The 69,806-nt window shown below is 40.4% G+C and overlaps 7 protein-coding genes across 18 annotated transcripts; 5 read left to right on the top strand and 2 right to left on the bottom strand.

The window, feature by feature from the left end:
* Positions 1-21: 21 nt before the first annotated feature.
* Positions 22-3,548, top strand: zgc:174906 (uncharacterized protein LOC571548 homolog). Of its 2 annotated transcripts, none has more exons than XM_049580851.1 (4): positions 22-158; positions 1,403-1,730; positions 1,824-1,904; positions 1,990-3,548. In XM_049580851.1, exons 2-4 carry the CDS (start codon positions 1,415-1,417, stop codon positions 2,268-2,270), a joined length of 678 nt encoding a protein of 225 aa, XP_049436808.1. In that variant the 5' UTR covers positions 22-158; positions 1,403-1,414; the 3' UTR covers positions 2,271-3,548. The 2 variants fall into 2 exon arrangements, with proteins under 2 accessions (XP_049436808.1, XP_049436809.1); XM_049580852.1 differs by having other exon boundaries at positions 22-265.
* A 2,379-nt stretch (positions 3,549-5,927) lies between these two features.
* Positions 5,928-13,116, top strand: csad (cysteine sulfinic acid decarboxylase). Of its 8 annotated transcripts, none has more exons than XM_049580845.1 (15): positions 5,928-6,135; positions 6,741-6,815; positions 6,898-7,040; positions 7,129-7,255; positions 7,335-7,425; positions 8,625-8,847; positions 8,942-9,021; positions 9,311-9,365; positions 9,541-9,657; positions 9,741-9,805; positions 9,951-10,032; positions 10,134-10,333; positions 11,050-11,101; positions 11,389-11,478; positions 11,663-13,116. In XM_049580845.1, the coding sequence occupies exons 2-15, from the start codon at positions 6,791-6,793 to the stop codon at positions 11,834-11,836; spliced, it is 1,524 nt and encodes a 507-aa protein (XP_049436802.1). In that variant the 5' UTR covers positions 5,928-6,135; positions 6,741-6,790; the 3' UTR covers positions 11,837-13,116. The 8 variants fall into 8 exon arrangements, with proteins under 8 accessions (XP_049436802.1, XP_049436801.1, XP_049436800.1 ...); XM_049580844.1 differs by having other exon boundaries at positions 6,714-6,815; XM_049580843.1 differs by having other exon boundaries at positions 5,929-6,131.
* A 62-nt stretch (positions 13,117-13,178) lies between these two features.
* On the top strand, positions 13,179-21,485 carry znf740b (zinc finger protein 740b). Its single transcript, XM_049580841.1, is given in 7 exon segments — positions 13,179-13,277; positions 15,833-15,983; positions 16,173-16,406; positions 17,410-17,544; positions 17,635-17,707; positions 18,211-18,389; positions 18,552-21,485. Coding segments are annotated over 6 exon segments (816 nt in total). The 5' UTR covers positions 13,179-13,277; positions 15,833-15,938; the 3' UTR covers positions 18,702-21,485.
* Positions 21,486-32,888: 11,403 nt separating this feature from the next.
* Positions 32,889-38,745, bottom strand: copz1 (COPI coat complex subunit zeta 1). The gene is made up of 9 exons (XM_049580146.1): positions 38,609-38,745; positions 38,083-38,151; positions 37,330-37,411; positions 37,138-37,229; positions 36,021-36,076; positions 35,823-35,900; positions 35,666-35,717; positions 35,539-35,577; positions 32,889-33,499 (listed from the first exon to the last, which is right to left on the bottom strand). The coding sequence occupies exons 1-9, from the start codon at positions 38,624-38,626 to the stop codon at positions 33,452-33,454; spliced, it is 534 nt and encodes a 177-aa protein (XP_049436103.1). The 5' UTR covers positions 38,627-38,745; the 3' UTR covers positions 32,889-33,451.
* On the top strand, positions 37,706-50,952 carry nfe2 (nuclear factor, erythroid 2). Of its 3 annotated transcripts, none has more exons than XM_049580142.1 (5): positions 37,706-37,718; positions 46,429-46,500; positions 48,428-48,506; positions 48,593-48,730; positions 49,472-50,952. In XM_049580142.1, exons 3-5 carry the CDS (start codon positions 48,459-48,461, stop codon positions 50,756-50,758), a joined length of 1,473 nt encoding a protein of 490 aa, XP_049436099.1. In that variant the 5' UTR covers positions 37,706-37,718; positions 46,429-46,500; positions 48,428-48,458; the 3' UTR covers positions 50,759-50,952. The 3 variants fall into 3 exon arrangements, with proteins under 3 accessions (XP_049436099.1, XP_049436100.1, XP_049436098.1); XM_049580143.1 differs by lacking the exons at positions 37,706-37,718; positions 46,429-46,500 and adding an exon at positions 48,256-48,327 and having other exon boundaries at positions 49,472-50,075; positions 50,183-50,399; XM_049580141.1 differs by lacking the exons at positions 37,706-37,718; positions 46,429-46,500 and adding an exon at positions 48,256-48,327.
* hnrnpa1b (heterogeneous nuclear ribonucleoprotein A1b) lies at positions 50,945-54,843 on the bottom strand. Of its 2 annotated transcripts, XR_007449607.1 has the most exons (12): positions 54,693-54,843; positions 54,041-54,157; positions 53,794-53,940; positions 53,482-53,692; positions 53,268-53,360; positions 53,120-53,167; positions 52,968-53,018; positions 52,746-52,892; positions 52,502-52,639; positions 52,349-52,418; positions 51,134-51,200; positions 50,945-51,050 (listed from the first exon to the last, which is right to left on the bottom strand). XR_007449607.1 is itself a non-coding variant. In XM_049580144.1 (11 exons), the coding sequence occupies exons 1-10, from the start codon at positions 54,702-54,704 to the stop codon at positions 52,360-52,362; spliced, it is 1,023 nt and encodes a 340-aa protein (XP_049436101.1). In that variant the 5' UTR covers positions 54,705-54,843; the 3' UTR covers positions 51,874-52,181; positions 52,349-52,359. The 2 variants fall into 2 exon arrangements, 1 of the variants encoding a protein (XP_049436101.1); XM_049580144.1 differs by lacking the exons at positions 50,945-51,050; positions 51,134-51,200 and adding an exon at positions 51,874-52,181.
* Positions 54,844-55,348: 505 nt separating this feature from the next.
* cbx5 (chromobox homolog 5 (HP1 alpha homolog, Drosophila)) lies at positions 55,349-62,727 on the top strand. The gene is made up of 5 exons (XM_049580145.1): positions 55,349-55,503; positions 56,011-56,191; positions 56,471-56,699; positions 58,175-58,275; positions 60,940-62,727. The coding sequence occupies exons 2-5, from the start codon at positions 56,061-56,063 to the stop codon at positions 61,079-61,081; spliced, it is 603 nt and encodes a 200-aa protein (XP_049436102.1). The 5' UTR covers positions 55,349-55,503; positions 56,011-56,060; the 3' UTR covers positions 61,082-62,727.
* Positions 62,728-69,806: the final 7,079 nt, after the last annotated feature.

The following is a 69,806-nucleotide window of genomic DNA, read 5'->3' as shown; positions in this document are numbered from 1 at the left end:
GCAGACAAAGAAGAAGAAGAAGAAGCAGCAGCGGGAGTAAAGAGGTCTGATGCAAGTGATCCAAGTCATGTAAACAGAGGAAATGTTTCCGTGTGTCTGCAGAAAGCTGTCTTTGTTTAATCGCGTTTATCCTATTACTCCAGCTGTTACATTAAATGGTAAGAGTCTTATGGGAGTTCATGGTGTCTGTGACATAAAGCCGTGCTCTGTGTTAGTGTGAGGCGCATCTGGAGCTGGAGGACAACAGTCTTTAGGATTTATGGAGGTATTGTGCACAACATTGAACTGGCTTTTTCATATTGACATGATCACTTCAAAAGAGTCTGCTTGGTAATAACTTACACATGTATGTGTTATTAAATGTGCAAAATGAATCATTCTGAATCATTCAAGGATTTAAACCCCATCAACTGTCTTTAAAGCTAGGTCATAACCTTTATTCAGATGTCAGCCTCAGTAGCCTAAAATTCCCACACAGTACAGTGTGCCTCATCAGCAACTAGGGGATCAATGGGCAAAAATTACTGTAGATAATCTGCTATTACCTATAAATGATATCTGTTACCCTTTGAAACCTGAGCGAGTTGGGTTGGATTCTTTCAAATACATGGGAAGAAGGCAATAAGCAGCGGAAGATGAAATGACCCAAAAGTACAAAGCAAAAATGAAAAAGAAAAAAAAAACAACAAAAAATAAAACAGAAAAGAAAGTTGAAAACAAACAAACAAGGAAATTACCTGGAAAAAGAGATAATTATGTAATATTATTTTAAACATATAATAATGATAATTATAAATATAATTATCCCCATAGCGGGTTTTTTTTGTTTTGTTTTGTTTTGTTTTTAATTTTTTTGTAATTTGTGGAATTTTTTTTCTGGTAAAAAAAACCCAAAAATTATGATCAAGAGAGTAATTCTGTAACATAATTATAAAAAATGTAATTATACATATAGTTTGTCCCTAGTTGTTTTTTTTTTTGATAATTTCCTAAATTCCTAAAACAAACAAAGTTTGTTTGTTTGTTCGTTTTTTTTACCAAGTTGCTTAATGCCATTTTTCCCATGTTTTTTTTTTTTTTTAAGGAAATTACACCAATTTACTCGGTGCTCAAAGGTTTGAATACTTGTGAAAGACATCTGAAAGTCTGAAAGCAGTACAAGAAAAGTGATGTTGCTCCAGGTTTTTCAAGGGTTAACCAAAGACAGTAAAGCTTACATTACTTAAAGAAGTAAACCATGCACCACTGTGAGAATCTAAATGTAAAATATCTGACCTGAGGACTGAAGATAACAGAGATTTGTTGAACTGCCACAATATATTGCTTTGCTTTTGCAGTTATTTTAGATTTGATGTGTCCTTCCATTAAAAGAATCAACCATCAATTTATTTTCTCATTCCAGTGACATTTGGTCATGGCTGAGGATCCAGCAGCAGAAATCCAGCTACTCAGACGCCAGAAGGTCAAGCTGGTAGAAATTCTGAGCGCAGACGCTGACTTTGTCCTGCAGCATGCAGACTCTCGCTGTCTGTTGTCTGTTCACGGCTACCAGCAGGTGAAATCCTGCCGTGTTCCCAGTGACAAGGTGACAGACCTGTTGGATCACATCATCCACAGAGGTCCTGAAGCAGCGCAGGGTCTGCTGGAGCTGCTGAACGACCAGGCCCTGCAGGAAACCTTCCCATTGCTTTGCTTTCTAAAGGATCTGCAGGTCAACACACTGGCTACAGGTAGGACAAAATCCGTTTGGTATTTTCATCAATTCCACTATGAAGCACTGTTCAATTTTCATATTAAATATAATTTTTGTCTTTATTTATAAGGAAAAAAAGAAACATCAAGAAAGAGAGAAACAGCTCCAGACTTAGAAGAGATCATTCCAGCCAAGCAGATCTGCACCAAAGGTGGGTCACACTACACTCAAAACTGTCCCTTTGAAACATTATAGAGACTGCCGCTTGCTTTATCTGCCTCTGTCTCATTGCACAGGCTCTCGCCTAGTGAAGGAGAAGCAGCTGATGACCGTGGCTCGTACCATTGGCAGATCCTGGAGGGAGATTGGCAGACTGGCTCTGGACATCCCCAATGTGAAGCTGGAACAGATTGAAGAGGACCATTCAATCCATGTAGAGCGAGTGTTTGCCATGCTGCGCTACTGGAGCACCTGCCAGAGGGAGAAAGCCACCGCTGCTCGCCTGCACTCGCTGCTCAGTCAGGAGGACTGGGCACTGCCACCTGAGAGCATTGACTTCCTGTTGGAGACTGACTGAGGCCTTCGCTGTCTGGTGCTATGTGAGACTGAACCCTGAAACACAGAGACTGTCATTCCACATCAGGAAATAAATAACACTTGAAGTCTTGAATACTTTATAGAATTACGCCACAGAGCCATTAAGTACCACTGACGCCTTTTGTTCAAGGTTCTTCATGTGTGTTTACAGTCCGTCTATATTGTTGCAACCTGATTGTTGTACTGTAATTTTACTATGTTGGTTTTTTCTGTGCACACCATGTGCACTGCATGTGTCTCTGTCCCAGAAGAGGGATCCCGCCTCTGTTACTCTTATTGAGGTTTCTTTGTTTTTTTTTTAACTGTTAAAGTTTTTAAAGTGGTGGTGGGAGGTGTCAGTGATCAACAGTGCTGGTCTTATTTCAGCGACAGTGAAAGTGAAACCTCTGTCGCAGACAAATGTCCATCATCATAAAATCATGAAAGTTTTGCTAGAGTTGTGACATGCTCCCTTGATGTTGATCATTTGTTCTAAGGTGGTCTTTAAACTCAGTCCGGCTGTCTTAAGTCAGTCTTTTTCTTGTGGTGACATTCTGATAAAATCAAACATGTTTAATGATATCTCATGTGACCCTGCCACATCCCCAGTCTTGTGACTAAAAACTCTGACTTTGTGTCTTCAGATGTAAGACAGTGTCATTCAGAGACTTCTAGTGTATGGTAGGCATTACACTTCTTGTCCATGACAGCTTTAATACAAAAAACTGAGTTTTGCTTTATGAAATTTCTTTGAAATAGGTGCCTTTTGTTTTCTGTTAAAAGTGTCTGTACTGAGGATTTTTATTCTTCTTTCAGTCAAGGAGAAGTGGTCATTTTTATTATCTCTGCCAGGCATAAGCCAGTAGAGGACCAGGCGCTTTTAAGTGTGTGCATGCATGAGTGTGTGTGTGTGTGTGTGTGTGTGTGTGTGTGTGTGTGTGTGTGTGTGTGTGTGTGTCTGTCTGTCTGTCTGTCTGTCTGGCAGCTAATCTTGCAAACTACTGGACCAATCAGCCTAATATTTGGGCAATTTGTGAGCATAATTATGACTGTATGGTCAAAGACCTCTCATGGTTTGGGTGATTCAAAGTTGTTATAAAGCCCTTTTTATTGACTGTTTTGTACCATCATTGACTGCTGACTTTGTACTTCTTTTAATCGGCCAGCAGGGGCCACATGTTTTCTGGAAATCAGCTCAACTACAAAACAAGCAAAAAACAATCTTTCTAAAGAAGTTATATTCTGGATATTAAACCTGTTTTGTTTAAGTAATTAAATAAAGCCCTTTACATCTGTACGTGTTTGTCTCCTATCTCTAACAGACCCTTACTGCATCACTCTTTTGACATATCTACCTCCCTGTCCTTCAGTTTCTTTCCCTCGACACTGAACTTTCTACAACCTATCAGCACATGTTCAACAGATTCCTTCCAGGTGCGAGTCTCACATTTATCTGACACAGATTTTTCCATGGTGTGTTAAGTTGCATTTAGTCCTGTATGTTTTAACCTTAACCCTGATAAAATCCTCTGTCCTACATTTACCTCTATCACACTTATAACTCTAATAGACTTTTGAATTTTGTAATACTCTCTGCCCTTACTGTCATTTTTTCCAAATTTACTGCCATGTCACAACTCCATGATGAATAACTGATTTTATGCACTTTTATCAGGTTTATCTGTAATCTCATTTCCCTCTATTCCAACATATGCAAGTATCCAACAGAACACGTATGAACATGTATTCAGTTGCTGTAGTTTCAGTTAGCACATATAACCCTTAATTAACAGATCCTCTCAGGCAGTTTGACCTGATTTATACTTTTTATAGCAGCTGCAAAATCTCAACATGCCACTACTTTAATTGATTTAACCCCCTTTACCCTCTGAAGATGGGAGGGTCAATTCCACCAGGCGCAGCTGTATGTCTATCCTCCTGAGACCCTGCATCATCGTATGAAAACAGTACATTTTAGGTTTGCTGTACCTCATACTTCATTCTGCTTACCTTAGTCTGCAGTCCATCCCAACGCAAAAGTAGACAAGGCACAAAACCTGATCAAATGTTATGGTTGAAACTTGTTTATTTGTGCTGAATAACATCTGTAGTTTAATACTGCATACAGATTTGATTAATTTTAGCAATAGTAACAAGCTTAGATGCTTAGACAATGTTAATTAAAAAGTACTCATTTGAGGACATGGGGACTTTATTACTGTATTATCACAGCATTTTATATACAGGCCAGTAAGGTGTGACAGACTGTTCCTACAAAGAGGACATTCCTAGCTTGTAGTGTGGAGCAAGGAAAATTCATACAGAGCTACAAAATGATGAAGAAATGTCTGCAAGAATATATAGAAATAGAAATATTTGCAATTTTGTTTTGCACAGCCATATTCAGGTATTGAGATGAACTGTTTAAGACATGAACAGTGACCCTGTAGTAGTGACCCGTAGCATTACAAAATGTTGCATTGTTTTCAGTTTTGTCATTGCACAAAATGTTCAGGCATTGAAATAAACTGCTTTATACTTCATTGTGACTATTAAAAATAAACCCACTGTCCACATCTTTCTTTCTTTTTTTTCAAAAAGTACGTACTGTTCAAATATAGTTATTAGTTTCTGGAGACCAGGGTTGGTTGTCACACTTTTTACTCTTGCTTAAGGTCTTGGCTTGAAATGGGTATCCCTCTGATTTTTACAGCTTATTTTAACAATGTTTGATCTTTAAATGACTAAGGCCCCGCTCGCACAAAAAGCATTTTGCAGGTTGCAAAACATGAAGCGCACCACACTGCCTTTTTTTTTTTTTTAATTGCATGCCACTAGTGAAAATAAAACACTTGCTGTGCCTTTTTATTGTTGGCAGGCAACCATGGACTTACCTCCTTACTTTAACCTTCCTGTGTAATCAGTAAACTGTTTATTTGTTTTATTTATTTGACAGCAATCAATATCTAGTCCCTAAAATGAACAGGTAAAGGTACTTGTTGTAGCTCTGGTTGAGGGTGAGAGGCTGTCCTCCATTGTTTACCAACTGTAAACTTGTTGTTGTGACCACCACAGAAGGCCTGCCTCTAAAATCATCCGATTGGTAATGGTAAAAAAAAAATGAAAAAAAAAAAAAGAAAGAGAGATAACATGGGGCATTTTTAGGCTTTGAGTTGACATTTTTTCACCTCGGAGTTCAGAGCACTCAGGCAAAAACGCCAGGTGCCTAGAGCGCGGAAACTGGGAGCCCGTCGCAACACAAAAAACGAAAGCAAAAAGCTTCATTCTTATTTAAAACAATTACAAAAAGCTGGCTCCAGCTGCTAAAACGCTTTATGTGTGATCAGGGCCTAATAACCTAGTGTTTAGTACACAAACAACACCAACATGAAAACTCTGACCCATAAAAAAAAAGACAAAATATCTCCTCACCTCAATGTTTTGTGTGCATTCCACAAAATAAAATGAGCAGGCCAAACATGATGTCACACCAACCTCTAGCGTAACTGTAATAAGGACTGTGACAACTAACCCCGGTCTCCCCTACTTATCAAGTCCTACCAATCCCAAATAGCTCAGAGAAACTGAAAGTGCATACCAAACAAAAGTTGGGGCACCGCTGCTTGTATCAAAATGTGTTGGTGTTTCCCTCCTGTCAGTGAGCAGTGGTGAGGGCAGGGGGAGACACATACCGACTAATAAACAGTCTTTGCTCAACACCTGTTGCCATGGCTGCGACCCGGTTTCATTCGGTCCTCTGCTGCTCGGTGTCACTGAGGGCGTTTCTGCCTGCCTCATTGTGCGGACTTGCAGATTTCGTTGCATTGGGCATTTCCCCTTGATCTTTGTGCTTCTACCTAAAGTAAGTAAGTCATCTTAGTTAAATAATGTTTCTGTTGTACTGTGTTTACTGTGTTGTATCTTACAGACAAAGTTAGGACCGTTAAAAGTCCTGGAATGAAATACAGGGTCAAAGATTTGTGGCTGTGTTTCACTTACTATAAATGCATTCATTTTCATAATCGAATCTATGTTTCATGCACCTTGCATTTTGGTGTGTCTGTTAATTTTGGCTTTTGTCATCATGCAAAGAAGGGCAGACAAGCTGTGCATATATTCCACAGCTAGTTGCTGCCTCTCTGAGTTTTACTGTCTGTAGCCTATACTTTGATAGCAAGTAAATCTGATGCTCTTAAATATCATGTTTAAACAGGCTGACATCAAGGGAGAAGTATATGTTAGAAGATCTTGTTTCATTCATGATAAATACATATGTAAATTGATAAAACCAATTATTTTTGTCACAGACACTCATAACTCAGAGGTAACTATATTCTGTCTCCCATTTTTTCTCTTCACCTCAGACACATTAAGTAACTTACAGTGGGACAAAGGTTGACTCCCTCCCACTTCTATTGTACCTCACCCTGCCTTTGCTTTGTAGCCATTTTCCTACTGTCTGCCTTGTCAGCACAGCCAAATAAAGGGGCAGAGATTTGCCAACTTGTCAGAGGCGTGGATATGGCAGACATGCATCCATTTTCAGGTGAGTACAATGCAACATGTGTATATATTTTTTTGTAACACTTGACATTTTGAAGTGTTTATGTGTGTTATTGTTCTAAAAGCAGCAGATGAGCAGGGACCAGCGAATCACCGTGATCTAAATGAGCCACTAATCGACCACTCAGAGGGCCAACACTTCCTGAATGAAGCCTTCAAAATAATTATAGAGGAGGTGCTCTGCAAGGGCACAGATGTCAAGCAAAAGGTCATGAAGCATAATAAAAAAAAATCACAATGGTGTCAGATTACAGTGAATCTTCTGTACAAAACTCAAAATCCATGTGTTGTTGCAGGTTTGCGAGTGGAAGGAGCCGGAGGAGCTGGCTGTGCTGCTGGATCTGGAGCTGAGGCCGACGGGAGAGCCACAACAGCGGCTCCTGCAGAGAGTTAAAGATGTCGCCAAGTACAGCATCAAGACAAGTAAGGGTGCCAGAGACTGTGGAGATATTTAAATAGGCTGACCCTTTTTTCATAATGAGATTTTTCTTGGTTCTTTCAGGTCACCCTCGTTTTTTTAATCAGCAGTTTGCAGGAGTGGACTATCACGCCCTGGCTGGACGATTCGTCACTGAGGCTCTCAACACTAACCTGTAAGAATTTAACATAATGTACGACTAGAGCATTTAAGCACATTATTATACAGGGAATAGGTGACTAAGTCTGTAAAATATGATGCAAATAAAACAATAAATACGGTAATATGACTGTGTTAGGTAGTGGTTTAAGAAGTAAAGGTAGCAATAGCCTGTAACGTCGGCTGGCACAGACAGAACAGACGTAAATCTACAAGCACAACTCCAGACAACAAGTTAAGAGCAAGTCCAAAATATTTAATCAAAGAAACAGGCAGAGATCAAATCCAGGTAGGTAAACAGAGGCAACGATTTAGAGTCTGGAAAAGCAGGCAGAAGCAGAAGGCTCAAGAAAGGCTGGCATGCTTTGCATAATGCAGAACACAATCTGGCAAAGGCCCTGTGGAAGTGGGCCAGTGTATATATCACTGTGGTAATAATCAGAGAAGCTGGAAGCAGGTAAGTGAGGGGGAGGAGCAGGTGGTGAAACTGGAGTGAAGGGATTATCAGAGGGCAGCTGGGAGTTCCCTGGCCTTAATGAAAGAACAATTAGTTGCATGGAAAACCAGGCAGAATAAATGACAGATCTGGAGGGATTCGTTAACATGCATCCGAACAAGTTCTCCCCGTTCGCCCCTCCGAAGCCTTAAATGTAACATTTTTTATTGAAAGACTCATATTGGACAATATGTGTTGTACATAAAATCTGAATCTGGAAAGTTCAATGTCACTATAGCCTTTAAATAAATGTACTGTAGTAATACTCAAGTGAAGCAAACTACTATTGCTATGTAAAGATGTAGTGGAGTCCTGAGCAGAGAATGAAGCCACGCTGTACTTTATTGTGGTGTACATGTCTGTATCCCACTGGCTAGCTCATTGTTGACACTTTGCACTGCACTCATACGGCAGGTACTGCTGATATTGAACACATTGTCGTGGAAGTATAGTGCCCATGCTCCAGTTTCACCCTGGTTAACAAAGGTAGTTCTGTCAGCACCGTTATCTTAGTTTAGCATTGTTTATAGAGTTAGCACTGTTAGCTAAAGTTAGCTGCTGGCTCAGCCACCACCATTTTAAGAACGATGTGCAGACAACTCATGCGCTCTTAATTTTACACAGAGCTGGGGTAATATTTGTGCAGCCTGTGTAAAATGTGTAGTGAAAAGCTATACAATATGAAATACAGTCCTAAAAATACATTTTGTGTGTCACAGCTTCACATATGAGGTGGCCCCGGTGTTTGTGCTGATGGAGATGGAGGTGCTGAAAGGGCTGCGGCAGCTGGTTGGCTGGACAGAAGGTGATGGTCTTTTCTGTCCTGGGGGGTCTACCTCTAACATGTACGCTATGAACCTCGCACGCTACCGACTCTTCCCAGAGGTCAAAAGTCAGGGGCTGTGGGGTCTCCCACGACTTACCATCTTTACATCTCCAGAGGTCAGGAATGGTCAGGGGCTGATGACACTGAGGAGAGGAGGAGATTGAAACTGTGTCAGAGGATCACACTGTAGTTTATGTGATGTCTTTCCAGAGCCATTACTCTGTGAAGAAAGGGGCTGCCTTTCTGGGCATTGGGACAGACAATGTCGTCATGGTGAACGTGGATGATGGGTAATGTGTTCAATATAAGAGGGACAATTGATTAATAGATGACTCCATCAACTTTCTAAAAGGTTGACATTTCAGAAAAACGGTTCCATTTAATATGAGAATTTACAGCTTTTCTCTATTTTATGTAATCAAAATGGAATATATTTGGATTTTTGGATATTGTTAATATGAAACAAGCAATCTGAAGGCGTCACCTAGGGTGTTACTGCATTATTTACTGGCTTTCATCGCTTATTCCAAACACTAAAAATGATAACTTTTTCTTTGTCTTTTTCCATACTCACGTCAGAGGCCGCATGATTCCAGAGGACCTGGATGAAAAGATAAAACTGTCAAAATCTCAGGTAAATTCACAGATATTTAGTAAGCACTCAGATCTACAGTATCACTGGGTTTTGGGTTACTTGTATTGGTTTTAATAGTGAGGTATTACTCACTGTAAAACGTATTGTACGTCTTGCAAAGCAGAAAGCACCAAGTACAAGACAACTGTGTTCACATTTAGTCTGTTTCCACCAGGGTGCAGTGCCCTTCCTTGTAAGCTGCACATCAGGGACCACAGTGCAGGGTGCATTTGACCCACTGGACCGCATAGCTGATGTCTGTGAGAAACACAAGCTCTGGATGCACGTAGACGTAAGTCCTCGTGTGGAAGAATAGTCCATGTCTATCAGATGTAAGAACATGTAGAGATTTGTGTGTTTTATGGTGTGTTTCAGGCTGCCTGGGGAGGGAGTGTGCTCTTCTCCAAGCAACACAGACATTTGATGAAAGGGGTTGACAGGTATTAATATGCATGCCTGAAAAATGCGTTTTCATTATGAGGAAGGCACGTTTTGTCTGACATAGTTGGGCAGATATGGTCATAGAGAAAATACAGATGATACATTGTTTATGGTGTGTGTGTTTTTGTGTCTGTGTGTGACAAGAGCAAATTCAGTAGCCTGGAATCCACACAAGATGCTGGTGGCCGGCCTGCAGTGTTCTGCCCTGCTGCTACAGGATACCACGGTATGAGGCTACAGCATTATCCATCACACATCATAATGTTTATCATAAGGTACCTCTGAACTTTTTGAACTTTTTTGTCACTAAGTTCTCCTCTTCCTCAGAACTTGTTGAAGAAGTGCCACAGTGCCAACGCCACATACCTCTTCCAGCAAGACAAATTCTATGATGTGAACCTAGACGTGGGGGATAAGTCGGTGCAGTGCAGCCGCAAGGTCGACTGTCTGAAGTTGTGGTTGATGTGGAAAGCTGTTGGCTCCACTGGCTTAGCCGAGCGTGTGGACAAAGCTTTTGTTCACACAAGGTAGGTATGCAGCTGTAGCACAACACGAGCCTGACATAGGTTGGGTAATAAATTAAAACATATCTGATCTTAAAGAGGCGTTGTTTAAAAGCGATGCTACTTATCTGCTATCTGTTAGCGGCACAGTGGTGCAGTGGTTAGCATTGCTGCCTCACAGCAAGAGGGTTCGTGGGTGGGGTTTGCATGTTCTCCCCATGTCAGCGTAGGTTTTCTCCGGGAACTCCGGCTTCCTCCCACAGGTCAAGTTAATTGGTGACTCTAAATTGCCCGTAGGTGTGAATGTTAGTGTGAATGGTTGTCTGTCTCTATTTGTCAGCCCTGTGATAGTCTGGCGACCTGTTGGGGGTGTACCCTGCCTCTTGCCCAGTGTCAACTGGGATAGGCTCCAGCAACCTCCAACAGGATAACCGATAATATGAATAAAATGAACGAATGTATTCGTCTATCTCAATTTTTGCACGTCAAAATAATTTAACCGTCTATCAGTGAGTTAGCTACATAGGTGTTGATTTTCCTGCGGGTAAATATCAGAAAGAAGGTACATTTGGGCCATCCTGCACAGGTTAGGATACTTGTAGGCTACTTTTGACATCTAATCCAATCTTGAATAATACAGCAGGAATATTATTATTTTAATCTTCATTTATTTTAGGAAAACTTTTAGCTGAGTTGTGATCCAGACCAACAGAAAGTGAAAATTATCATCTCTCCGGCAGGTATCTGGTGGAGCAGATGAAGAAAAGAGAAGGGTTTCATCTTTTGCGTGATGTAAGTAAACATCTCAAGCATACTGAGAAAGATGAGTTGTTTTCTCCCTGCAAATTAAATTTCAATTTATTCTTTATTTGTTAAATCCACACAATCCACAGGCAACTGGTAGCTGAAATGCAACTTCTACATATCCCTCTTTTTACATACTACACATGCAATTAAGGGGGGAGCGCAGGATCGGATATGGTACCACGCCCCAGGAGCAGCTTGGGGGTTCAGTGCCTTAAGATATCCATAACAATTTAATTTCAAAGTACTGTATGTGTTTCTGTCTCCATGTACAGCCAGAGTTTGTGAATGTATGCTTCTGGTTCATACCACCCAGTTTGAGGGGGAAGGAAGGAGATGCAGATTACCAGGACAAACTGGCAAAAGTAAGTTTCTGTATTACGTCAGTGGACTGGCAACATAAAGAATAAAGATATTAGATGTTTAACTCTTCTGTTGCACACATGCATTAAGCACTCAGACTCAACTTTTTAATTATTTGTAGTATGTATACTTAATTTAAAAAAAAACAGCTGACTGTGTGTGTGTGTGTTTTGTTCTTTGTATCAGGTAGCTCCGGTAATCAAGGAGCGCATGATGAAACAAGGCACTATGATGGTGGGCTACCAGCCTTTGGGAAACAAGGTCAACTTTTTCCGCATTGTTGTTTTGTCTCCGTTGATTTCGCAGAAAGATATGGACTTCTTCCTTGATGAAACTGAAAGACTGGGAAACGACTTGTGAACAAAAACACAACTTATAAGATGTTGTAGCCCTTGTCTTTCTAGAATTTAGAGATTGTGCACAAAGCCTGCCATTGTAAAGTGTCAGATTCTAACATCACTGTTCTAACTGGGAGATACGATTTGCGTCATTAAAACAGCTACTGTAACAAGAGATACTGAACTCTGAAATCTGAGGACCATTGATACAAATATAAATAAATTAATTAATGATTAGATAAAGTACTGGGCCTTCATTTGTTTTCCAGTGAATCTAACAGCTGTTCTAAAATCAGTTCACTAGACAGTTTTTTGAAACCATTTGTGCAGAGTTGGAGAATTTTTATCCTAACATTTGGAGATGTAGCCTGTTATATTTTACTTTTTGTCCATCATAAAGTCTCTGAGTGGAACACAGAAACCTTTCAGTCAGAGACTTTACAATCAACTTATCACCTTTATCTGCTTCCATAACTCTAGAAATGCAACCATTATTTTCATTAATATTTTGTTCTATAAAACATCAACATACCTTATCTTCAACTATAATGTAAGACAAAGAAAGCAACAAAATCAGCTGTTTGGAATAAAATGACTTGATGTTTTATTGATTTAAAAAATAGTTGATTACATTTCTGTTTCACATTTTATTAATAAACTTTATTGAAAAAATTATACATTTATACATGTGAACTATTTTTTTTAGAAAGTAAACTGTATAAAGCATTAGCGTAAGGTAATTGCAATAGTCCCGCTATTATGACAGGAACTAGTGCATGCAAGTCACTATTTATGCGCCTACACAAGTTACCATATAATCTTATTGTCTCGTCACATGATCAAATACAGACTTGATAGCCTATTTGTCAACTGCCCTGCCTGCCCTGTCTTTATCTACGCTTCTTGTACAAAGTCATTCCAGAGATACTACATATTGTCAAAAAAAAAAATGACAGATTGAAATTAAACATTATGGTTTTTTAAGTAGACGGTATTTTAAAATTATGTAGTAGATGGATCACCAAGTAACTGTTTATAGGGAAGTATGGTAGATACACTTTTCATATTATTTACAAGTTCTTGAGACTGCATTGGAATAAATTAAAAAAATACCAAAAACTTCTAAACAGGGCAGGATTTGGCAAATTTACATTTGTGTATATGAAATTCATCAAGCAGGATCATGAGGTTTATCATTAAATCCAATGAATTATCGAAACTTAAACAATAAGAAGTCATTAAAACGTGGCTATTTATTGAAATCTGCCAGCAGGTCTCACTCCCTCACAAATATGGCCGCCATTGGGGGTCACTCCAATTCAATCACGTGACGTGGCGTCCGGCCAATCACCACACTCCCTGTGGAGCACTTCCGGTGGTGTTTCCTGTCAGTGTTTGTAAACTGAGAAAAAATTGGAAGTGCGACAAGAAATAATAACCTCCAAAACTGTAAAAACCAAAAGGTAAGCAGCCGCTTTTCCGTCGCGTTTCAGTTGCGGCTCTTTATTTGTTTTATAATCCGCCTCCGGTGTGTGTCTAACGGCTGCAGCCGGTCAGGGAGCTGGTGTTTAGTGGTCGGCGCTGAGCCCGCACGCCCTGCCTGCCTGGCTGTTGTTGTGTTGTCTGGGGCGGGGGGTGGGGGTTCAGTCATACAAGAGTTGTCCCAAAACCCAACTACTGGCTAGCTAGCAGCTTAGCCTTTTCTGTTTCATACAGCAGAGACTGTAAAGCATACTTCACACGTTTAAACTTATAGTCTAAATATCGTGTATAAATACAAACAGCCTCCCCAGGGTGCTGTAGATGGAGCCCCGCTGTATTTATAAAGACCATTTGTGTAGAGATGGTCGCTTCTTTAACCGGGACTACAGCGTTTTAGGATTAGAAGCTAGCGAGCTCACTTGGGCTTAGATGCATCATTTTATAAATTAGACCTCGTGTCATTTTCAGCTTTAAGAGAAATGCATTTATGCAAGCAAACATGTCCCACTAAAGTGATGAAGAGCAGTGTTCGTTTACTATGTATAGGAAAATAACTGCATTCACACTCTACTTGATGTGAATTTAAAGGAAAATACCACCTAAATAGGGAATTCCAGTATGTATTCCAGTACATGGTCTAAGAAAGTTCAATCAGTATTTGTGGACATGAGCTGCTCTCTCTCAAAGCCAGAAACCAGAGCTGCTCCATAGACAATTAATTAATGAGAGACTGATTTTGTGGACTCACATAATGTTTGTTTTCTTTTTTATACCAGACTTTATACCCCATGACATTACAAATTTGAGTTTTAGCACTCTAGCTTTTGGATTTTGGAGAGAGATGTTTGTGTTTACAAATATTTTTGAACAGATTGAGGCTATAGGATTAACATTTATGAATTCTTAAAATGGGAGCCGTTCAGCTTTAAGACATTAACTAAAATATTCTTAATGCCCCCTGAGGCACATTCTCTGTTAGTTAATTAGGACTTACGTGCATTGTTACCTCGCTGTTAGGGAATAACATGTGAATATTAAATCATTTGCTTTTCAGTGCCAGTTATATAAGCCTTCCCCGCTGAGTTTGTGGTTATTATCTTTAACTTAAAGGTTAAACTGCTACTTGTACATTATCCTCCTAAGACCCAAACTTTGTTTGGTATGCATTTTTAATTTCTCACATCTATTTGGGATTTGATAAGTATAAAAAAAGAAACATTGTCAACTGCCATAAAGTCCCAAAGTCCTCAAACGAGACAATAGTAAAGCTATATCCATAGATACAGACAAACTACAAACCTTACTAATCATAAATAAACAAGTAAAATGTGATCAGGTTTTGTACCTTGTCCACTTTTGTGTCAGGATCAGCTGCAGACTGACTTTGCAGAAATGGCTGCCATCTTGTTTTTACATGGATTATTGTATTGTGCTCTAACCACGAACAAGGACAACAGGTCTAAATTAAGAAGAATGAAGTATAAGATCAAGTAAAGCCAAAATATAATGTCCTTACATGATGGCACAGGGACTCAGGAGGATATGCCAAATACCACATCATGAGAGGAAAGCTGTTTTTCTGCCATAGTTTTCCACCTTGTGACAATAATGAACAGGAATTGTTTTGTCTATAGAAGTAGAGTGAGATGTCATTTTATTTCTTTAGTTTTGTCTATAGTCTTGGTTACATTTTTGTTGACAAATCTTGGCAAGTTTTTGATCCCAAGTCTAAATGCTCTAACTCTCTAACGAAGTGCTACTCCTATTTTCAAAATTCATCGTTAAGTATGTAGGTCTAATAGCTCACACAACTGTTCCTGTATGTTATAGATTTTAACGAAATGTGTTGAACCAGTCACACTAAGCAATAAAATTGCTATTCCACATACTAAAGGATGAAAGAAGTAATAAAGGTTTCTCAGTCACGAGTAAGGTAGATCTTACCTGCTGAAGAAGGCAGATATTTTTTAATGTACTTGAGTTGTAAAATCATTTCTGTGCACTGGATGTTCAGCTGTTTATAAAATAATCAAAGTTCAACTTAAAAGCTCACTGGCTGCAGGGTATAGCACTTCACGTTTCTCTTCAGAACAGTGCAAACATGGAAGATAAGAGAGTCCCTAACCAGTGTTTGAATTGTATGTATATACAAATTGTGTTTTACAGTACACTTGCTGCCGTAAAACAGCAGCTCATTTTGAGATTTATGTATTTCAGTATCACCTCATATGTGAAGCATTTGTTTAATCATACATACTTACATTTTCTTACTGACTGTTTCTATTTTCCCATTGAATGTCATTATGTTTCTCAATCTGACTGTTGTGCTTTCTCTCAACCATGGAAACATGGCATGCACCAAACCATTGGGGCTTCCCTGCCTGATAAACTGCACATATTAATGCTGGATCTAAATTTCTGGTCATATATTCAGATTTGCTGATTTGTGAAATTTATTAGATCAGTCTGGTTCTCCAGCTCCTGATTCCAGCGTGTGGAAATGTTGGCCTTCATGTTGTCATGCCTCTACTTTCAGGCTTTGGCCCCTGATGATTTGGGTGGGTGTGGTCTCTTCTGTTACCCCTCATCCTAAGTGAAGCCCCCTCTGTTCCCCCAAACACACACGCATTCAAACCACGGCGATGACCCACCATTCCAACAACTCTGTTCGAGACCATATGAAATGGGTCAGTGGAAGTCTCCTCATCTCCAGAATCACCTTCATGTTTTTAGTTTGTACTCCCAATCCTGATGCCAGTGCATTTCTCTGTTACTCCCATGACTCAGCTCCCTCTCCTTCCCCTTACTCCTTGTCTCCATGAGGAGTCCTTCAGCCCCCTCTCTCTACTCTGACGTGGGTTTTTTTGTGTTGCTAGGCTGGGTTGCTGGGCTGCGAGGCGGTGCTGTCCAGCATGGCCCTGATGCAAGCCAACAACATCCCAGGCCAGAAGAGGATGATGTCACCCTTGGGACAAGGGCACAGGGCCAGTCCTGAGAGCCACCAAACCCACTCGCAGCACAGCCACAATCACCATGGACACCAGGTCCATCATGGACAACCCCACCACAGCCACATGGGCCAGCCTTCAGCCGGGAGCTGTCCGCCACTGGTGAGAAAGAAAACTGGACGGGATCACTCAGAAAGTCTGTTAAAACCTTGTTGTCGTGAAAATGTTTTAATTTAATTATAGATGTCATTGCAGTAGTTTAAAGGTATACTATGAAGAACTGTTGTTTACTGTTTGTAAAGACAACATTCAAACTTGGCCCCTCCTCCCTACACATGTACATACACTCAAAGCTACTGTACTGTTGTAGGAACATTACATTTGTTGTAATGGAAAAGCCAATACTTAAGCGAGTTAACTAAGCTAACTGCTGGCACCTACCTGACCAAATCCATGTCACTCTTCATTATCTTCTCCAGTGCTCCCCAACTTAAGTAGAAGTGAAAGCCAATCCCAGATCCTCCCCCATTTTGACAATGTGTGCTGCTATTACCTGGCTGCTACCTTTTTATTAAGTCCCAGTGTCACCTGTGTGCTGTTATTGGCTAAAGCTGCACTCCCTTAAACATCCCTAACACAGGAAAATAAGAAAATACAGGCAGAGGGCAGATAAATAAATCCCTATACACTACTAGTGGGTCATAAGTGATGTTTGAGAGGGATTACTCTGACTCTACACATTATGACCACCCCCCATTTTAGCATTTGTAAACACTATACAACTTTGAATAAATTGTCTGTAACACACTATAATGCAGCAGTCATCTGTTTACATCAGCCTCCACTTGAGTGCACACAGGAGGTATCGGTGTAGCTTTGAGCTTCTAGTTTCTAGTTAACAGAAGTTCTATTTTTTGAGGTAGAATTATAGTTGTTGACAAATACATTATTAAATAATTACATCTACTTTTAAGTACATTAAAGTGTGTTATAAACCATTCATTATTCAGTGGTCATAGACTGAAGTGTTACCCTGTATATGTGAATATGTTTTTGTTGCTTGATTACAAGTTAGCGTGTTTTAGCATGTGCCACAGACTAACACTCTCGGTGGCAAACTGATGGGTGCAGTGCAGTTAACCCACTACCATTCCTCCTCCTAAAGTTGATCCGAAAAGACGGGGATTATCACTCATCAAGAATGATGGATGGAAAGGACGTGCAGGCGAACCAGAATATGCAACCCAAGAAGAAACACAAAAAATCAGGGTCATCCAGCAAAGTCAAAGAGAAAGTGGAGGTAAGGATTGTTACAAGGCTACACTGTGTGCAGAGATCTACTCTTGATGTTCAGTTAACTTTCAACTGATATTTTTATTATTATTGTCAGCATCTACTTTCACCGATGGATATGGACGATGACGACAGTTCCTTGAAAGTCCAGAAAAACTTCATCTGTGTGAGCACAGCTTGTGTTTTCACTTCAGTGAGGCCTTCTTTGCCTGTTTGGATGTAGTGGTTATTTGGGAAATTAGGGTGGTGTAATGAGTAGTGAGGTCACTTTTTGTGAGCATCCACCCTTCTACAGCTCCATCAGCTTGGATTAGACTTTTATTAAATTATTATATGAAGAACTACAGTGGGTGAAAAACGATCCAGTTGTTTTAAAGTCGAAATAAACAACTGGATCACTTTCTACTTTCCTCAGAGCCTAACAACTACTGCCATTACATTGTAGAATCAACATTTACGTCATAATTATAGGTTAGCAAAAAAAAAAAAAAAAAAAAGTCCATTTCCACCATGATGTATCTTTTTTTTCTGTTGCTTTTGTTTGTAAATGGCATGTTTTTAATTTGTTGTAATGCTTATATTTCTACCTGGTTCTGTGTTAGTCCATACCCAAAAAAGCAATTTTAACTCCAAATTAATATAGTAACAGATTTTTTAAGTGTCTGTAATCCAGTAAAATATGCCATGAGTCTTGATAAATATAGCTAAATGATCCACCTGTGGTTGTTAACAGGAGAGAAGCCATTCGCTTGTGACGCGTGTGACATGCGGTTCATTCAGCGTTACCACCTGGACAGACACAAGAGGGTGCACAGCGGAGAGAAGCCGTACCAGTGTGATCGCTGCCATCAGGTCAGTAAGCTGTTGTTTCAGTAGAGCTGATGTGTTTTACATGTACTTTTAAATGTTTGCACATAAATCTGGATCTCACGACAAAAGTCCATCAGTCTTAGCAGTGTCCGTAGTACCGTTCTTCTCACTTTGACTGAAACACACGTCTTTTTTTGGCTCCAGAACTTCTCGCGGACAGACAGACTGCTGAGACACCGACGGCTATGTACAGTTGGGATGTGCAAAGAGGAAAGCCAGTACTCACAGGATGCATCTGCCCATCCAGCTTCCTGGAGCCCCCTACAGCCTTCCAACAACCGTCTGACTGTCTGACCCTCCACTTCCCAGAGAGACCCTACAGACAGCAGCAGTGGCTCAGTGACGTCGCACGTTGGAGCTCAACAGTACTGTACCCTGAAAACACCCTAGCTTAAACACAACCAAACTTTACTTTGCTCTCACCAGCTCTGTCACAGAGCTGATAAAGGATTTTTGTACTTTTTTATCTACTGTTCAGCTCGCGATATGGGAGAAAAGGGGAAGGACTGATTCACATCTTGGACAATAGGTCTTGGAATTATGGCAATAACTGAATAAACTAACAAACATGACTCCTTTTAGCTGAAAGGTCGCAGGTATATTTTTGGTATTGCTGCCGAGGGATTGCAAGTATTTTTGCATTGACTGTCAATTTGTTGTACAGCACCTCTTAGTTGACCTGCATCAACCCCAATGCTGTACTTTACTACATACGGACAGTTCACTAAAGGACTCATACAGAACTGTGTAGCTTTTTAGTGTTTGATTTCTTCTCATTTTGAGTTCCTTGTGCTACTAATAATGTACCAGCTACTGCTCAGAAGTGAAAGGTCACAGCAGACTTGTGGTCCATGCTGCCGCCTGTCTAATAATGTAGGTGTTGTGTGCGTAACACATCTGAAATTTATTGTTATTTTTGACAACACTGATCATAAAAGGGGCTTATCGCAGAGTAAACTGGTGATCCATTTTCACTTCATGTAGAGGGTTGCCTTTTTTAAACACACAATTTTTGAGTGGATCTAAAAACTAATTTCTTACCTGCTGTCCGCCTAGTTGTAAACTGAAAATACTACAGATGCATCCCTGTTTGGTGATGCATACAAACAGGTTGAAGAACACTAAAAGTTAACTAGAAGCTAATCTTGGCATTAGTTAAGTTGTGTAGCGACTGTTGGCTCACGTATTCACTGTTCTACCTTGTTTTAAAGGGATTCTTGTCCTGACTCCTCATAGGTTACACTGTTGACATATAGTTAAAGGGTGACAGGTTTTGTAGCAAGAGCCCAGATTCTTTTCTTTGACGCTCTTGAACAAAGATAGTGATTTCTTTTTATATAATAACTGGATGTAGGAACCACCTGTTAGGTGCTTCTGTAAGAACCCCTTCAGTATAAAGGCATTGTGTTTATTGTCTCTTTGTTCCTAGAAACCACTGTCAGGCTTTTTTTTTTTTTTTTCCCCTGCTCAGCGTTAATAGATTTTTCTCACTCTGAAAGATGTCCGTCCTTTCAAAAGTATTTTGGTAAGTGAGGATGGGTCAGCGTGTTGTCTGTAATCACAACATTTAACAACAGTTCATGAGAGTACTGTAGCACAAAACCGATTAAAGCTGCAGGTGGTAACTGTGATAAACTTCTTGTCATGTGCTGAATGTGTCACTATATCCACGAAGTAGGATATGAGACAAATTATCTTTGAAAGAAAGCATGTTCCTCCTCCTTCTTGTTGTGCTTCTAAGGAAATATGCAAGCAGCAGAGGAGTCTTGAACGCAGCTGTCAGTCACATCAACCACTGCTTGTGAACTGCAACTGAACTATCAAACTAGGCAACGCTGATCAAATATAAGGACGTTTGTGACCCGGGTGCCATGTTGAAAACACTCTAAAACAACTGGAAAGAAAGCAACGCCCACCAACAGAGCAAACATTTTCGTTATGCAGCTAAACAGTACACTAAAATATGTTTCTGACAACATTTGAGGTGGGAAATAGGCAATACAGTAACAGTTGACAGTTCGGCTACAGTTCCCGAACAGTGATGGCCAGCTGCGTAAGACACTCCTCGGCTCTGATTAGTTTTTTTTTTTTTTTTTTAAAGAATCTGCTCATGTACTTTTGTGTGGATGTAATGACAGTTTCCGCATTTATAACAAATATTTATTTTTTATAAATGTTACCAACTGTAGCTTTAAAACTAGTCAAAAACCTTAAATTTATTTTCAGTGGAGGCACTGTGGAAATTTGGTTTTGACTAGTAAAATTCAGTGCCCATGATAATAATCACCCAGATAGATTTAAAGATTTCAATCCATAAATTTCAAGAGCTCGCCTCCATCTTGACCCGACTGAATGTGATCGAATACAGTGCCATGTCATTTCATCTCCAGTTCAACTGTGAGCATCTTCAGTGAAGATGACGAGCAGTGGACGGGAGAATATGAAGTCCACGTGGTGTTTTTCTACGATGATAACCTACACGATATTATGTTCAGGCCTCTGTGTGATGAAATCAGACTGTAAACACTGGACTGAAGATGTTAGCTCTGTTGTAGAGGATTGTATTGTAGACTGGTACTTCTGTTTCTGTCAGACTTTTAGATTGTGTGAAAGGAGTCTGGGGCCCGTTACTGACTCACCTACTTTTTATGAAGTTAATATATATTTAAATTGTACTAGGGGTAGAATATAGTATGTATGGGACCTACACTTCAAACAGAAATCAAAGTATTTACAAAGCTATAATCTTAGTCTGATGATTTTTTTTTTTTTTTTTAAGACAACTGAAAATGGTCGTCCTTCAACTTTCTATTAGGAGTCAAATAAAAGCTGTCACTCTTGCCCTTTTTAGCATAGCAGCCATGATTAGACAGCATATTTTTTCATTTTTATTTTGCATGTATTCGTTGGAGGATCTTGTATACATTTGTTTTGGTAAAGAGAATTTCTTTTTTTAAATGTGAGCCCCACCTTTCTTGTCATTTCAGGGTTGAAGTGAAATCAATTTTGACTCAATCAAACTGTAGTGAACGGAGTTTTAGGGCCCCAAGTCTCAATAAAGCTGTTACACTTTTTAAACAGATGCATGTTGTTCACATTTTCTGCAACACTGGCTCTAAAGTTATATTTCTAAAGGATCAAGATTTCCCTTATTCATATTTTCTAGCAAGCAAAAGTGAATCTCTGTCAGACCGATAGTATATTCAGAGGACAACGTGAAATACCCATAAATCATTGTGGCTCAGTTCAGTTGTCTTCTGCCTCGGTCAACATAAAATGAGAAATTGATTTACTTGTCTTTAAATGGCACATTACTCACCGAATCTTTCAGAGCAGACTGCAAAACATTTCAGAAAATAAGTAATGCTCCAGTCTAGTCAGCAGGTGGCATCACTGACCACATGAGGAACAATTTTCTCTTAAGCACAGTGATGGAGAAACACTTAAAAATGTTCTCCCACACTGGTGGTAATTCAAACTGATCACACAATGCTTTAGTTAAAAATACATACAAGGAATCTATATGAATGATAATCTGTTGTGTTAATAATTACATGGCAGAACTTTGTTTGCTACGCACATATATGAGTCTTGGGAGGTAGGTATGTTTAAAAAAAAAAAAAAAAAACAGGAAGCAGGGAAGTCAGCTCCTGTCTCCACATTACTTTGACATGAATACAAAGTTGTCATTGGAAGCCCATTGAGCTACGACGAGACGAGAGAGACCAAAAACAACATATTTTAAGTAAAGATTACAAGCCAATTTGAGCTTCATACATGGTATGAGGCTGCAGTTTTAACCTGTTGTAATCACTTAATTAATCTACATCTTAGAAATAAATAATCCTTTGTTCTGACCATTATTATTATAATATCAACAAATTAACTGCAAAATTAAATTACTGCAATAATTTATTGATGTGTATCTATTCTGAGTATGCGAACAGCTTCAATACTCATTTTCCACAGTATCGATACCCCGTTACTAGCTTCAATTTCTCACTCTCCCTTGTTGTTAATGATTCATGGGATTTGTAGATAACAGTTAAAACAAGAGTTTTTTGGGGGTTTTTTTAGCATAAAATTTTTTTTATTTGTTTTATTAACATGTTTTAATCAGTTCAGAGTTCATTTTACGGAGTTGGTCAAAGTCAAGAATGTTTCTGACATTTTAAGTCAGATGAAATTAAAATAAATAATTTAGAATCTTAAATAAAATAGTTTGAACACCAAATCAACATCAGCACACATTTTGCATAAATATTAATTTGGTTCAACTTAATTAACTTTTTCAAGGTTAAAGCAAATCATGTTGTACTAAACTAATTGAGTTTGTCTGATTATTTACTCAATATCGCCAGAGTTGGAACTGCTTAAAAAGATGCATGCAAATTGTTACCTTACTTCTTTAAGTTGAACCAGTAAAGGTTCAGGTCAGTGCTACTGACCAAGAAAAGAAAAGTCATCAGTGTCACTTTACATCCTTATTCATGTTTTAATAAGAAATTTAACTTGTATGCCCTCAATGTCAATTTTGCCCCATGATATCTTAAATTGTATTTAATATCAATATTTTCAAGGTGTTGTAACAAAGTAAGAAATTCCAGTACAGTGTCTGCAGGTCCTTAGAAAGTCTTAAAATTCAACTTTTTGAATATTAGGCCTCTAAAGTCACTAGTCTTGAATGTGTGAGGTCTGAATTGCCAGAAATATTTTATCTAATTTCATTTTTCTCTTCTCTTCTTTTTTTTTCAAGATGAGTCGAGCTCCTCAGCATGAAAACCGACATTTCTACCACTGAACCTAAACCTGTCTTTTACTTTATATTTGCACTTACCTGCTTGCATAATGTAGATTGATCTAACTCACTCTAATAACCATAATCCTACATCAAACCTACCTCTGCGCAAGACTACACATATACTACTTAGCTTTATGCTAACCTGCAGTACTTGAATAAAAAAAGATAATTCATTCAAAATTTCGTCTTAAATTTGGTTAAAAAAAAAAAGGTCTTTAAAAGCATTAAAGTGTCCTGTACCTATTGTGACAACAGTAGAGGCTCTTTAGAGGATTAAAACAATTAATGATTAACTGATTAATTTTTTTTTAATCCCAATTAATTAATCAACTTGCAAAACTACACACTGCAATACTGTTTTATCACTTTTGTGGGTTTATACAAAGCCGTGTCTGCACCACAAGAGGGAGGTGTATCCTAAGCTACACTGTTCACAACTCTCCTTGAGACAGTAAGAAACAGATGGTACTTGCACTGTGCAAAGCCAAGTGCTCTGTAGTTTTCAGGGCTTTTTTGGTAATCGTGAAAGCTGAGACAACAGATGATCAATACACCTCTTCCAGGAGCCAGTCACTGATATCATGGCCTGGAGCTGGTTGAAAATACATGACCTAGAAGTGATATTTCACTACTTGGAGCTTGCAAAGAAATGTTCAGGTTAAAGTAGTTCAAGTCAGTCGCAGTTGACAAGTTGAAAATCCAAACACACAGCAGTCACACCTGTTCACAGGTATTAGATTAGCTGGTAAGAGGTATTATAGACAAACTGGGTAATCAAATGGGTATAACCGTCTGTGTGGTGATAGCTGATAGCCACATTCTTCGGAGAGGAGGGAAAAATTTCTTCGAGCACATTGCCCCGTCATTCTGTCTGCATCGGTATTGCCACATCAGTCGTACGTTAGGAAGTGCAGATCACAGCCTTTGGCACCTTCCTCTTTGCTATTGACCAGTTCCTTAATTAAAGCATTAGGATAGGCTGTATGAGATCAGCCTGAAGGCTGCTGGGAGTGTGCGCCTTCCCCCATGGGAGACATCCCCTCCCTCTGCAGCCTGATTTACAGCACCCACAGGCCCCTGGCACTTAACAATGGACCTCCTTAAGTGAGGTAGATGGGGAGGAGACCAGAGAGGGGGAGATAACACTCCATCTTCATACACAAAGTGCTGAAATCATCTAGGTTCGAAATCATCTCCGCGAGACAGACTGATCGTGGAGTCAGTCCAGAGGTAAAGTGTAGGAGTGCTGCCTTGTGCTCAGTCTGGTTCACTCCATCAGGGGGGGAGAGCTCTGTGTAAGAGTGATAGTAAGAGCGCTCTGCATGCTCACCTCTCCTGTCAGAGGGATTAAAAAAATAGGTCCTCCAAACAGAAATTTCCTCAACAACCAGTAAATCTCAGCTGACTGTGCATACTGTGTTCTGTAAACATGTGGGTGGTTCAGAGGTTTACAAAAACAAGCAGAAACATTCTGTCTCCTACAAATGTTTGGATGCCCCCTGATCAAATACATCACAGGCTCACGACGGATGATTGAAACCCTCCCAACAATGGCTCCTGCTATCTCCCTCTCCCCGAGGTGTGGGAGAGCCTTTTCATCTCAGGCTTTGATTAATAAAGGAATCGCTGGTTGGTTGAAAGCAGCGATCTGCGCCCCACCCCCACCCCCTCCGGACATCCATCATGCCTGTGACAGCCCACCTCTCTGTGTTAATTAGCGGTGATATTTAAGCTGTCTGAGGTGTTCCATGGCCGTCAGCGTGGTGGTGGTGCTGCTCATCATTAAAATTTCAATTCCCCTGTCCGGGTTACTCCCATTTTCCTGGACACCTCAGTGAACACATCCTCAAACATTCACACAGAGGCCGAGTGTTAACTGCAAGTGGCAAATAAGGCACGGCGATAAATGAGAACGCAATGGCTGTTTCTCTCTAATCAGAAATGTAAAGAATCTTAAATTAAATGAATTAGCTGTGAACATAACCCTGTTGGGGCACTCAGGTTTTTTTTACATGCATTTTAATGTTAACCCAACTGTAAAAGCATCAATTTGACTTATCACACTTGCTCAATAACTATTTGATATTATATGAAAAAAATTGGCAATAAATCTAAAGTTCTTGTCAAACAACGAGCAGTGAAAGTGTGAATGCATTACTTATTAATGATTACCAAATATTGTAATATTCTCCAATACTGGGGGCTATTATTCAGAAATAAATTATGTATGTAGCTGAATCCTGGTCTGCCTTATAACCAAAAGGCATCCTGCACCAGTATGAGAACTTAAGCGATACAAAATTGAAGAATAGCTGGGTTAAGTGAGGGGCGTCTTTGCGAACGGCAGCCATTTCACACCAATCTGAGACGGACAAAATGGCTTCCAAAGTATAAACAAAGTTGGTACACACAGTGTGCAGAGGGTGCCAGAGCGTATCTGTTGGTGTTACCAAAACTGAGTAAACGTATGAAAGTTACCGCACCACTTGCCTCACAAACACCTCTGATGGGGACTGTTCTGTCACATCATGCTTCAAACTGTCCCATATTAAGATGTCTGCCACTACTTTGCTAATTAGTGTAACTCAACAAGATTAATGAGCCTCTGCATATCATTCCCAGTACTACAAACCATATCACGGAGGAAAAGAGAAGCGAAAGCTGTCACCTATCTAACTGGTAACAAGGGAGAAGTGACGTTCGGCCTACTTGCGTGTTTTGATACATTCAAATCATGAATATTCATACATGAAAATTAATCAGCAGTCAAGTCTGAACTTGCAACCTGAATCTTCAAAATTAACTTTTTAGCAATTTGGCTCAATCACACATACGGAGTGAAAGATTTAAGATAAAACAAGGGTAACTGGTTTGGGGCAATGGCTAAAACCTTTTGTATATATGACCAGTGGTGCCTTTGTACGGTGGCCAGCAAGGGCAAATGGTACAAACAAATTCCTTTAGGAGAAATGTGCTGCAGCTTCATAAACGATGCCAACAGAAAAACATGAAAATCCAAAAGAAATCCAACAAGAGAAACATGCTACAAATGAAAAACATGCTGCAGAGAGCTAAGACAATTACAAAATCAGCAAACACGCCTCAAATACAGAAATTATGCAAAGTCAAAAACACACAAACAGACAAAAGCAAATCAACAATGAAAGTTTTTCAGGCCTCTAGTGTAAAATTTTCTACCCAAGAGAGAGCAGACTACAGTGTTCTCATTTGTTTTTGGCATTTCTGAAACAGGAAGAGGTGATAAAACTGTACGTATTCATTTTTACATTTGGCCTTAGTCTTTTACAACATTATGAAAGAGCAACATATTTATGTAATTACAGAAATCAAGATTTTCCACTGAGTACGCCCCCTAGTGGCACTGAGAACTCTCATTGTGTTGACTGGATATGCAGTCTTCTGCTGTTTTTGTTTTAAGAATTTGTGTGTTTTTCACTTTGCATTGTTTGTGCATTTGCAGCATATCTGCTGTTGTATTTGTTTTGGGTTTTTCTGTATGTTGTATGAATTGGCATCATTTGGCATCAAATGTTTTGGGAGGTTTTTTGCCTTTTTCTGCCACTGTAGTACTGTCTACATGTCGCAGTGTGAGTAGTAAATGAATAATGACAATGAGCTTCTAATGTCCATTTGACTGCCAGTCCTCAATTCAAACAATCATTAAATCATCTGCCTCAATTAAAAATATTACCACTACACAGCTCTCACAAAGAGAGGCTGTATGAGTAGGAGGGCCTCACGCTCTACCATGTACACCGAGCTTAAGGTCTGCAGTATGCAGAATATTTACAAAGATCAAGTTCAGTTGTGCAGGACCTTGTTGTCGAGATTTATTTGGCCACACAGAGTAATCCACATTCCCCTTGACAGGATGGACACCCCGGCGCCCTGCCGACTGTGTAAAAATCACTTTCCAACTGAGGTGCGTTTAGCCTCGACAGATACATTAACATGCCTTGGCCTTACGCCTCACTATTAATCTACAGCTTGTTGGGACACGTTCGGACTGAGCAGCTTCTCCAGGGAACAACTAACCAGCCACAACAAGCGTCCATATTAGGGCTTCAGAGGTGCTGGATGCTCACTGCACTGTGGAAAGACATATTAATCTGGGAAGCCACGACCTTTATGTCTTACAGACCAGAGACACACTTAAGAAATATCAGGAGAGATGAAATTAAAACCACCCATTTCTTCTCTGGTATAGATTTATCAGAATTGCAGTTTTTCATGACCTCAACACTGCAGATGCAGCATGATGTAATTTAGTCAGTTTAAAAGAGTTATTATATATTAAAGTCATACTACAAACAGCAGAGCAGAGGCAGAGGTTTAAGGACAGAGCGTGACTCCACAGAAAAGACTTCAGTGAAACGGTTAACTCTATACAGGTATATCTGACTCAACCTCTTCTAACACACCGCCAAACTATCCATCATCCCTCAGAGTTCAGAGGGATCATGTCTCCTAAAGATGTAAAACCTGTTTTCTCTCTCTTACATGGCACATTGTCAGAGGGCACGCTGTGTAACCCCAAGTTATCAAGTTCATAAGAAGGTCTCTGATCAAATTATGCAATCCCACTTGACAAGGCAAGTCCAGGGCTTTCCTCTCTCCCTTTATTTTCCGACAATTTTCCACTTGAGCAGATGACCTCAAGTGTGAAGTGAAAGAGTAAAGAGAGGGATTTGATATCCAAGGGAAACGGAGCATGAATTCACCCGGGGTTGATAGACAGGGCAGGGGCAGCCGTGCTTTTTACCCTTAAGAGATTTCCATGGGTCAAGGCTGTTACAGGGCCACGCTCTCGCTCCTCTTGATCTTGTCAGGATAGACTGTCAGGCTGATGAAGAGATAGGCCGCAGATAGATGATGGCGTTGCACGAACGCTGGGGCTGCAGTGAGCAGATACAGTAGTCAGACGCCAAAGTGACTTTGGCAGTTTGCTGCTGTTGATCAGCTACGAGATATATGCGTGATTTACTCAGTCACTTAGGATCTTCTGACCCCCAGATTCAAGCAAAAACCTGCTGAACTTAAGAGATGTGGGAAAAAGAGAAGAAGACAAATGCACATTCCCATGCAGGTAGGAAAACCTCAAATTAGTGGCAGGATGTAACTGGAACCTTGCGCCTTTTCCTCTCTCTTTGCAGCACAACTTGATCTCTCTTTATGAGATTAAGATATTTTTTCTACATATGTACATCGATTCACATTTTCGGACAGACACCTAGCATTTTTATCCGATCACACATTTCTTTCTTCTTCCTCACAAGAAGGTCTCTTCTCCTCTCATGACGTCAGGACTATTATACTCCAGCGCCACCTCCCTTCAGGGATAAGATTTTACGATTGCAACCTGACACCGTTTCTGTGTCCTATAAGCGACAGAGCTGTAACTCACTTCAAAGGCAGGAGGCATCAAATCACAGTGCACCCATAAATTAACCTGTCAAGCATTGGCCAATGAGAAGGCGGCATTAAATCTCGGCTGTCATGCTGGCGGCCAATGGAAAGACGATGGCAGTAAATCTGTCAGGGCCGCGTCTGTTAACGGTGTTGTGGTGTGGTTGGGGAATCCACGGGGAGGGAGGGGAGAAAGTGAGAAAGAGTGGATGACAGAGGGAGGAGGGAACAAACTGAGGGTTCAGAGCTATGCAACAGAAAATGCCTTTCTTTGCATTCTTTGGTGCTGCTACAAAACTACATACACATGTTGTTGTAAAACAGAGGAGGGCTTGCGGAGAGATTTTTTTTCTCCAGCAAAACAAGACTAAATGTGGCCAGAAAAAAAAAGGGGGGAAACAGAGGATATGTTTCCCTGATGGATGCAGTGGGAGTTGAACAACACCAGCAGAAACACTCATAAAGCTTTACGGCCAGAATGGCTGTGTCTGATGTTGACTGTCTACAGTGAAAATGACGGATGGCCCTCCTTTAGCGCTTCTTTTGCATCATTGCGAGACCCACACTTAGTGTTTACTGTTTGATAACAGCAGTAACCCAGTAACCTCTGACTGCCGTGACACAACACCATCAGTAGCAGCTGCAGGCGCCCGGCTACACGCTGCCCTCTGGATCCCAGGCAGGATCCAGTCAAACCCATCCACAAACCAGATGTGCCCCAGTTGTGCAGCTTCAGAGGATGATGGAGTTGCCCCTGCGGCACAGCAAACCTGAGAAACTACACCAGAGGATTTACTTCTGCCATCTGAACACAAAGAAACAAAACATGGTCCTGCTGCATCTAACCTGCACCACCTTTGACCACAGAGTATTTTTTACACCCAGAGTATTTCCACTATCACTCTTCCAAAGCATGCTTTCAGTGAAGAGTAATGCACTGCACTGGCACTAGAGAAACTGTGGGGAAAACAGCAGAGGGAAAACACATCAGGTAGAATATTTCCTCGATTAACAATGCCCTTGGTAGCGCACTTTCATTATCCTATCAAAGTTGAACATTTTCATGTAATAAATCTTACAGGCGTCATAAAATAACTGGTCTTGCAAAGGCAATGCTACTCCAAACTAAAGAAAAAAGCTTTCCCTTAACAAAGCCTACAATTTTTTCACCAACCTGTAACGACATCCAATAAACCAGCCACATTTGTGGTGACATTTTTATCTTACATCAACAAAAAAAATTAAACATTAGCATCAGAATTTACAGTCATCTTATGTCATTACTATGAATACTTTTTTTTTTTTTCCTCCTTCAGAAACATAAACAGCGCGTTGAGTTATAGCGTAGGCAGGCAAAAGTGCAGTGGTGGAGGTGTTGTTTTTGGCTGGCTTTTCCTGGAGTGGCCATGATTCTCTGTTCTATGGGAATCCATAAACAGACCCGGAGAGGGCAACTGGGGCCATAAACCACGTCAGGCTGCCGAGATGCTGCTGAGGCAAAAGGGAGCAGGCCCGGGCCCATACCTCCTCCTTTCTGCATGCACACACACACAACCATGTGCACTTTGAGCGGCCTTTAATGACCTATTTTAAAATGTCTGTAATGATTCTGCGGATATGAAGAAGGTTTAGTTTATTTTAAAAACTGAGTAAATGCAGCCAAACAATAAACAACTGAGGGACTGATTTCCGAACTAAGTCGTCCTCTAGACATTATGTTAATATCATTACAGTAAGTCTTAAGCATTATCTACTGGATGGAAATGTGAATGCAGCAGAGGTAAAAAGACCTTGTTAATTTTAATACACTGGGTCATTAAACATCATGTGGGTCCTGGCCTTTGTCCTGCTCACACAATATAATGACACTTCCTTTAATATGTTTACTGTGCCGCATCCAGCATGCTGTCATTGTTTTCCCCAGCGTTGTTTCTCTTTAGCAGGGCAAGCTGTTTGGATGGGTGCTCAGGCCCATTGACTATGACATAAAGACTCTGTAAGCTTACAGATGATGATAATTTATTGACCCTAATTCACACAGTCCACTCGCACACATACACACGAGAGAAAGAGAGCGACTCTTTCACTGTATGCATCGATCAATTACAAGGCTCTAGCCCACACGTCTCTGACAATTTTACTGCATGTTATGTACAGCATGTCAAGCCATGGCGTTTCAAACTGTTATACTCATGCCTGTATAATTAATATAAATTACCTCGCTGGTTTTTTATGATGGTGCAACTGTAATTAGTGGATGAAAGCGAGTCACTGCGCCCCCAATGGTGCTGCAGGGCTATCTCGATGAAAAGTGAGGGTCTGGACACACGGCCTGGGTGGGATCTGTTTTAACCCTCTCTCTTTCCAGCCGTGCCCTCGCCGGGATCTCATCTAATCACATTTACTGCTGTATACTTCTGCTAACCTCGTCCTCTTTAACCTTCATGTTTTCCCTCCCTTGCCGAAACCACACACTGAGACAGGAGCTGTCCTCATTATACCAGCAAACTGGTGCGATAACAGTAAACTGGTGCGATAATGGAGTCCATTTATAATGATTACCCTTTCCCTTTCTCACTGCTCTTTCTCCAGTAAAACACTTAGAAAGTAGCATCAACATAGCCTCCATTCATGCTATCTCTGCAGCCATAAAGAGCCACAGATTCAAGGGCTGAATCAAACTGGAGCAAAGCCAAGACAATAGGTCCACAGGTCACAGCCAATAACAGTTTCATTGACTGCACTCCTCTCTGTTATGTGAAAACATCAACTCACATGCATGCATCCTGGCGCAACCACCCACACACACACACACACACACCCTGCTGCCTCATTTTGTATCAGCTGCTGTCTGCCAGCAGTTAACTGTGATTGATACACAACACGCAGAGAGCTATTTATTACTTATTTTATGTACCGTAATGTTGAGCTGAAATCAATTAAGTCATCTGGCCCACAATAATGCAAATATAATTTACTTATAAAAGTAATACTCCACTAATCTTCCAGTGTGCGCATATTAAACTGCAGCATTTCTGTGCCTCAGAATACCATGAGTGCATTCCTTTGTGCTGTTTTCTGTCCAACATGTTCGTGATTGAGATTAGCGACTCCCATCAAATCTCACTGAGGGTGCAATAAACGCATGAATTAACTGATTATTTGCCAGTGGAAGAGGTGTGAAATTTTCCCGGCCGGAAAATAAAAGGGTGAAATGCTCTAATTTACATTCTGCATTGTGACATTATCGCTCTGTCTCATCCTTTCCACAAACTGCTCCAGGCCATAGTCATCTCTACATCAAGAGCATTCACTTTAGCTGCTCCTCGCTTTGATGTCTCAGCCAAGTGACTCATTTAGATGTAGATAAGAGACACTGGGAAAAGGCAAACTTGTTACATATGTTTGTGTAAAGGGGTACAAACAATAGCTTATTGACCTCTGACTTCAGCAAACAGACATGTCACTGCTTGCCAAGTATAGCAGGTAGTGTTTTCTGATTGTACAGATAAGGAGGGAGGTGACATGATTAGTAACAATACCAGCTAATGTGCTCCAAATTAGGCATGGTTGGATCTGTTTATTGCCCACCAACAGAAATCTCTCCAAGCAAGAAACACCTTCAAGTGATCATCATGAGAACATATGTGGATACCTAGCTGGAAGAAGGCAGATAGATCATTTCCTCTCCTGTAATATGCATCAAGTACCAACATGATGTAGTGCCCTTTCTCCTACCCATTTCTCTCTCGAGTGTATCCTTCATTTGCATTACAATGAGAGTACGAGGTTAGTGTGCGACGGTGGGGGTGCAAACGTCGAAGCGCACAATTCATGCTGCACACAGTGGCTCTCCACAGAGCGGGAATGAATCAAGTATGACTCCATAAAACTTATCTGCATGTCACAGCGACACAGTACAGTGTAAGCTCCTGATCATAGCGGCATGAGTGAGTCTCCTCCCCTTGCAACCTTCGTGTCTACAGTATTTATGTACCTCGGCTTTGCACTTTGCTGCAGACGCCAGGAGATGGAGCCCTCGCTCTAGTGTCTCCGGCTCTCACTGAGGTCTTGAAGAACAAAGAACACACAGCATGGCAGCTCTGGAATAAGAAAACACTAACTCTTAAAAGCATGCAACATTTGCCAACATAAAAAGTATGACAAATCATATAACTGCAATACAAGGCTAGTCTAGAATGCATTGATAAACACACAGCAGGCAGTGTCAAAATATCACATCTGATCACATATCAGTGTCAACAAACATTTATTATAAGTGTCTGATGAATGGAAGATCTCCGGTCAAAATATATTCAAAACATACCTCTGTGATCAGTGGCATGACTACAGTACAGGTTGTACACTTTGTAATCACAATATTCATGTGTATTAAATGATAAGGGACAGTGTCTCAATACTTTGTACAGTAAGACGACGGGGTGCTGTCAAACGACAAAATTCTTGTTTGAGGAGACACGTGGAATGTTGCCACAGGCTGTAATGAGGTCTATCAATGTTTCATAAACAGATACACTGGTTTAATAAACACCCAGATAACGTAATGATACTGGAATGTACACCATATCTTATCCTCGTGATGATTATGTCATACAGTGCAAAAGAGAAGAATAAAGAAAACAAAAAATAAAACGTTATCGAGCAGTAGTCCTGGGAGTGTGACTGGATCACCCAGTGGTACTCCTCACAGCTTTGATTGAAGGAGTGGAAATCAGAGGAAAAAGGAGTATACGGATCAGTGCCACGAAGACTGGGCTGAACAGCGGCTCACTGGCAGACTGGTGCGGGCGTGACTCTATCGTAGAAGCGACCACTTGATCTGTTCTTTGGCAGACTGGAGAACCTGTGGAGGAAATCTAGGTTTGACTGAGCAGATCACTCCAACAACAAAACTAGGAAAGTTCAATCAGCGTTTGTGAATGTGTAAACCTCTCTCAAAGCCTGACCCAGAGATGAAATGCTGTAATCCATTACAGAGCTGCAACAGCTAGTCAATTAATCGAGTAGTTGATCAAAAGAGACTAGTAGCCAACTATTTCATTAATGAATTAAGTGTTTCAGTCATTTTTCAAAGAAAAACAAAAGTCTAATATTTGCTAGTTCCAGCTTCTTACATGTGGAAACCTGATGCCTATCTTTGTCATTTGTAACAGTACTTAAAGAATCTCTGGGTTTTGGATTGTTGGTTGGACAAAAGAAGCATTTTGAAAACGGCACCTTGGGTTCTGAGGAAATTGTGATGACCATTTTTTTGACATTTTATAGACTACACAGTTGATTAATTGTGAAAAAAAAAAAAAAAAAATCGATGGATTAGACAATAATGAAAATAACTGTTCGTCACACCCCTAATCCACTGTACTTAGACCAGGAAAAAATACGACCTCTGACACAGAAAAGTGGAATGGAACAGTCATCTAAGTTTGAATTCATGGTCAGAAACTCAGGCAAGTTCCGTGACATTTTCATCAATTATTTTACTTATACTTATTTAGTGTTGGTGTTGTTAAACGTGCTGTTCTTACGTTGTAAGTGCCATTTTTATTTAGTTGACTTGTGCTTGATTAGAGTCATTGCGAGCGTGCATTTCTCAGTCTCTGTCCATGCAAAACAAATACACATCACAACTTCATGCATATTGGCTGTGATGGTTCACATAAATATTCAAGGTACCCATTTGCAAAATTTTGAGCTGTTGTTGTTCTTTAGTTGAGCAAAAATGAGCAAGACATGTTTTACGCCATTTCTCCTCGCTTAAGGTGCTGTGGTTATTAATGTGGATTCTCTGGAAATCTTGTGAAGCTCAGAGACTCGCTGCACACATTATGCTTTCCAGAGCAGATGCACTGGAATGCATTTGGATCGGAAGTTGGGACTGCAGAGTCTTGCAATTAATTACAATAAAAGTCTCAAATTTGTGATGTCATCAAGTATACATTCTGGAGCTGCTCCAAAAACAATGATTGGGAACTTATTTTGTGGACCCACAAAATGTTTATTTGCCTTTTTACACCCATATGAACTTAATGCTAAATTGCCATTCTTAGTTCTGAAACGGAAAATGTACCTATATACTCCAAACGTTCCCCTGGGTGCTCTCAGTGTCGTCTAAAACATCCTAAGTCATTGTCCATGGAGCAGCTACAGAACTCCTACTTGATGACATCACAGATTTTAGTTTTAGCACTCTAGCTTTTGGATTTAGGAGAGAGTTGTTCATGTTTACAAATATTTTTGGACTGTCATAGACCATAATAATAATGTATTAATTCTCACAATGGGTGAAATTCGCCTTTAAGGAAAAAAGTATCAAATAAAACAAAATGAAAAATGGGAGACACCTTGTTCAGGAGCTTTAAGGGACAAATTTTAAAAAATGTACATATAATTGTTAAAAAACAGAACAAAGAAGGGTGAATGAGTAATATAAATGAAGAGAAATATGCGAGATCTAATTAATCATCTTAATTCATTGAATGAAAGCCGAATCATAACCATAAAGTATGGGGATTGGGGACAGCCATTAATCACGGCCAGAGGAGGGATGGCGGTAGCCAGTCTCAGGCCTCTTAAATGACAACATTAATCAAGAGGAGCTCACACACAGGCAGACTCATGTTAGAACTAAAAGACAGGAACCACCATTGGCTACCGTACCACCTTACCATTGAATAATTAGCAATCATGTACACCGTCATGCACAGAAGATAATGCGATATATGACAACCTAGAGGCGCGTGACAAAGTAGGCTCAGAGGAGAATGATGCTATAACAATGCCCTTGTATTCATAAGTTCTGAAGTAATGAGCTTTAACAGTCAATAAACTAATGGAGCTTTTAAACTTTATAGCAGAGAGAGGAGCAATGAATGTTTTTCTTACCTGGGTGACTGTCTGCTCTGTCAAAGGCACATCATCCCCCTACAGGAACAGTTATGTTATGTTTACAGCTGACCCAACCAACATCAATATTATCATGTTAAATATTTCTGATATGAGAGGAGCTTACTCTAAGGGCCACACGATGCACAACTTGCTGCGGGTCACTCTCCAGGATCACCCTGCAGGAGGCAGCAAAGAGACACACCAACAGTTAGTGCTGTAGTAACACTGTCGTCTTTTTGACAAGACTTGGCATCCAAAGATTCAAGCCAATTCGTGCTTACCCTCCATCTACAATTTCATCCACAGCCAGGAAGAGTCCCTCCATATTCTCCAACAAAGCCCTCCTCTCAACATTTTTCCTACATAGTAACAAAAAACAATACATGTCAGGCGTAACACCCCAGACATCAGAAAAAGATTAGTAAAAAACAAAGTGTTGCTGAAATGTTGTAGAATAAATAACAGCTGCCACAACGTACCTCAACATCTGACTGAGCGAATCAAAAAGGCAGTTAAGAACAGCCATAAGCATAAGCTGTTGAGAAAAAAATAATATATTAGAATCTGTTCAAGTCTAATGAGTTCATGTTGTTTTTTATCATCTGGGTGAAAATAATCACTCAGGAAATAACATGTGCGTAATGGCTTGTTATGATTTTCACAATATTTTTTTGCACCTTAAGGCAAATAATGTTTTTTTTTTTAATTTTATACCTAAGTCAAACTTGGTATCCGTCTGTGCAGGCTCCAAACTACTGTAGTTATGAATAAAAGACACATGAAGTGTAAAAACAGTTACCTATATTATCATGGATGAAGTTACTTTAATTGCAAATATTTATTTTTTATAAAATATCACAAAATAAATAAATGTGTAAAACCCAAATTTAGACATATTGGGTCACACTGACATTTTGATTTTTTTGTTTCTATGGCAAAATGCACTGTGTGCCACAACACTGATATCCAAAATAAAACACAAAAAGCCAAGTTGTGGGGCAACACTGTTAAATAGCTCAGAAAAGAGTAAATTTGCCTGTTAAGTTAAAGCTAAAACATCTCAATTTTGTTGATCATTATGTTGTTGAGAAATTAATATAAAAAATAAAAATATGCACAATGGGTCCCTCACTTGTTTCTGATCTGAACATGTATCTGCTGTCTACATAAATGTCATCTTTACTGACAAAAAAATAACAAATCAATAAATGAAAAAAAAAAAAAGCCATGAATGACATGTAGAAGTAAGACGTAACATGCTTTAAAAAGGTTAAAATGCAAATGCACCATCACTTCAGACAGCAGGCCACACAATTGATTTTGACAGCAACGTGCAGTTGCTAAAAAGTTAAAAAAAGATTAAAAGACTGCAAAATGTAAACTGCAGCATGGACTTTGTGTCGATGCATTATAAAAGACTGCTCAGGCCTGTAGGTGTTTTAGAATATCATATCACAGTGGTTGAAAATTACTATCTGATCTGCTATGATTCAAACCATTGCTCACTGCTCAATAATACATTTACAAGTCTTATTAATAATGGCTATAACGGTGGTTATATAATGGTTAATTATAAAATCCTATAATTAGATTTACCTCATTTTCATGGGAACTTCCAATCACATAAAAGAAGAGGTCTATGTTGCTCTTGTAGACAACTGTAAGGCCCTCGAGTAACGCTATCTCACCTAAGGACACACACAAACACAAAAAACCACCATGCATGTTATTAGACATGTAGTCAGACTGTAATAATGACTGTCTTTAATGTAGTTAAACATGTCTTACTGTCCGTCCTGTGTGTTTTGTTGAATATGTTCTTCTCAAACGCCTTCTGCTCCTTCACTGTCGGGTATGTGTCATCATAATACTGAATGAATTTAAAGCGAAGGCGTTATTATACAGTGATATGTAAAGCTATCATTTGAATTTTTAATCAAAGGATAAAGCTGGTGATATTTAATATTCCTCTCATTGTCAGTAAATCCAATAAAAAGACCAAAAGCAACAGTGAACTCGTTTTGTAATACTTCCCCTGCCGGTCTGTGACTCGGCCAAAAGCCCACTAGTTCCTACTGAACAAGTAAACCTATGAAGTATGGGCCACAAATAGCCTATATAGTTTACTGTGTTTTACATTTATTGAGGAATTTTTCAGCTGTAAATTTGGCGCACAAGTGAGTATTTACATTGTTGTGATAGTGTATGTAGCTCAAATTAAACTGCAGTGCCCATGTTAAAGTTAATTTAAATGGGTCACCCAGTGCAGCAGTGTGGCTCTTTGATGTATTTATGATAGTAAAGACAAATATTGAAATCTGTGGCAAAGCGGAATTGCTGTATTGGGTTATGGCAAATGGGATAATACTTTTTAGTTGGTTAAATTCACTTTTGGACTAGTGTTTAAGCAGGATTTGATGAGAAGAAAATCATAGAATATCACTAGTTTTGTCCTTTAATGCAGTTGATCCAGGACCAAGAATTTAGGCGAGGAAGTTAATCAGTGAGGGTCATTTTGTTGTATATTTGTCTTAATCATACCTTGGCATAAAGCCTGTCTCCATCATTGTCCAGAATCAGAACTGCTTTGACAGTGTACAAGGATGGTTCCTGTTAAAGTAGAAAAATTAAGCACTGACTTTATTTACGCAAGTATGTAAAATTATTCAAACAAACTGAAGTCAATCATCATAGAATTAACTGGTGACAACAAACTAACAGGGTGGCGTAGGATGCGTTAACATGGGATAAATAGAGGTATTTCTATCACAGTCACTGGTATGATACAAATGGTAACAATGACTGAAGTCAAAACGAAGACATGACACTTCCACATCACCAACAAACACATACACACGAAGCTAACTTCTGAGGCTAACGTTAGCTAGTTAGCTAACAAAGCTAACCCGTTTACTTTAGTTAGCTCCGTGTCGAGTTAACTCGACAACCACATTACCATATTTCAGTAACGTTACGTTTGGAGAAACAACAGCACAATATAGCTACGAGAAACGGTTATAACTGAAAGCTTGAATGACATGTATATTGTTACATATGCTAGCATTACCAGTATGGGAGAATCCATCTTCTTTCTTGTTAGCAAACCAGCTAGCAGGCTAGCAGCGAGCTACGTCATACGTACAGTAAATGAGGCTCTTTCCTATTGGCTGACGCTGGGCCCTACGTTGCGCGTGCAGGGCAAAGAGCAATTCACTGCAGGGCGCGGAGGCAGGCGAGAAATTACATTTCATTTATGCCGGAAGTGAACTGATATGGTCAATTATAAAGTACATTCAGACTCACCGGCAGCCGTAGCACATTTGTCCCTTCAGTGAACCTTCAGTAAGGAAAGTTGCAACTTAATAATGTCACTTGGATAAAGTCAAACATTGCATGTTCGTCATAGACCTCCTGTGATACACTGTCTTGCTCTACTGTAAAATAACATCATTGCAGTGCCAACAGTGTTCATTTTATAAGGAAAGTACAACATAAAGGTGATTTAATAGTAATTTCCAGGTGCAATTTTGGACTCTTCTTACACAGGACCATTGAAATGAATGTCAGGATTCAAATGTACCATGAGTAGCCTACTGTGGTCAAACCAAATCATCGTTATGAGCCATCATACATTTAGTGACTGAAGGCTGTTGCTGTTTTTTTAATAGCCTATGGCTGCATGGTAACAAGAAGGAGAAAAAAAAGCTCATTTACAAGCCACTTTAGCTTGCTCGTACTCATCAACATCTTTTTTCAGGATCCTCCTACATTTAACCAACTCCAATTATCTTAGTTCCCACTTCTGGGAAGCATCTGGAAACCCAGGCTGATGGGGATTTCCCTCTATCTCACTCCGTAAATGACATCACTGCCTGGCCTTACTGTAAGATATTTTTGGGCCAGAGTTTGAAATAATACTGGAATATGTAGCCTACAGTTCTGAAGGCGAGTGGTGCACAGCTATTATTTACTGCAGAGAGTGTATGGTAAAAAGATACAAACTATTCATAACACCGCTGTGGGCAACCATGAAATGTTGCAATACTGCACTATGTTTACACAATTCAGCCACGAAGATTTCAAAATTACCCCGACCAGAGAGGAAACAGTTTGCTGCCTTGAACGAGCTCATACTCAGGCCTATAGGTTAAATTATTCTCAGCTGTCACTGCATGTCAGCTCATGGTAGAAGTCAAACATATTCATACCCTTATATGTATTAGAAAACCAATACAGTGATGATGATGATGACTGGTAGAGATGGTGATGGGTGAAAGTTGAATGATGAATCAACATGCAAAAACTATGTAATGATTATTACATTTTTACCATCAGACGCAACAGTGGACTGTTACTTGTGATGTTGCTATATATTTCTTTCAAATGAGTTGTATAAAAATGTATAGAGCGACGCTTTATAGTATAATACTCAACTGAAACATACAATGACTGCTTTAGAAAATCTTCAAAGCATGATGTAAGCTAACAGTGCAACTGTGACTTAAACAAGGGTGTCAATTTTATTTTAAAAAGTAGTGGGGACATTAGGATTTGAATGAAAAAGAAAACATATTTTAACCAGTCATTAACATAATGCTATTCAAAACAATGTAATGGGGGGAATTTTATGAGTTCAGAGTAGGTCTTGGGGAAAAATGCACACTGGTGCATTAAACGGCATAGCCTAGAGTTCTATTAAGGGTGTAAGTTTGATTTCAACATTGTCGGGGACATATATTAAAGAAATAAACCAACCTAATCCACGACATGACTATTTGTATATGAGTTAGTCATGCTGTGTTATCTTGAATTTATGAACAAAAACTTTGTTCTGCCGGCATGCCCGTACTGAAAACGGCAAACATATTGATTTATTGGTTGATCAGGGACCACAGTGTCACCCTTTTTGCCCTTTAAGGGTGGTGGGTAACCTGTGAGTGTGGGACGTGTGTACTTTATAGTGCATGTGGAGGGAAGCAGCTCTCTCGGGGGGTGTCATGGTGAAGACGCATAAGATAAGATAAGATAAGATAAGATACACCTTTATTAATCCCACAATTGACAAATTCCAGTGTTACAGCAGTCAAGGGGAAAGAGTCAAATTAAAGATTTCAATATTTAAAAACTTAAAAAACTAGGCATGCAGAAAAAAAGTACAAAAGATACAAGAAACAGCAATAAATACTAACAATAAAAATAATAATAATGAGCAGTGGATAAAAAAAGTGAACAATGGATTAAAGTGAACATATTTAGTGCAAGTGAATACTGAATGTGCAAATAACAACATGGGGGACAACAATGCTTATAGTGGTATCCATAAGTGTCCATAGTGTCCGCATGCAGCAAATAGTGATGACTATGGTTCGGAGTCTGTAAGCTGTCACTGAGAGAGGTAACAACAGTTAACCAACAAAACTATCTCAAAACACCCGTTAACAAACACTCACACAAGTCGTGCAGTATAACCCAAGTCTCAATTAACAGTCAGTACGTGAATTTTCCATGAAACTGTAATATTTAAAACTGAACTGAAAGTGAAACTTATTTATGCTCTCCTCAATACAAACAAACATGCATTTCTTTAGGAAGCACTGAACACACAATTGGATAATTGAGACTTGGATTATACAGCATAAATTGTGTTATATTCTGTAAATGGGTGTTCTAAGATAGTTATGCAGTTGTTCACATGGTCCCCAATCAATAAATCTGTGATTGCCGTTTTTCGTGGAGACATACAAGAAAACGAAAAATTTCCTCATGAATTCAAGGTAACACAGTGTGTCTGACTGATATACAAATGGTCATTTTGTGGAGGAAGTGTTCCTTTAAGTGGAGGTGTCTGGGCGTCCAAGAGGAAATTATGAGCGTCACTTACCTAATTTCCTGCATTCTGGTGAATTTTTATGCACTAGTTTATAGTGGAATTGTCTTTATTCATGTCAGGTAAAACACAAAATCCAGGCAGTGGGTGACAATTAAAAGATGTAAGAATATAGTGTAATATGATGCAGTGAGGCTCTCAGGCATTCTGTATTGCTTTCAAGTATTTATTCTCCTGTAGATCAACTTTCCTCATTTAATGTAACCTATGCTGAGTCAACACGTATTAGGTATGATTTACTCTTTTCATCCTTTTTGGTTTGGGGATGTCACGTCTTTAAATGTGCATTATGTTAATGACACATTCATTTATTTTAATTAGTTTATCAAACTTTGGACTTTACAATTTGTATGTGCTGCCATGTTCACAGAGAGAGACTTGAAACATTGGACAAAAAGAAACGTATCAAAGTTGCAGATTTTTGCATCATTGAACAGGCTGCAGGGGCCTTTTTTAAGGTTATATTTTTTTAAGACAATGCACATTTGTTTCTTCTATATTTACATTGCATTGTATGTTTTTTTTTATTATGCAAATTAACATTTCTTTAAGTGTTCTCAGTCATTTTTTTTTAACAAATTACGCGTTTAAAAAGTGATGGGGAATAATTCCTTCATTTCTAAAAGTGTTAAGGGACATGTCCCCCGCGTCTCCAATGTAAATGACACCTTGAAGCACAGCAGGTATTTACCATATACTCCTGTCTATTGCTCACAAAGATTAAAAAGTATAACTGAAAAATATATCAATAGAGAGAATGAAGTAAAGTGATAGTACGAGCTGCTCCCCTCTTCTCAGCTTATGCCAGCAACCACAGCAGTTAGCAGTTCCCTTCCTAAGAACCAAGTGTTCTTTTTATCAGCATTGAGCAGAGCTTCCGCCAACCAACATCCTCCTTTCCTTACCTTCCCTCTCTGCGTCTTTAATACCAACCAGAATTGACGTTCATAGTTGTGAACACATTGCCTAATCGCACATATACAATGATCTATATACACACACACACACACACACACACACATGCACACACTTACAAAGCCACTTATGTTAAATAATACTAATTTCTGGTTCATTTACTTATTTGTAGTTTTATATTACAAGAGCAGTTACATGATATGTGAATGCAAAAGACAAAATGAAAGGGAAAAATTGAAAGTTATTATGAAATACAGTGCAGCTGTTACAAAACATTATCTTAATCTAAACATCTTGAGATAAGCACAGTGACACTGTGAAGTGTGAAGAATGATGCTGCATGTTCAGGTTCCTCATTTGTGCTGTTTCAGGTAGCGATAATGGGTGACCTCTCATGACAGACATTATAAGGAACAGCAATGGAAAGGTTATCTCTCTGTACCATGTCTATCTGCATCTGCAGTTGCTTCGAGGAGGACTGTGTGCAATTTAGATCATTTTGCAACCTGGTTATATAGAATAGGTTAAGAAATGTCCAAATTAGAATATCGCCCACTATAGGATTAGGCAAATATGTGAAACTGGATATCAGCCAGACAGTGCACCTATGCTGTAGATGGATCAAATTCACAAACACTTTCACTGAGTACCACATTGAACGATTGCACATTACCACTTTTTATCATTGTTGTTTTCATTGAAGTTTGATATAAACTATGGAAAAAATAAAGAAAATGTCCTTATTTTTTACATTTCAGATCAAAATTACTAGTTACTTTATCAATATAAGAAAAATAATAAAACTTCATCTGCTCTCTCTATTTTTTCTTCCTTTCCCAGAAGCTGACTCCAAAAATATTCCCATTTTGATACCACAACCCAAAGCAGACATTCATTTTGTTTAGTAGTGAGGTGGTTTTTCCACTCATGTCTGATACAGCCTTCTGGATGTTAAAACAAAACCAAGGATGCCACATTCCTCCATGTTTAATGAACAAATCAAATGCCACGGAAACACCAGGGCACATGGAGGAAGTGGGGAATAAATGAACGGACAAACGTGAAGCCATTAATTTCACATACAAATTTAACGCAGCCTTGTATAAAACTCAATGATCATTAAGATCATTTAAGCCTAAATGAGTCAACTGTGGGCACTTCCCAACCAGCATGTCCAGTCTATTTTAGATGTAGAGTTGTTCGTAGCAGCGAGGTGCTGAACAAGAAAAGCCTGACAGCCCTGAGAGGTTCAGGCAAGCTGAAAAGCAGAGATGTCAAAGACTAATTGAAGCAAACAAACACAAACAGGGAAAGTGGGCGTTGACCTGGGAACTGTGTCCAGATTCAAAACCGCTGTGGTCGCAGTAATAACAGGGTGCTCTTTGGCATGCTGGGGCAGTGGTTGAGTCAGGGGCTGGGTGCTAGGAACTTGGGTTGGGAAGTCCCTTCTTTGATTCCTGGTAGACATTCACCTTTCTTGACTCTGTCAGCCACCTACTTTTTTCCATCTTAGAACAATGACAAAGAAAACACTGAGATTTATGTCTCCGTGGGATGTGATATTGTAATGGGCGAGACAAAACCTTCCATGTTCTCATGGCTTTGAATATACACTGCCTTACTGTAAGCCTGAACTCCATTTTTGTTTATTGTGAGCCCTAAAGTGTGTATGTGTTCCACAAAAATAAAGTCTAGCTTCAGGTTAGTTTTTAGAGCACACATTTACATGAAGTACTTTGAACTTATTTGTCCACACAAGATCTAAATGTTAATTTGAATTAATGCTGATTAAAAAGACCTTATGGTTAGCTTTATCTCTATGAATCACATAGATCATATGTTTTTTTATGCCTTCACTTAAACATACTTAACCCCCCTATACGTTTACTTCCTGTATCTTTTATACATTTAGATTCATGATGTGTTATTAGTAAAGAGGGCGAACACTTTAAATTATTTTGTTTTTTATTATTATTATTATTTTATTTTTTTATTTAATATTTTGTGTAAATAATTGATTTAAACTATATATTTTGTGTGTGTTGGTACTTAAGTTACACTGTTTGTAAAAATTTTAATATACTTGTTTGAGGATTATTGGACTCTAATTATTTTTTTTTTTCTGAGCAAAAATGTAAAAAAAAAATAAATAATAATAATTGGCTTGCTGCAATTCAAGGAAGAAAGTGGGTGTGACATTAGCTTTGGATTTCTGAGAAAAAGAAATTCTATGTAGTTCAATGCTTCCTTAAATATTCTAAGTGCATTTGTTGCACACTGCACTCCTTTTTATGTGCAAATGAGGGCAAACATATTTTCTTTTTAGAAAATGGAATGGGGATCCTTATATGCAGGCAAACACCTTTGTGTGGCTGTAGCACATGTTGTAGCAAGGCCGTAGCCACAGAGTCAGTACTGAGGGGACCAAACCTGCCAGGGATCCTGGGGGACTTCCGCCCTGACAGAAAATTCCAAATTTGCTAAATGAATTCCTATACTATATTACTTACCATAAGCAAGTACAGCTATACAGTATACTATACTATACGAATATGCAACAAATGAAAGCTACTACTGTCAAAATTACACATGTTGCACAACATAAATGATTGGTTGGTAGACTTCACATGGGCTATCTGACAAACTTAATGTAATATAGACATTAACGTTAGTTGAACATGCTGGTGAGCTGTGTTCTGCTGTGATACAGCAGCACCACTTGAACAAACCACACGCTGAACTGCCATACATCATAATACTAATCATAATACTAGAACTGGTAGTAATAATAATGGCAGTTTTTTTTTATGTTTTTACAGCGGTGCATGGTTGCCTGTTTTTTTTAAATCAATATATGTGGGGGGCATTTGCAGCAGGTTTTAATATTGTGGGGAGTGGATGTGTCACCCCAATTAAATTATACTTGCTGCCTTGTGTTGTAGCCACAGAGGCTATATTAACAGATGTGTAGTTCAGTGTGTCCATCAAGTGATTTCATTAGCAAATTGATTGAAAGTGAAATCTATCCACTATGTTGTACACAATGTACACATTAGGGGGTCTTTCACAGAGCATAATAGTCTTTAATATTTCATGTGAGGCCGATTAGTCCCAAAATCATCTTTGTCGCTGTGGGACAGCCTGCGATCACTGTGCATAAAGATAAATTGCTCTATTGAACAATTAATATGCAACATCTCTGCTATCAGTAATTGTGTGAAAGCTGCGGCACAATAGAGCAGCTCTACACAACACATAGCCTTTGTGAGCTCCCTGCTCACAGTGCTTCAGATCAGGGCAATGAGGGGATTTTTTTGTGAGGGATTTTAATGGTCACTTGCTATGTAAGACACGCTCCCCTCCATTCTCCCCCTGCTCCTCTCTCTCCCTTGGCGGTTGCTCTGCCAGATAGAGGAACAATGTAGTCTTTCTTACCTGTCTGAGGGTGTACATTCCATCTCTGCTAAACTAAGTCTCAATCCTGCCTCCAACCCACCCCTGCTCCAACAGGGCCCTCACTGCAATGCCGGCTCCAGGTGCTCCACATCACACTCCTCATACCGTTCGCTTGGGAGGATTTGAAAGGACGCCGTTCTTGTACGGTTTGGCCAGGAAAGGGACAACCATCCAGCTAGTTTTCACTCACATTTAGTTGTTTAATGAGATTGTTTTATGTCTGTTGTCACTGCATAATTAGAATCAAAATTGCTTACAGGTTTTTTTCTGTTTTCGTAAACACCTACCTACTTCAGTGTGGCCTGACAGAATGATTGTCGTGGTGTGCGCCAGACTGTTGGTTTGTGGTTTGTCATGTGGGCAAAAGGGAAATTTGGAGGTTGGGGTGCAAGTGTGCTATTAAGGATACAAGAGTGCAAAAAACTGTGGTGTGGGTGCATTACAGGAAGATTGCGTTTGTCTGCACAGAGCCATCCCATTTATGCCGGTGACTGTATGTGTAGCTGAACAGACAGAGACAGACAGTTGAATGAGAGATAGAGCAAGAGGCCTGGAGTCAGCAACACCACACCATCTGTGAGAAAAGAACAGAATCTGCTTTTACTCATTTTTTTTCTTCTCACCACCAGGATTGTGCTTCACATTTGAAGTTTCTTTTTTTTTACTCATTACCTGTTGGAGAAGCAGACCATGTTGCTCAGGTATGTTCATTCACATCTTACTTCTTATGATTTAACAGATCTTTTTGTTTTACAACTGCAAAGCTGAGGCTGCTTAAATGAAATCTTTATTGCAGTATATTCAAGTAGATGTAACACCACACTTTGCAACAAAGTGAGCTATTGAACAGTACATTTATATTGTTGCTGAAGCCCCCAAGCATTTAAGTTATACATAATACAGTTAAGTAATGACACAGACAAATACATTTTACTTTATTTGAATTTATAAAACCTGCAGACGTAATCCGATTCACTTTTTCATCAACTTCTTCATTTTACTAACTGAACAAGTGAGTTTTGAGTCTTGACAGTGAATTATGATAAAGGAAACAGCCTTAAGAAACCTACCATGAAACACAATGCCGGTAGTAGCAGGATATAGTTATTATAACCCCATGTTTCATAACCTTTAAACATTACAAAATAATTCACACATGGCACACGATGGCAAATAGCCTTACAGACAAGTTTCACTAATATAATACACAAATTTAATGTACACTGTTTATTCTAAAGGTCAATGAGAGGACATTAGATGTGTAATTAGAATCTTAAAAAGAGGAAACACATTTGTTCATGGATTGCACCATGACCAAGTAAAAAGAATTAAGTGTACAACATTTTGCAATTTTTTTTTTCTCAGATCAGAGACAGTTTAATTGATCCAGACCATTAAAGCCTCTTCAAAAGTTAAACTCACCGAACCAGGGCTGTAATCTGTGACACCTCAATGTGACACAGCTGTTTGTTTGATACCCCGCTCCAATTAGCTTGACTTTGATAGCTATGTCTTTTTTAATTTGAAATAATTCTCACTTCAAAGGCACCTTCAACCACTCCTTTAGCTGTGTCATAACCACAAAGCCAATTTGTGCATCATTGTCAGTGGAGTAGCTCGAGGCTGACACTTGATGACATCACATTTTGGATTTATTGATGGGAAGACATACTGCTTGTTCAAACATGAAGAAATCAACATGGTGTCAGGAATGGCATTTGCAAATTATTAAAGTGATCTATTGACTGATGGAAAAGTTAAGGATAAAATCATTATTCTAGCCAACGCAAAAGATGAGTTTTAATTGACCCAAAGCAATAAGGCAGATTCTCACCACCTATTTATTGTTTAGCTTATTTAAAAAATGTTACATAAGGTGAAACAATGCAACAGGTAGGCTATAGGGCGTCTATAGCTGAGGGCAATGGCATCCCCATCTCTGTGGTTAGGCTTTTAAATTCAGGTTAAAACATCTGAACAACTAAATGTGTTTGCGTATATGCCTGCGTGTACATATTGTTCATATACGTATGCCCTGACATACTGTGGGGTGTGCGAGTATGTGTGAGTATTATCAAAAATGTACATTACGCAGCTGTACAAGTGACAAGATCTGGTTAGGAATTATTCAGTAATGAAGCAGCTGTTTCATTTGTGAAACTTGATATTTTGGTTTTGTTTTTAAATAAATTAGAATATTTTCAAAATTCTTAAACACAAGTTGGAGATGCCAATACTCTAAATTATCGGCTATTGTCAGAGCTTAACCAAAAGAGTTGAAAGATAACTGCCAACATGTTAGCCGAACACCAAATTCACCAAAGCAGCCATCAGGCCCCAGCGTGTCTTGTAAAGCACGCTGTTTTCCCGCAGATTGTCTTATCAGGGGTCGGCATAGCTGCACCAGGGACAGCTGATGGGAGGAGTCAGCTCAACTGAACTGAATCCTTCATGTGCTCCAATAGACCCTACACAACAGCCAGAGTCATTTATTAAGCACCGAGACATCTGCAGATATGTAGCTTACTGTATGTATTAGAAATGTGTGTTTGTAGATACTATGTCTTCTTTGTGTGTTAAAGTCTAGAGGCTGGGTGATCATAACGTGCTGTTCTGTGTCTTTGCCAGGTTGGTGTGTTGCAGCTAGAGCCTGTTCTGAATGTGTTCAACAGCCAACTATGTTCTCCCTCTGAGGAGAACCTGCGAGGTAAGTCTCTCTAAGAAACACATAATCAAGACTCAAATAGATTTATGAATGAATGAAAGGTAATCAATTTTCTTTTCTGTTACAAGGTATTAGGTACTCCAGGCAGGCTGTGTGGGGGAGTGTCCATGTCAGCTAATTTCCCTGGAGCCAGGTCTCATGGAGCTGCCCAGGACACAGAGATGGATGTGGCTTGGCAGGAGCTGATGGCCATCACAGAACTGCAGGTAACTCTTCTGCACTGACACACTGAGAGCACTGTAATAATGTATTTTTTTATTGCCAAATATGTTATGTTATGTGGTGTGTCTTATCCCTGATATGCACAATTACTGTACATTGTCATAATACGTCATGCTGTATTATCATAGAGGTGCATGTTGCATTGTGAGGATAATTTAGTAAATAACATTTTTTGTGCTTCTCATAACTCAGCAGATATGAATGTATTTCATCAATTAATTTTAACCAGTGACAAAACTGTGTTATTTTCAGTGTCATGGTAAAAGTAGAATATGAAGTACAGCAGTTAAAATATGGTTCATGAATGAAAATGAAAGTACAGAATACATGTTGCATTTTAGATACATATTTTTCTATATTCATGTGGTGCTAACTGTTAAACTAACACACACTCAGCTGAAGGAGGCAACAATGAGGCATTTGAGTGATGGCAGGATGAAGAGATTGTGAGAGGGGGCAAGTGCTGTATGTTGCTAGTGGCCCCCTGCACCGCACAATAGCCATCTGTTTCCAGGTGAAACCCGATCACGTCTATGAGAGCCCTTCATAGGCGATGGGTGGCATGCTGAAGTGGGGGCAAACTGTGGTCTATAGTGAGCCAGATGAAATGTGTAAAAGACAGTAATTGAATTCGAGGTCTTTAATTTAATAGTTGTGTGTGAGCATGTGAGAAGTACACTGATGTACCGGTCAATCATAAGTGCATCTTTTTGTTTTTGTTGCAGGAGTTTGAAGTCCCCAGTGAAGGCTCCTATGAAACAACACAATACCAAACCATGGAGCCCATGGTCCCCATTGGAGGATATGAGATGGCTCAGTCCCATGCGGAGCCTCCTCCTGCTGCCTGTGAGCTCAGCACTGCGGACACTTACGATGGATGTTACTCTGAAGAGGTGCCTGTGTGTCATCGCCTGAACAACAACACAGAGGCGATGTACGCACCCTCTGAATCGCAACTCAATCAAAGAATGCTCCCCATCTCCTCTCACGCGCAGCCCTCGCACATGGCTCTTAGGGAACAGATGAACATGTCCGGTACTTCTCAAGGGCACAGGAGGGCCAACGTTTGTCTCTCTCAGGATCTACGTCGGCACATGCTGTGGACTACACATGGACAAAGTTCACACGCACGCCCAGCGGAAGATCTAGAGTCTGACTCAGGTCTGTCTCTGGGGTCCAGTCCACCTTTGGCCTCCCCAGACAATCCTGTCGGTGGTGCACCAGGTTACCAGGGTGTAGACATGGGCATAACATACAGTGATGGTGAACCAGACAGCATGGCAGAGCAAGCCAGAAGAGCACATGTCCGTTATTCAATGGACTACCAGGGTCAGTCTCACTCATATTTACACTCAGGTGCACATCCGTCTTTTTATTCACCCTCTAATTCATCTCAGCCTTTATGTAATGCTCTGACTCCTCGGTCTGTGAAACAGCAGGGCCAGGCCTCTGCTCTAGGCGACCTGTACATAGACTCTGGAGTGTCCAGCAGAGGGAGCTCACAACATAACATGTACACAAAACCACAAGGAAGCATCTCCACTCCGGCTCCGCTGAGCAGAGACGAGCGGCGGGCCATGGCTTTGAAGATCCCTTTCCCCATGGAGAAGATTATCAATCTACCTGTGGATGACTTCAACGAGCTCCTGACGCAGTATAGCCTGACAGATAGTCAACTTGCACTGGTCAGGGACATTAGACGGAGAGGGAAGAACAAGGTGGCAGCTCAGAACTGCAGGAAAAGGAAGCTTGAGAGCATAATTCACCTTGAGAGAGAACTGAACCAGCTGCAGGCCCAAAGAGAGCACCTGACGCAGGAAAGGCTCGAGTTCCAGCGCAGCTTGTCTTATATTAAATGTCGCCTTACAGACCTTTACTCAGAAGTGTTTACTCACATAAGAGACGAAGATGGAAAACCATATTCGATAGATGAATACGGCCTACAACAAACACCTGATGGTAAAATTTATTTGGTACCTCACACAACTATGCAAAAGAGAGAGCACTGCTGAATAGATACTCAATATTTAATACCCTTACAGAAGGTGTACTGCCTGATTGTGCCAACTGAAAGTGTGTGTGAACTGTCTGGAAGTTACTTCTCATATGGCTGACTTAACTGTTATGTGTAAAACTTGTCATTCATGTTATCAATGTACACTTTTCATGCATTTAAATTGACTGAAACAACACCAGAGTGCCTTATAAAAAATACTTTATTAAAAAAAAACTAAAAAACACTGCACAGCAGTCTTCAGTAAAAAAGTATAAAGTCTTCAGCATCAGCATGATTGTTCAGGAAGCCTGTAAAAGAAAGAATAGTTAAAGTTAAATAAATACCAAATAAGAAAAGTGATGTGGACAGTTTTAATGATGAGGATTTGTACCGATTGAGCCATTGTGACTGGAATGCTGAAATGGAACTCAGGCTTTGGAGACCGTGTAGGGACTTTCCTAGAAAGCAGACATGCCAAATAAGCAAAATGCAAATCTTATGCAGAAACTGTTCATTTTGTTCACAGCATGCAGAATGTTTTAGGGCCTCTATGCCCTATTAGGAGGCCAATTTACCAGTCAACAATGTACATCGTAATAAAACTTGTTTTCACAAAAAATGTTACGTCATTACTGGGCTACACAACTTACTACCAGCTACATGACAAAAGCAAGACATACTATCAGTAGTTGAGAAGTCTGGTCTTACCTACTGACAGCACTTAAGCCTTTTGGTAGCTGCTGCCTGCTAGCCTCAGGCATCTGTTCTCACTCTCCCCTGCTTCAATGATCCTGGCGGTGGTTTTGCTACTTCTCTCCCTCAGCTGGCTTCCATGACTAGCCTCAAAGACTTTCCATGTAAGCTAGCATCCTCCAGTTGATCTTTGCAGAACTCAGGGTAGTCTGCACCAAGTGGTGAGCTCTTTCTGACGAGGCATTTGTGCACCACTTCCCATTCCTCAGTCGGTATTGTAAATGCATCAACTTATGACTCATTGTGTATGTGGTATGTCTCTTCTCACATCACAATTGTTTGTTTGGCTCCTCACATGTGTATAGTATGTCCCTCATCCCACATTGTGCATCACCTAATAGTGAACCCTCCCTTTCCCAAACCACTCAAGAGGCTAACGACTTTAAAAAAACTGAAAGATGGTTTATTTCAGCTTGATTGGTTGCAGTTACAAATAAAAACCAGGAAAAAAAAAAACTACATAAAAACCTCATTGGAATGCTTGCTTTCCAGAAATACATTTAGATGAAAAAACACAAAACTTTTAAATGAAGACCCTCCATGATTTATCTACTGTACATCTCTTCTTGCAGCAGCTGTAACCTGCCACAACTGTTTGGCTGAGCAGATTTAGGAGGTAAACCTGCAGCTGCCCTGTCACTTCGCTTGCTCTCCTCTCCTTGCTCTCCTCTCCTAAGTACTCAGTCCTGTTGAACAATACGGAACAACATTGTTAACTGTGCACTGACTTCGTATGACCTGACATCCAGAGTGAATTTTTTTAAGTTTATCTACACTTAACGAGTCCCTGCAACTACAAACTCTGGTTTTATGATACAAAATTAACAGTTGAGGCATGCCATCGTGTACTTACCAATTCACATTTCAAAACCGTGCTTGACGGCCATATCCACCACTGTTGGAGCCACCTCCGTAGCCGCCACCTGGAAGCAACAGAGGAAGTCTCAGCTAACAGAAACTACGCCAACTGACGTACACGTAATACAAAATGCTTTATCCATCTTACCAAAGTTCCTTCCAACACCGCCGCCGCCGCCACCACCATAGTTGTTCTTCATTGGGCCAAAGTTGGAGGCCTGTGGATCGTAGTGGCCCATGTTGTTGTAGTTATTGCCACCGCCGCCGCCACCACCACCACAGTTGCCTAGAAGTTCATCAGCAAGGGGGGAAAAGTTAGTCAATTCTGAACACAGAACACGATTGCATTAAACAGGTGCAGAACCTTGTATGATTTCAGATGGTACACTTACCATAGCCGTTGGCATCATAGCCATTTCCACCATAGCCTCCGCCGCCTCCACCACCCTGGTTGTAGCCACCCTGGTTATACCCTCGGTTGCCGCCGCCACCACCGCCATTATTGTATCCACCAGGACCGCCAGGACCACCTCCATAGCCTACAACAGTATAGTCTACTTAGTATGCTACCAGGCTTTTCAGCTGAAGTATTTTCACAATAAAATGTTACTTACCACCACCCCCATTGCAATTGTAAGGACCATCATCATATCTGCCTCTGCCACCTGAAAGACAAGCAAATATACCAAGTCAGCTTTCAGACATGGTATATTATGCTAGTTAGTAAACAAAAATTATGTTAACCCCATTATCAAAGAAGCCTTACCCTGGCTGAATCTGTCGCAGTCATAGGGCCTTCCACCAGTGTTGCGGCCTAGAGCAAAACACAACCATAAGCTCAGGAATAGTATTTACTGTGCCAGTGTGTCAACTATGAACATTAATCTGGCTTAACTGCATAAGATGGATCTTACCTCTCATTCCCATTCCTGCAGTCTGCATTTCCTGTCTTGTGAGGGCCTTCCTGACTTCACAGTTGTGGGAGTTGATTGTGTGATATTTCTGGACTGGGGGAAGGAAAGGGTATTAGCAGCCATTCAAGACAGTTAGGTTGGTGAATCTGACTATATGCAGCAAAAAAAAAAAAAAATAAATAAATAAATAAAATCAGTGAACATTTGCACTTACTGACAATCCTGTCGACTGAATCGTGATCATCAAAGGTCACAAAGGCAAAGCCCCTCTTCTTTCCTGTATTACGGTCAGTCATGATGTCAATGACCTCAATCTTGCCAAATTGTGTGAAGTAGTCTCGCAGGTGCGACTCCTCTGTATCCTCCTTGATGCCCCCAACAAAGATCTTTTTCACTGTAACATGGGCACCTGGCCTGTTTGAGTCCTGTGATCAAAGACATTTGCCATTGTAACTTAACACATACCTTCTTCATGCACACGACATTTACTCAATGCAGGTTTTGTAGAATATAACATTCAACATACCTCCCTGGAAACGGCTCGTTTAGGTTCAACAACTCTCCCATCAACTTTATGAGGGCGGGCAGACATGGCAGCATCAACTTCATCAACTGACGAGTATGTGACAAATCCAAAGCCCCTGGATCTCTTGGTGTTGGGATCCCTCATGACCTAGAGGTGATGATATTGGTTACCAGTGTTACCTACAATGTTTTCTGTTTATCATTACACAGAAATGTTAATGTAAAGTAGTGCAAAGGGCTGCACTTACCACACAATCTGTAAGACCCCCCCATTGCTCAAAGTGAGCCCGCAGGCTTTCATCTGTGGTCTCGAAGCTCAAACCTCCAATGAACAGCTTGCGAAGCTGCTCCGGCTCACGTGGGACCTGCACAATGGACAGGGAAAGACACGAGCATTTAAACACGCACCGTCACTTACAGAAGCACTGGGTGCAGTTTCGATAACTATAATCTCACAATAACTGCCACAGAATTGAGAATGCTGTTATTAGTTTAATCCTGCGTCACATATCAAAAATCAGGACTGGGGGTGGGGGGCGCCGCCGCCATTAACGTTAGCGGACAGCTCTGCTATTATCAAGTGCTTTCGGCAGCGGTTACACGAAAACACAAAACCAATGTGTCTATAATTATGGTGTTTCTGCATCTTTAAGTTGTTGCAGAAGCCAGAAGTATAACGAAATTATTAATATACGTATGTAGTGGCCCACGAGAACAAAAGGCCACGAGGCCCAGCTGCAACAAAATGGCGGCTTCACAATGCCCAATAGCTGCAGTTGCTAGAAAACGTAGCCTTTGTTTAGCATTGCGTATTCGCAGTAGTTTCAAAACTAACGGCAGTTTTTACACACCCAGCAAGCACGGAATGGGCATTAGAGTCGTTGTGAATGCAACACTTACGTTGTTCGCCATTTCTATAAGCAAATCCTTGATGACTCCTTGAGAACTGACCGGAGAGAAGTGATCTGCGTCAGACGAGCCCAGGCTGCTCCTCAACAGTAGAATAAATAGCAAAGGAAACGCCTCTTCCACGCAGCGATTGGTCAGTAGTTCCCGCTGCAGTCTGTCGACAGCATTTGTTGAATTTTGATTGGTTAAAATTCAAAGCAATCACTACTAACGGCCAATCATCTGCCAGCAGGCGGTGCAGTTCACAATCGTGTATAAAAAAAATGGCTACGGGTGTTGTGTGTCAGGGATATGTGTAAAATACGAGAAAAACAATGGCCACTGCAAAGCCATAAATGCAGCATTACCGAAGACACAGGAAAACAGCACTTAAAAATGACAGATAACCGATTCTTAATGTTTACTATTTTGACGTGTGGGTGGAGGTGGAGCTTTGCCTCTCGGTGAAGCAACGTCGATACACGACAGTATCGACACACATCAATATCTAATGTGTATTTTCCATATAGACACACAATGCAAAAACATCATAATAAACATGTCCCGAACACTTGGAGAATATAGTTATAATCACGGCAGGAGGGATATTAGCTAACCGATGTAGGTCATCAGCTGACCGAGGGGCGGGCACATTCTTTGTGCGCCGCCTTTAACCCGCGCTTTTTACGCACAGCAGCTTTGTGTGATCCAGGCTAGATGCTAAAGTAGCCCCTCTGTTGGCCTCACAGACCCGCAGTTCCACAAAAGCCACCTGTTATTGCTGAAGCAAACGAGCCAAGACCGTCGGTCACACATCTCAAGGGTGAGAAACTGTTAAGTTACATCAAAGAGCTTCATGCAACAACTAGTATCGGTTTCCGTTTGCATTTTGGTATCAGCGTTAGCTAATGTTAGCTTGGTCTAGCGTTAGCTTGCATGCTAACGATACCTGCTTTAGCAAGTTTGCCTTTCATGCCCTTTGGTTAGCTAGTTGCTTAGCAAACACAACACCATGTCTTCACTCTAATGTGCACGTAATACGTTTTCTGGTAACTTCACGTTATTTAACATCGTAAGTATTAAAGCGAGTGGACGGTTACCGAGAGATCTTTTGCTCTCTAATTAGTTTAGCTTCCTTCTGTTTGTCGTGCCTGTTGCAGATTGGGTAAACGACAATGAAATGATGCCTTTCGTTGATACACGATAGTATCTCCGGTATGCAGCCAGATCACGTTTTGTGCTTGGCGATAGAGAACTAGGTGTATCAGCCAGAGAATATCATCCATATTCTCTGCAACGTTAGCGTCATTGTCGTTTTCTTACGTTACAGGGAAGTGCCATTGGCCTGCGACAGCGTGGTGTTCAGCAACAAACTTTATTATGGGAAAAAAGTCTCGCGAAGAGGACTCCTCCTCCTCAGATGAGGAAGAATATGTTGTGGAGAAGGTGCTGGACAGGAGGGTGGTCAAAGGCAGGGTCGAGTTCTTCCTGAAGTGGAAAGGATATTCAGAGTAAGTTGTTTTTCTGCTGGTGTGCTAACCAGAACTCACTGTTACACTGCCTACTCAGACAGCGGTAGCTGTGCACTGTAATGCTCCTTTAAAGTCCAAGCTATGGTAGCAAATGAAGATTAGAAGATAAGCTATATTGTTACGGAAATTGCAGATTATATCAAGTTTGATAATATAATATTGATTTTAAGAGATTATCCATCACTGAACAGTGTTGTTGATGAATAGTTTTGGTTATAGTGGTACTGACGTGCTGCACTGTGTTGTGGTCTTCCTCAGAAAACACAACACCTGGGAGCCAGAGAAGAACCTGGACTGCCCTGAGCTTATTTCAGAATTCATGAAGACCTACAAGAAAAGCAGCAGCAGCAGTGGTGGAAGCTCCACGCCTAGCAGCGGGGCCAGCAAATCTGGCTCCTTGGGACGCACCAAAGACTCCAGTGGCTCAAAGAAGAGGAGCTCGGATGACGATGACGAGGGTGGAAGTAAGCCCAAGAAGAAGAAGGAGGTATGTAATGTGTCTGTGCAGTAGTTTTATCATGTTCTTAAAATGGCATCAGAAGTCTGTGTAAGGGTTATAGTACATTTCAATATGCATGTGTGAGGTTATCTTTTTTTCAGGCTTTGTGTGCTGCACCTTAAAGTAGCTTTCCACTCTTGGAGGAAACAATAGCTCAGCTCTAGATTAAAACGTCTGTATTTGTATGTTAATTAACAGCTGATGGGTGTCTCATCTTAGAAGAGAGAGACAACCTTTACATTTCCAAGAGCACACTTAGGCAGCTCTTCATTGATATGCCACAGCTTATGCCAGTTCTCAATAGCCCCTTTTCCATCGCAGGAACTTTTATCAGTCACCTGGAATTTTGAAAAACCTCCGCATTTCCACTGAAATTACCCGGGTAAAAACACTTTCCCTCAACCTCAAATTTACCCTGGAAAAAGTACATAGTGGGGGGGTAGGACTTTTCAGATTGCCCGTAATTCTTGAGGGGTGGGGCTGTTTGCTGAAGAACACTGATCGGTGGAGCACACACTTGCAGCGTTCTGCACTTCCTGGTACGGGCATCTGCCGCAGGCTTTATTTAATTTCCACAAGCTTCACTTCGTTTCTGTTTTGATTAAGGATGGGTACCGAAACCCGGTACTAAACTAGCCGTGGAGCTAAATTATTAAAGACCGTAGTATTGATAAGCGCTAACTGTATCGGTTCTTTTGTGCCGACGCTGATCTCCTCTACACACACACCAATGCGACATGATAACCGCTGAACGGCCGAGCGGCCCCGGTGCAAACAAAGTGAAAAATAACTTGAAAAAGACTGGAGCTGACGGTAAGCATGAACATGTAAACATGTAGACAGCGATAATCGATACTCTCCATCCACAGTCTCTCACCCACTGACACTAACGTTATGTCTTACACAAGGACAGCGCGCTAGTTCAGCTGATAGTAAACTGTTACTAATAAGCTGAAATGACAGCTGTCTGTATGAAGACTAACTTAATTTGACACTTATCTTAAAATACTTTTAAACTTAGCTGCTGGCTGAGACAAACAGCCACTCCTCTCTCTACACTAGCATGTAGCAAGCTGGCGGAGCCAAACACAGGGCACACACCGACTCATCTACGTCATCGCACTAATTTGAATAAATTTTCCGGAACTTGAGGTGAGGTGGAAACGCAAACCACTTTCATTACCAGGGTTTTATACTGAAAGGATGCAGAAGGTCGTATTTTTATTTTAGTTTATTTAGTATTGGAAAGCCTTCATTAAAAGATAATTTTCCGGTTTAAAAACAAAACAAATAATGTAAGCATATAAATATGCTCTGTAGAATTGTGAAAAGAACTGCACACCCACTGTAAATCATACATTTATTTGCTAATCTGTCTAAACATAACTAATCTACAATCTAACATTTGGTTATAACATAGTCCAGCATTTAAGTAATTTTTGTCTTTCTTTGTTGTCTTTCAGGATGACATTCTAGTCGCACGTGGCTTTGAGAGAGGCCTCGAGCCTGAAAAGATCATTGGAGCAACTGACTCGTGTGGAGAACTAATGTTTCTTATGAAGTGGTAGGTTTGTTTATGTGTATCTCACAATTTGCATGTTGAAATTAGTTTTGGCACAACTTCGTAAGATTCTACCACACTAATATTGTCATCAGAAATTGTCGCACGTCTTCGATGACTTGACTCTGATATTCAGTCCAGGCCTGTCCCCGATTCTGACGTTAAAACATTGCACTGACTTCTGTGTATTAATTTGTCATATACTTGTGGTTCACTGGTTCATACTTTTTCTTGTCTACAGATATTTTTCAGTCATATTAACACGCAGCCATAGTGCTTATGTCGCTCTTCAGTACACCAAAACTACAATCATAGCCCAATAAATGTGTTCAGTGCGCTTGCAGCATCTGCATCAGGGTAGTTAGTTAGTTAGTCGACTACGCTGATAGTCAGTGCTGGAGCTGAAGGTGTCAGATCAGCAAACAGACACTGGTCATGCTGCCTTCCATGTTCGTTATCTATACATCTGTTTTCATCACAGATTGTTTTACATGAAGGTAAATTTGCGACAACTAAAAAAGAAGCTAAATAAAATTATTCTAAGCAGTCAGCAGTCAGTCAGTTGGCTGTTGACCAGAATCAGCTGATCTGCAGCTTCACCTATCTTGTGTTAAATTTCCATGCATATGCCAAGTGACTGTCACAGTTGCTGCAACCTTTTGTCATTGCCAGGTAGCAAATACCAGTGCTTTGTCATGCCCGTTTATCAGCAACTTTTCCAGATCCTTTTTGCAAACTTATTTCTAAAAGTAACTAGTGACAAATTTAGGGAGTTTATTAGACCCTAAGTGAAAAGGCCGCAGTTTATTCCCGTGCATGTTGCTCTGAGTAATTGCAATAATCGGCTCGTCTGCCAGAAGCATGGGATCTCCCCTTTACTTTCTCTCTTGTATTGCACAGTGTGGGGCAGGTTGCAGCATGCTGCCTGCCAAGTGGCACCAAGTAACAGGCTTACTGAAAATACACCTTTTACATTCCTGCAAAAGACATTGATTCAGAAATAGATTTGTTCAAAAACATGTCAAAGTAAAATGTATTGCATTAACTTTGAGTTAGATTTTTAATATATACACAAAACCTCCATCCAATAACGCACTATTTATTTTGATTTTGAGTGAGAGACGGTCCTGCAACCTGCTTTGGAGAAGAGTGTAGACTTTACACAACTGTCAGTGTTTTGTTATGACTAACAGTTGGATTTTTCATCACAAAAAAAGTTACAGAAATGTTTGTGTACTGACAGTAGCAGGTCAGATAAGAAACTGGAATCGGCAGAGAAAATCAGCGCATCTCTATCACTGACATTAGTGGCATGTGTTTATATGCAGACACTGCATTCTCTCTGAATGTTGGGGACTTCTCTGGTAGTATTCTCTTCTTAGTATTCAGCATCTACAAATGGTTCAGGCACCACAGACAATACATGACATGAGCTTAGATGTTTTGACAATCTTTCTTTATTTTTTTTCTTTCTAACAAACAACTAAGATGATAAATTTAAATAATATAATGTTTCATGGTTCAGGCTTTAGTGCACTGTATGGGTGCAATTTTTAAGTTGCATGTGTATGGAAAGGATAGTCTACTGTTGTTTAGTGAAACCCCCCAAAAGTCCATTCTGCTAATGATGATAGCATGAGTGACTCATAAGTACACTGCACTGGTCTTTCCACTTAATCAGGTACTTAGTATTCATATTTCCTCTTTAAAAGAAATGGTATCGGCGCTCTTCTGGTTTCAGGGTGTCGACCCTTTGGTACTGCAGTTGTTGCCTGCAATGGTTTCCGTCTGCACAGCTACTGCTGGTGACTTGTCATGGCATGATTCTTTTAAATGGCAGCTCTCAATGTGCCAAATTGCTGCTGACAAATTGCCCATTAGCAGCACTAATAGCCTTGCTGTCCATTCATATACAAACAGTAAGCCACACCATAAAATTTTATGTCATTACGTATTAGCCTGATGGATATATGTGTAGTACCTCGTCACTCATGCCCGGTCAAGCTCCATTCCAGGGTGTTGGCTGGCTCAAATGAGGCAATAGTTGTACCTTAGATGTGATCTGTTAATTTTTTTATGAAGGGGGTAAAATCCACAGAAATATTAAAAGGAAAATAAATGCAAACATGGCCAGTCCCTAACATATTCACAAGCTCCACTTGCCCACTTTGCCTGTAAGACGAATGATTTATAATGTCTTGAAGCACCGTACTCAAATAATTAAATGTCACAAAAATACAAGCAACTTACCTGTTCAAGTTTATTTTACAATATGGTTAAACTGTACATTGAAATATAATACTAGAAAAGGTAATCTTTCTTTTTTTTTTAAATTAAGGTTTGAACATGACTGACTAGTTAGTGACAGTTTCAGTCAAGGCCGTGGTGGGGTGGGGTGGGGTGGGGCGGTAATTGTTAAATTTGTATAAAGGCATTCACAAGAACAGCTAAATGATATAATCCCTGTTTTAATTTTTATATATTTTTGTAATTTGTAAAGTTGCCGACAACTTTTCCATCCATCAACGCATTAAAACACTCCAATTTATTAACAATAACCATTTATATATGGTACATGTATGGTTTATATATGGGAGTGTATTATCTGGCTTGTGCAGAGATGTGCAGTTAAATTTAACCACAAACTTTGGTCTTTATCTCTCCCAGGAAAGACTCTGAAGAGGCTGATCTCGTGCTTGCCAAGGAGGCCAATCATAAGTGCCCACAGATTGTCATAGCCTTCTATGAGGAGCGTCTCACCTGGCATGAAGACAGTGACAAGAAGGAGAAGGATGCCGTGAGTGCGTGAGTGCATCACCTCAGGAGGAAACAGGACCTCCTCCACTGCAGGGACAACCTTGAGTCAGACATTTTCACACCCAAATCCCCCCAAAAAATATCTCCATCCATGCCCCACTGGAGCACAAGGGCCCCAGACTGCTGAGAAGGATCCATCAGACACGAGGGGGAGCTGTAGCGGACATGGGTGACATGCTACTGGGGAGGGTTTCTGCTGTTCTGTCTTTGTATTCTTTCCCTCGTTTTTACTGTCTTAACACATTATGTTTTAGTGCTTACGGGATACCGTTATTTCAGTAAGGTATGTTGCATCCATGAGCACAGATGGCCATCTGCTAAAACTCAGAACATAGTCTTGAAAGCCAGAGTTAGTATAAGCTGTGTTAACCATGAGCTTGTCCCATGACAGGTGCACAACCCCCATCATCAAGCCTTTATAGGCAGTGCACCCCTTTGCTTTAAGAACCCACTAACACCACTGAGGATGAAACTGTAGTATGAATATTCAGGAAGCAACCACCGCAGCACTTTCCTGACTGCATAATCACTTCCTTTTTAAAAACTTTTTATCTCTTGTAGATTTTTTTTTTTAAGTTTGTCCCGCCTACGAGGACATAACTACTCGATTTGCAAACTTGCAGACACCGGCCAATTATGTCTTTATAAGTAGTGATGATATCCATGTTCATTTTTTAAAAAAAAAAACAAGTCATTTTATCTTCTTGTTTCCGAGTTTTAACGTGAATGTTGTGTGGTGTTTTTTTTGTTTTGTTTTTGTTTTTTGTTTTTTGTTTTTTAATTTCTTTATGCTATCACCAGTTCAAAAAGGACAATAAAATGAATTTTGCTCAGTTTTGTACCCTTTTTTGTTTGTTTTTAACTTTTGTAACACTCATGTTCACAGGTTAGATAATCTTTACTGTATCCACATGAAACGAAACCAGCATTCAGCACCAGTCATTGGGGTCTGCCACCTTGTGGCTAAAAGATAAAAATCTTTTGGACTGTGAGACCAGTCTAAGATGACAACCCTGCAGTTTGATGGTGTTATTGAACTTGTTGGTTAGTGATATTTTGATAGTTATTTTTTTTGTTTTTGTTTTTTTTTTAACGGTGTAAAGTGGAGAAACCCACTCCAAAAATAGTGTTGTTGATATCATGGTAATGTTAATTTGAATCATTAAAATAAGTTTCTGATTGGATTGTTATATCCAGGGTTTTATTGTAATGAGTAATTTTGATTATTCTCGGCCGTAAGTATTCAGATTTCAAGATGGACGATGTTGCTGCTGGGCAAGTGGACGTCAATTCTTACAAGTTGGTTGCCGGTTTTGTAGTTTGATCTTTGGTGCTTCAACATGGACTCTTAGGACCAAATGATAAGCGTCAATAGACTGAGATCTGTTGTTTTTTTCTTTCCTTTTGAATCTTGTAAATGAAGCCTGTGACCTTCTCCCCTTTCATACATACAGTACATTAATCATGAATATGGTTTGGTGTATTTTCTTTCATTAAAAATATTTTGTCCTTTCACGCCCTTAACTTTGTCCTCAATTTTTGCCGGTGCAGAATTTTTAAAAAGTAGACTATTGTGTCACCTAAATGTTATGAATATGTGTACAGTAGCACCCTTTAATAAACATTTTCAATGTTAAAGTTGCTCTCAGTTGGCTTTTGTTTCAGGGTGTGAATGAGCAGGAGCTATCAGAGGCAATTTTTTTTTTAAATGTCAAAATGACTCAATTGATGGGGGCTGTTTTGGATGAATCAAGTATTAAAATAAATTACACTAAACCTTAGCTCGACATCAGGACGTTTCCTAATACCAGGAGGAAAAAACAAACATATGTCCCGAGGGACTATTAAAACCCTGTAAATCACAAATATCATGAGACCAAAGCTGTTTAATGTGGCCTCTGTTGATATGAGACCATTTTTTATGTTTTCTCTGTTGAGGGAAATGTTTCCAGAGCATCAGCTGCTCTCACCCAGCAGATGGCGCTGTTGAACAACACCAATGCATTAAGTTGTAACTGCATTTTTATGCAAGTCATTCACAGTTCAAACAAACACACAAACTGGAACAACTCATAATCTCTGAGCAGCCTTTATAGATTATTATGAAACTTTTAGCCGGGCATGGATTCATGCTGTGTTTACTGACTCGCCACAGCTTTCTGCAGGACGTTAATTGGCTTCTGAGTCACTTTGGTTCTTCTAAACATCTGCTGAACACACCTGTAGGTCCACAAAGTCATGTTGCGCAGTGAAGCATGCAGTGCTCAAACCCACACAGATTCATTTTGAATTATAGTGGAGTTTCCAAAGATGGAAATGTGTTAATAAAACACATGAAAAATATACAGAATATCCCTTTTTTAAAAAGCATTTTATGCTTTTTTAAGAATCAAACAGTAATCCATAGAAATTAGGGAGCAGAGTGAAAGCAATTAAGAATGACATGTAACAAAGGTCCCCGACCGGATGCAAACTGAGGACATTATGGTTCATGCATGGTCGGCGCCTTAAAGCCTGCGGCCCCCACTGAGGCCCCCCACTTCCATTTGATGTAATGATGCAGCCATCAAATAATGCGGGCAGTGTAAGCACCACAAAGCTTGAATGACAAACCCAATACGCTGCTTATGTAACTCTGTATTATGTGCATTTTTTTCTCTATTAGAAAGTGACTTAATGAATATAACAAAGAGGGAGCAAAGCCACAGGACATTTAGTCACAATCTGGCCCCCGTGACAAAAACAGGAAATTAGTTGTTTATCTTGATAAATAGAATAGTGACCTGCACTGGGGAGCTACTGCACTCTCAGTAATAAACTGCAGTGAAGGTTGAGTCTAATCCTTGTTCTTCTCTCACCACCCTCTTTTTCTTTCTTGCTGCCTTTTATAGTGACTCCCTCTCTCTTTGTAACACACACGCACACACACACACACACACACACACACACACACACACACACACACAAAGTGCTGCTCAGCTACGTCTAAAGTGATGGAATTTTCCTAGCAAAAAGGCTTTTACACTCCAAATGGAATGCAAAGGTCACTAGTAAATTTCCAGCCCCTGGGACCATTAAGCTGGGCAAAGGGAGCGAGCAGCAGGCTGTTTTATGGAGCCTGGAGCTGTCTGCTGACAAACCCAGGCCAGTAGGTTTGGTTGGGAAAGCCACAGTGGCACTCATGGGAGCTCTGCCTGTGATGTGTGTGGCAAATACAGATGTAGAGGCAGCTCTGGTACGTGGTCAGCGGGCGTGCAGAGTGAAGCTTCAGCGAAGCTAAAAGTCTAAATGAGGATCTGAGCCTGGTGCTAGAGATGAGTGTGTACTGTATGTGTGGCAGAGTCAATAAGGAGATGTGTATGTGCCTTGTTTAGTTAAGAAGTGTCTGCTTTTTAGGAGGCAAGGGTGCAGGGTTTGTTTCAACACTGGGGTGCGCCCCCACCACTGCCTATGTGAGGACACATTAATGGATTTTTGAGATTGCACTGAAAAAGCTTTTATTTTGAATATAAACCCATGAATTAAACATGCATTTTAGTGTAACTATAGTGTATTTTTAATTGGAAACAATAATACCACTTTTTAGCCATGTCTTGCAAAGAATGTCCAATGTCTCCGTGGGGACTATGTGTAAATGTAGTTGCATTTTTGGTGTAAATTTATTTATTTATTATTTGCAGCAGCCTCCCTGCACTTCAAGTCCCCCCTGTACCAGTAACTTCTAGTGCAAATGAGATCCTCAGGGTGCTGCCCACGGCAGAGGTGGGTCGTCTTGCAGCACATTACACCAAATGAGTGTCGGGGGAGCTGTGGCAGAGGGAAGGGACTGCTGCAGTGGGCCTCATCAGTGCTCCACAGCTTGTTCAAGGATAGCACTAAAAACAGCAAACAAATAAATGTGCACTCATACAGATAACACAAATGCAGGGCGAAATGTGCTACTATCTTTTCTATATGACAGAAAAAAAGAGTCATGGTGTTCAGTTAGTGTCCCCGAGAAACTGTGAAAAATGTGTCTAAGAGTGCTGTAAGCCACGAGTATCACAGAGGCCAATGTAATTTGATGTGGCCTTTCCTCGTGCTGTGATCATGTAGGCACAGCTGCCCAACAGCTGTGCCTACATTTTCTTGTTGTAACCAGATTTAAAAAAAAAAAAAAAAAGTCTGCAGTGACGACTGCTGCATCATTTCTCCGCACAGTGCACTGATCTGTGTGAAGGTGATTGCGATGTGATGCTCTAATTTGGGTGGCTATCACACTTAATGTGCAGTAAAGCCTCATAGACAAAGCTTCTTCGTTCTAAATGCCCCCTCTACTGCGCCATGGCTCTCCCCGCCAACCCTCTGCTGGCTGTGTTTCCCCTTCACCCCCCCCCCACTCCTCCCTTCATCTCCTCTCCCCACCAGGGGAAAGAGTTATAGCTGCCATAAAAGGCAGGTAATGCATTGTTAACTAATTCTGTCTGCTCAGAGCTGATATATCCTCTGCTCTAAATCTCCGTGCTTCCAATAAAATGCAAATGCTAATGCTTGCCCTCCATGAGCTGATATCATTTTTAACAGGCCAGAGGTAAATGCTAGAGGAGGGTGGGGTGGGCCAGAGGTAGTCTGTGACATGGTGGCGCTCTGAGCCTTCATGGTAGATTCTGGCAGAAAGGACTTGATCCACACACCACCGGCCAACAGTATGCATGCGTGTAAGTGTGCACATATGGTATGCACAGAGACTACGACGGTGCATTTTTGATAATCCAGGGGTGTATTGGAGTGTCTGGTGTCTTTGTATCGAGAAACCAGAACTAGTAGCATTTCAATCAGTGCCCATTCACCATCAAATAACACCAATTTGCCTGCGGATGTAATGCATCATATTTCCATGTTAATAGTATTGTCATACTTTGTGTAACCTTGGGCTGCTAAATATTGATCCACTTCTAGATTTTCAATTATCCTGTGCCGTTTTTCTGCCATCTGGTAAGGACCAGTGATTTGTGTGCCTTCATATCTGGAGGCTTGTCCTGTAATTAGACCATAAATTAATTTGCAGAGAGGAGGGTGAGCAGGAGAGATTGAAGGCATTAAGTAAGTCCTCGGTGGTTGGAGACAGAAAATCATAGGGAACCACAGCGCAGTGTTTTATTCACTAGAATAAGATAATTGGATTACAAATTCCAACACCATAACTTTTCTGTCGCTGCATGTGTCACTTGTTTTTCTTTCAAGTATTTAAAACCATGCTGCTGCTAATGATTGCTTGTAAGTCAGTTCTTAAATAAATGGCGAGAAATCATCCACTGACATAATTATACCTAATTACTTGCAGTGCAGCAGCAAAATGATTAGGAAAAATGGGGCATATTAGTGTCAAAATGTGTGTGAAACTTTGCAGTGAAATGTGCTGTGAATCCATCAGTGGATTTCAAATGACCCCCCACGCAGGCAGACAACAATTGTGTGCTTCGAACCTAGCTCTTATTTACAGCACAGCTCAAGCAGAGGTCCTAAAAAACCAAATGCATCTTGATTGATTTTAAATTGGGAGTATATGCTCTCCTGCAAGATTAGCTCATTGTCCCCTGCTGCTAAATTACACATAGTGATTGGGGCTGTCGCTGCACAATGTCTGAGCACTTCTGCCGCTGCTCTCTTTGCCATGTGGAAATTCACATTAGACAAGCCTAAGTTACTCGTTAAAGCAATTAAGAGGAAAAGTTATGTAACAGAATGGGCTTTTCTTGTAGCGGAAAATGCTAAATCAGCAGGATCTGAGTTTAAAACACTGTATACAGACTGCAAGATGTCATAAAGTGAATGAGGGTGAAGTTACAGTGAGACAAGCACAGCAGTCTGCGCACTGGTGTACCTGCTCTACATGATACCTTGGGTGTTAGTCGGGCAAGGCCACAGCTGCCAGCATACTCTGATCATATCTTGCGGGGCTTGAGAGGCAAGGTCAGTCAACGCAGAGCCCACCTGCTCCCCCATTCTCCATCACACAGTCCCTTAGCCCTGGCCTCCGGGAGGAAACACGCCTGACTGTCGCGCTGCTACAGACAGCATGTGTCCCTGAATTTATGATGGCGACTTATTGGCGGCCTTTCACGTTAAAAGTCATCTTGAGTTTCCCCAGTCTAGCTGTATGTGTGGCAAGCGTTAATCCATTAACATTCAGAGCAGACACGTACAGAGCCTGGCTCTCTGCCAGCCCTGAGCCCTGACAGTCTTTGACCCACCGCTGACCACAACATTCTCCTGCTCCTGCTCCAAGCCATAGCCAGCCTCGACATAATACAGCGCCATAAAGTATCTAATGTTACACTGTATATGAACGTGAAGTATTATACGCTTGAGGTCCAATATGCAAGGCTTATAACCGAGTGAGAAGAGTCCAGCTGCCTCACTTTGGCAGAGTGGGGAAAAAAATCACATCTGTCTACAGAACTCTACACATCTTACATTTTAATCGTAGGATGTCCAATGAACATAAAGTTTCAGTCCTTTCTATTTCCATCAAGGATTAGAGTTCAGAGGGGCCATGAAATCCCTGGGATTTTCTGTGGTGGTATTTATTTCAGCAGGAGATGTTGAAGTTCATATTAAGTGATCCACAAGGAATAGCTCTGGCAGAAGTTAAAATGCTGCGAGGCTTGCCCAGGCCTCAGAATAGAGAGCTTTCAACAACACGGCCGGTCTGCTGCTGGAGGTGGCTCCTGGACTGATTATAATTTTAGTAGCTTATAAAGCCTTGATAAATACTTTATAAAGCCACATTGCATAACAAATCTAACACATAAAAGAAGACGTAGATGTTACTCCACACTGGATAAAGGGGCTCTTGACAGGTTCTTGAATAGGTTTTATAATTCAATATTACAACCACCACCCTTGTAAGGGCCCTGTCATCTCCCCAGGCCCACAGGATATATACGTTAAACACACATCCAAGTGCTCGCAGTCTAGTCCATTACACTGATTAGCAGTAAACACATTTGTAATAAAACTTAGTGAAATAGAGGAAGATGGTCTGTGCGCTGATTCATGGTAGAATCCCGGTGAAATATAAAGTGTCTTAGGTGTCATGCTTCAGAGGGCGCAGAGTGATACAGGGCTTTACTTACAGGATCTGTAACGCATACGAGCTAATTTATCCAAACAGCTCATGTCTAAACATTGAGTCCTTCATCTCAAATGTTGGCCAGAAATAAACTCAGGCAAAGCAGTGTGACAGGGGTCCAGTAAACGTGAGAGAATCTGGGAGGCAGAGCAGGCCAAACAGATGTCTTTCCACAACATAGACACCTCCTACTTCTGTCCCCCTACTCTCTGCTGTCTATCCCCCACTTCACCTGACTGTCCATTTGTCTAACTCCCTCTCTCTTCTCGTGTAAGTGCGTTTGTGTTGCCTGGTTTGAAATCTGTTCGCCATGAACCAAACCGCACATTACATAAGCACTGTTGGAGGGTTTAATGGTCCATTTTAGCAGGTTTTTTTAAAACTTTTACCAGGCTGTGGTTATTAGAGGAAGAAGAGCAGGATGAAGAAGAAGAAAGGGTGGATCATGTGTTTCCACTTTTGACCTCTCCACTGTGGCATGTACACACCTGGTTCAGTTTAGAATGCTGTTTCTGTGGAATAGCTGACGGCAAAGCGGCTGGTGGTTTCATCTGCGGAGAGGAGGTCTAAATGTTTACACCACAGATTCTCTGAAAGGTTATTCTGTGTGTGTTCTGAAATTCGCTGTCATGTCAGCAGAGAAGTACACTAAGATGCAGGCACAACATCAAATCAATATCAAAGACTCAGTGGTGAGCCGGGCAACCGGTGCTTGACGATCCAAGTTGAAACCTGAAAAGGTTCACCTTTAGGCAACAATCTTGTTAAATTAAATGAAAGTCTCATGAAGATGTTAACAGGCCAAGAAAAATAACCTTTGATTAGTTTTGTTAGTGTGGCTGCATTACTTCAAAATGACATCTTTAAAAGGCATATTTTAGCCCCAACTATGTGAAAATGTATGTCAGATGTGTTGCCTTGATGACTTGAGGGGCAAAGCACGGCCACCTCAGACTTGGAGCTGCTCATCTGTTTCCTATTGGAGGAAGTGATTCTGGCAGGAAGGCAGGGGCAGCAGATGAAGGCAGGCTGGGAGAGAGGGACGGTAAAAAAAAGGAGAGTAAAAGGGTGGAGAAACAGGAAATGGCAGTGTGACCCACTGGGTCCACTTACCACCTTGCCAGAACCCCCTGGCCACAGCCAACCTACTGGGCCGGCAGTTTCCATCACCTGCTGCTTCTGGTTCCCCCACATAAATCCAGGTGCTCCTGAATAAAGCGCTCTTTCTCCAGGAGCCACAGGGAGCCGGAGGGGAGGCTGCATGCTGGAGGGGCGGTGCTGCTACAGCAGAGAAGCTCTGCCTCCTTGTGAGAACATGTTGTGGAAAATACTGCTCCTAGTGAGGCTAAGCTAAAAGAGGCAGAGAGCTGGGGATTTCCATCAACCCCCCTGCTAGTTCAAAGCTCCATTCCTTCATTTTATTAATTCTGTCTTCTAATTAAAAGAAGCCGGACCATTCAATATAAAGTTGCAGCATCTTTTTATTACTGTTTCCTACCTGCTTGAGATTAATATAAGCCCAGTCCACTGGGAGGGAGGCTCTCAGCCCTCCTCAGCCCCTCCTCAGCTCCTCACTGCCCCCTGGCATCCTGAATGGGCGCTG

Source organism: Epinephelus fuscoguttatus, linkage group LG7 (genome assembly GCF_011397635.1).
Source record: "Epinephelus fuscoguttatus linkage group LG7, E.fuscoguttatus.final_Chr_v1".
NCBI lineage: Eukaryota > Metazoa > Chordata > Actinopteri > Perciformes > Serranidae > Epinephelus > Epinephelus fuscoguttatus.
The sequence above is the reverse complement of the archived record's forward strand: the minus strand, read 5'-3'. Positions and strand labels throughout refer to the sequence as shown.

Coding starts and splice junctions, on each gene's coding strand:
- zgc:174906 (XM_049580851.1), top strand. CDS start 1,415: ATGGCTGAGGATCCAGCAGCAGAAATCCAGCTACTCAGACGCCAGAAG. Junction 1,731..1,823: donor GGTCAACACACTGGCTACAG/GTAGGACAAAAT, acceptor TTTATTTATAAG/GAAAAAAAGAAACATCAAGA. Junction 1,905..1,989: donor CAAGCAGATCTGCACCAAAG/GTGGGTCACACT, acceptor CTCATTGCACAG/GCTCTCGCCTAGTGAAGGAG.
- csad (XM_049580845.1), top strand. CDS start 6,791: ATGGCAGACATGCATCCATTTTCAG. Junction 9,366..9,540: donor TAAAACTGTCAAAATCTCAG/GTAAATTCACAG, acceptor TGTTTCCACCAG/GGTGCAGTGCCCTTCCTTGT. Junction 9,658..9,740: donor AGCTCTGGATGCACGTAGAC/GTAAGTCCTCGT, acceptor GGTGTGTTTCAG/GCTGCCTGGGGAGGGAGTGT.
- copz1 (XM_049580146.1), bottom strand. Junction 35,901..36,020: donor TCGCTCAGTCAGATGTTGAG/GTACGTTGTGGC, acceptor GTTACTATGTAG/GAAAAATGTTGAGAGGAGGG. Junction 33,500..35,538: donor CAGAGCAGACAGTCACCCAG/GTAAGAAAAACA, acceptor TTTCCTCCACAG/GTTCTCCAGTCTGCCAAAGA.
- nfe2 (XM_049580142.1), top strand. CDS start 48,459: ATGTGTTCAACAGCCAACTATGTTCTCCCTCTGAGGAGAACCTGCGAG. Junction 48,507..48,592: donor CTCTGAGGAGAACCTGCGAG/GTAAGTCTCTCT, acceptor TTCTGTTACAAG/GTATTAGGTACTCCAGGCAG. Junction 48,731..49,471: donor TGGCCATCACAGAACTGCAG/GTAACTCTTCTG, acceptor TTTTTGTTGCAG/GAGTTTGAAGTCCCCAGTGA.
- hnrnpa1b (XM_049580144.1), bottom strand. Junction 53,693..53,793: donor AACGAGCCGTTTCCAGGGAG/GTATGTTGAATG, acceptor CTTTGATCACAG/GACTCAAACAGGCCAGGTGC. Junction 53,168..53,267: donor TGCAGGAATGGGAATGAGAG/GTAAGATCCATC, acceptor GTTTTGCTCTAG/GCCGCAACACTGGTGGAAGG.
- cbx5 (XM_049580145.1), top strand. CDS start 56,061: ATGGGAAAAAAGTCTCGCGAAGAGGACTCCTCCTCCTCAGATGAGGAA. Junction 56,192..56,470: donor AAGTGGAAAGGATATTCAGA/GTAAGTTGTTTT, acceptor GGTCTTCCTCAG/AAAACACAACACCTGGGAGC. Junction 56,700..58,174: donor AGCCCAAGAAGAAGAAGGAG/GTATGTAATGTG, acceptor GTTGTCTTTCAG/GATGACATTCTAGTCGCACG.